Below are 72,089 nucleotides of genomic sequence, written 5' to 3'. Positions count from 1 at the left end.
GAGTTGCGGAATGTGATTTATCGTGGTTCTCCTCCTTCTTGGAAAACTGATCACAAATAGTGAAACTGGGCCCTTTCACTTCTGAAAAACGCACGTGGCATGCAGAGTCCCTCAGGAATCCCCACTGTCACCTGTTATGTTCAATATCTATCTCCGCCCTCTTTTTGAAATCATCAGCAACCAGAAGTTACTCTACCACTCTTATGCAGATGACACACAACTGTATTTTTGCATCTGCAACAAAAAGGATCATTATCTCGGACTAGAGAAATGCCTTTCTTTGATAGAAAATTGGATGACAAAGAGTTACTTAACTAATTAAGGACCGCCGCCTGTAGATATACGTCCACAGAATGGCACGGCTGGGCAGATTGACGTACCGGCACGTCCTGTACATCTACCCAGCCGTGGGTCACGGACCCCGATCGCCACTGGGGTCCCGCGATCAGTCCCCGGAGCTGAAGAACGGGGAGAGTCGCGTGTAAACATGGCTTCCCCGTGCTTCACTGTGGCGGCTGCATCGATCGTGTCATCCCCTTTATAGGGAGACACAATCGATGACGTCACTCCTACAGCCACACCCCCCTACAGTTGTAAACACACACTAGGTGAAACATAACCCCTTCAGCGCCCCCTGTGGTTAACTCCCAAACGGCAACTGTCATTTCCACAATAAAGAATGCATTTTAAATGCATTTTTTGCTGTGAAAATTTCAATGGTCCCAAAAATGTGTCGAAATTGTGCGAAGTGTCCGCCATAATGTCGCAGTCATGAAAAAAATCGCTGATCGCCGCCGTTAGTAGTAAAAAAAAAAAATGAATAAAAATGCAATAAAACTATCCCCTATTTTGTAAACGCTATAAATTTTGCGCAAACCAACCGATAAACTCTTATTGCGATTTTTTTTTTACCAAAAATATGTAGAAGAATACGTATCGGCCTAAACTGAGGAAAAAAAATATTTTTTTGATATTTTTGGGGGATATTTATTATAGCAAAAAGTAAAAAATATTGAATTTATTTCAAAATTGTCGCTCTATTTTTGTTTATAGCACAACAAATAAAAACCGCAGAGGTGGTCAAATACTACCAAAAGAAAGCTCTATTTGTGGGGAAAAAAGGACCGCGCAATTGTCAGTTAAAGTGACGCAGTCCTGAATTCCAAAAATGGGCCTGGTCCTTTACCTGCATTTTTGTCCAGGTCTTAAGTGGTTAAACTCAATGGCTCAAAAACAGAACTTCTTCTGTTTCAGGCCAATCTGAAGATTCATCCAGCAACAACATGGATGCCCCCGCCCATTCTGGGTCAAACCATTTACCCTAGCACCAAAGTCAAAAGTCTCGGAGTCATCTTCGACACCTACATGACAATGGATGCACAAATAGGGTCAGTAGTCAGCGAATCTCACCATCTGCTGCGCCTACTACGCAGACTCACCCCCTTTATCCCAAAAGAAGACATAGCAGTCGTGGTGGGAACAATTATCAACTCCAGACTTGACTATGCAAATGCCCTCTATCTTGGACTCCCAAAGTACCAAATCACTCGTCTGCAAGTCGTTCAAAATACGGCCGCTCGACTGGCAAAAAAACATGGGAATCAATCTCACCTTCACTGAGATCCCTTCATTGGTTGCCTGTAAAAGACAGAATCACTTTCAAGGCACTCTGTCTAACCCATAAGTGTGTTTTGGGAAATGCCCCCCAATATATATGCGAAAAAATAAAAGCTCACAACACCAATCGCATTCTGCGATCCACCAATCAAAATCTACTCCAGATACCCAAAACCAGATACAAGTCCAAAGGAGAACGAAGATTTGCGGTCCAAGGACCCCGACTATGGAACGCTTTACCAACCAGCATATGGTTGAAAGGTAAACCACCTGGCCTTCAGGAGAAAGATAAAGACCCATCTCCTTCTGAAGGCCCGGGGAATGGATACCAAGCGCCCAGAGGCAATTCAGTTCGCATGTGTTGCACTATATAAGTTTCTCACTCACTCAATGACTACTCCTCCCACCCTCACTGTTTCCATCGAATATATAAAAGTGCGGAAACTTCTTGAAGACCCCTCGTCTATATCCCATAGTTTGTAGACTCTATAACTTTTACACAGACTAAATAATATACAATCATTTTGCGTTTTTTCCCCAAAAATACAGTAGAATACATTTTGGCCTAAATTTATGAAAAAAGATTATTTGCAAAAATGTTATAACAGAAATTAAGAAAAACTATTTTTTCCCAATTTTTTTTGTCTTTTTTCCTTTTATATATATATAAAAAAACAAAAGTTGACCATCCTATCTTGCATAATGTCATAAGGTGTGGCTATGAATTCTATTCTGGTTGATTTGTTAAAATGTATTTGGACTGTCTGGAACATTTATTGTTACGGATATACTTGTTGGTTTTATCAAATAAACGTCTACCTGATTTAAAAAAAAAATATGTAACCAAAAGAAAGCTCTATCTATTTAAAAGAAATTATATAAAATGTGTCTGGGTACAGTGCTGTATGACCGAGTAATTATCATTGAAAGAGTGACAGCGGTAAAACTGAGAAATGTCCTGGGCAGGAAGGGGGTGAAACATTCTGGTCTTGAAGGGGTTAAATGACCCAACAACATGATGTGAGCAAAAGGAACCTCCAAGAACATTCCAGTATCCCCCTATAACTCTATATTACACACCCATCCCCCTCCCCCATAATATAATAAAACATCACTTTACATTACAATGTAGACTTTTGTATCATCGTTATGTGATAAAGCGGAGATAACATAAGACAAGCCAGGGAGAGTCCCAGCTAATGGTCTGCTATCATCATATAACAGGAGATTGGGCAGACTCATTCCTCATCATGTTTTCTGCCAGAGATTTCCCAGAATTCTCTCCTGTATGAAGGAGACGTGGATTTCCAGGACTGAAAACTGCCGACATTCATAGAAAATGTAAAGCCACCCAAAACAGCCAATGGCCAGTTTCTGTGTCCATGACCTTGGTATAACCTCTTGTTGACTGGCTGTATATATACATATGATAGTCAGCAAGGGGTAAAAGGACATCTGTCATGAGAGAATTATGGGGGCTGCCATTGCTAAACTCTCCGTTTGAGAATGCTAGTTCCCTGGCTGTCATGTCTATGGTTTGGATTTGATGCTGTCCCAGTGTTTGACCCGGAACAAGTACAAAGCCAGGGAACTAGCATTTTCAGATGGAGGCCTGCAATGGCAGCCCTCATACTTCTCCCAGGAGTCACCACTTCCTCCAATCATTGGCTGAACAATCAACCAATCCTACCAACTGTCCCTGTGATGTCACATGTCCCCCTCCCCCCACATATCTTTATACAACCTCCCCATACACCTAACACAGCATGGAGGGGCCCAGTGAAGGTGGTGGTGAAGGTGTGGAGGTGTCGGATCGGGTCACACAGATCATAAAAGGAGATCCGCCCGGCCTCATAATCCAGATCTATCCTGACTCTGTTACCGGGGGGATAGGTGGGTAAGGGGGTCTTATTACTGTCATGTATCACATAATACTGATTAATAGACCTGAGCAATCCCCAGGACTTCTTATTATTTCCAATGAATGATAAATATCCTCCCCTCTCTATACTGGGGTAACACATCCCGACTCTCCATCTCTCTGACCCCCCGACATCCACTTCCCAGTAATGTCTCCCTGAGGAGAAACTCTGATTGCTAAACACTTGAGAAGTATTAAGAAATCTCTCTGCTGTTACTGGGTAATTCTGGTCTATATCTGACCAGAATACAGTTTTCCTGTCATCTGATATCTGTAGATCATTATTAGCTGTGTTTCCATCCAGTAATATGTCTGCAGCTCCCTGTATAGGGAAGTATACATTTACCTCTGTTATTATATCAGATAAACCTGTGTGTAAGACCCCCGCCACATCCAGACCCCCTCCATCATGGAGGAGCTTCTCATGTCTCTCTCTGTCCTCATTATCTCCATCCTCAGTATCACACAAGTCACCTGTGTCTGATTCCTGTAAGACAGTCAGTGGATCCGTCATGTTACACAGCTCCTCAATGTGACGCATCTTCCTGGACAGCTCCTCCTTCTTTATTTCCAGATCCCGGATGGAGATGGAGATCTGCTCTGCCCTCCCGGAGATTTCGCTCAGGATTCTCTTTTCCAGATCTTCAAGACGTCTCCTGAGATCTCTAAACAAGACAGTGGCTCTCTCGGTGTCACCAGCTTCTTCTTCTTCTACTTTCCTCCTGTGTTCCTGCAGACTCTGAAGTCTTTCCTCCGTCTCCTCTCTCTTTGTCAGAAGATTCTGCAGAACATTCCTCAGTGTCTCCTTCTTCTTCTCAGAAGCCTCATTCAGTGTCTCCACCTGGTGTCCCCGATGTTCTCCAGCCAAACTGCAGGACACACAGATACAGGTCTCATCCTCAGTGCAGTAATACTCCAGGATCTTCTTATGGACGGAGCATTTCCTGCTCTCCATGGACAAGGTGGGGTCACATAAGATGTGTTCTGGGGACTTTTTGTGGACTCTCAGGTGTTTATCACACAGAGAAACCTCACAGAGCAGACAGGATCTAACAGCAGGTACAGGAGAGTCCACACAGTAAGTACAAAAGACCCCGGACTCCTCTTGATCTGGCTGAGCAGACAGGAAAGTCTCTGCTATGTTATGTAGTTTCATGTTCCTCTGCAGTGCAGGACGATCCGGAAACTTCTCTCTGCATTCAGGACAGGAATACCCTCCAGACCCCTCCTGTGTATCCAGCACACGATCAATACAGACCCGGCAGAAGTTGTGACCACATCTCAGGGTTACAGGATTGGTATAAATGTTCAGACAGACGGAACATTCCAGCTCAGCTCTCAGATCAGCAGACGCCATCGCTGACAGCAGAAGAGAAATGAAACTCAAAGTCTCTGGACTCGGTTACAACTTGTCTGCACAGGGCGGGGCTGAGCTCAGATCTCAGGTTACTTGCTATATTTCACTTATCACAAGTTAGAAATTTGCTGCCTGAACACTTTTTTTTGTTACTCTGTTTGAGCTAACCTGTCGATCCACTCTGTGCTGCGTCCCTGATTTTCTAGGACCCCTCCCCAAGAATTTTTGGTCCTCCCCCGACATGGAGAGGAGGAGAGCCCCCCTGGGACTAAGTACCTGGGACCATAAGGTCCCCCATACCTTAGCATACTTTAGCAGTTGCTCTTGTGGTGTGCCGGGCCTGAAGCCGTTTTGCTGGGCCTCCCCCTACCCCATGGATTTGGTTATACCTTCTCCCTGGGTTAGGTTTTCACCCCTCCTGGAGGGAGTGGACATGTTTTGTTGTCTCCTAAGCAATAGGCTATGCTATGCCTGCTGTCTACTCCGGCCTCTCGGGGACCCGAGCACCCCACCCCACTTTCTCTTCATAGTCTTTTTTCTCACATCTCTCTCTTTTTCAGCCAACCACCAGACCCTTTGCAGAACACCCGTCTTCCAGGGGGTCACACATCTTAAAAAACATCATCCTGTCATGGTGAAGAGCATAACACAAAGAGACAAAAACAACAGAAATACCTTATGGGAGGATAGCGGCCTCATCCACAAGATTCCAAATGGTCTTGTGGATAAGATTCCACACTCTTCACCTTGACAGGACGATGTTTTTAAGATGTTACAAAATTATAACACATGTTTTATCCTAGATAGTGAGACCCATTGGCGGCTGGTGCTCAAAAATTTGGGGGGGCGCAAACAAACAAAAAAACTATTGCAGCCTCACTGTGCCCATCAAACGCAACCACTGTGCCCATCAAATGCAGCCACTGTGCTTATAAAACACAGCCACTGTGCCCATAAAATGCAGCCACTGTGCCCATAAAATGCAGCCACTGTGCCCATCAAATGCAGCCACTGTGCCATCAATTGTTGCCACTGTGCCATGAAGAAAATAGGTGCTGCGCTAGTATTAACTTGTTCTTATTCATACAATAGTGCATATGAGATCCCCAATAAATCAAAATTTAAGGGCATCAAAGGTGCAAATAAACATTGAATCACAATCAATATATATGAGAGGATATAATAGTGAAGTGCTGGTGCCAAAAAACAAACAGTCCCGTTTGAGATCAGCAAAAAGCCTCCATGGAAAACACACAGCAACCTGCACAATCACTAAAGGAAAAAAAAAGGCAAACAATCCTGTATGAGGAATCCTGCAACAGACAATTCCGTGTATGGAAGCTTCACTCCCTAGATCTCCTTTTCTTTCAGGACAATACTGCTCATAAATGGAAAAAAAGGATTCATGAATAAGTCACGTGTCCAGTGACGATACGCGTGGGGGAGGAGCCTAAGTGACGCAATCGATGGGAGATTCGTCCCAGTGAGGAGATCGTAAAGCACTGAGCGGCGTTTGACTCTACAGCTGAGCCTGGTTGATCTGAGTGTATCGTGAGTGCAATCGCTGTATTGCAGTATTCATTTGATCTTTCTCAAAACGTTATTTGCACCATATTTGTTTCCTTGTTTTCCCTTTATGAGCAGTATTGTCCTGAAAGAAAAGGAGATCTAGGGAGTGAAGCTTCCATACACGGAATTGTCTGTTGCAGGATTCCTCATACAGGATTGTTTGCCTTTTTTGCCTTTTTTTTTCTTTAGTGATTGTGCAGGTTGCTGTGTGTTTTCCATGGAGGCTTTTTGCTGATCTCAAACGGGACTGTTTGTTTTTTGGCACCAGCACTTCACTATTATATCCTCTCATATATATTGATTGTGATTCAATGTTTATTTGCACCTTTGATGCCCTTAAATTTTGATTTATTGGGGATCTCATATGCACTATTGTATGAATAAGAACAAGTTAATACTAGCGCAGCACCAATTTTCTTCATTTATCACGTTTGGTTTTGTACACCTTTTTGTGTTCGCAGCTGTATTATTTATTTGTTGTTTATTTTTTCCTTTGAATTATTAAGTAGTAGCGCTGTAGTACCACTTTGCCACTGTGCCATGCCATCAATTGTCACCACTGTGCCAAGCCATCAAATGCAGCCACTGTGCCATCATTTATCGCCACGGTGCCCATCAATTGTCACCACTGTGCCATGCCATAAAACGCAGCCACTGTGCCATCAATTGTCGCCACTATGCCCATTAATTGTCACCACTGTGCCATGCCATAAAACGCAGCCACTGTGCCATCAATTTTTCTTCAAATAGTATGAACTTTATTCTTCCGTGATAGACAAACAAATAGCCAATGCTTACATAGTTACAGCTGGTTATACATTGCTAGATGGTAATTCAGAAAGGTTTCAGAAGGAGGAAATAGATGTAATGATGGTATGATGGTACGTCTTTCTGCTCGGCTTCCATAGAGAAAGCTTCCTGTTGGGTGGGCCCCCATCTCCTTGTAGGGTTGGTGACCCCAGAGCTTCCTAGCTAGCTATGCACACCACATGTATACTTATACTGTTTTAAAAGCCAAGCTAAGCATAATTCACATTTAGACTAGCTCCAAAGAAGGTTGGTGATAAACGTAACACCCACTTGTTTATATTTAAGTAACATATCTCCACCCACTGTCTTGACATAAAACTCCAAAAATACATGTAGCCTATAACAGATGGCATTTCTCTGTCCTCAGCAAACCTAAAACTACCATGTTTAACCAGTGATTCAGAAACGTTTATCACATAAAAATATTAATAAATGTAAAATCTAACAATTCCCCCTTAATGCACTATAATTAACAAACAAAATAAGTGCATTCATCTTAAATAATATGATCCTCTTATTTCAATACAAACAATACTGTGAAGGATATGCTTCAGTGTAATTCTCCCTGCTAGTTATGCTGTGTGTGTGTGTGTTAGAGGTAAAAAGGATTCATGTGTTACAGGCTGTTGAAATGTTACTGTCCCTCCCTCAGCCAGCCCTATTTCAAAGGGTAATTGATCTATTGTGTTGTGTGAAGAAGCCCTGTGTTTACTGTTTACTGTGATTAGAAGGGTCTCATGTTAATTATTCTGATTGCTTCATTGTGGTAATTATCTCTTCTATATGCGGGGCCAGACTGTCTAGATAATGTATTCTGTTACAACTAGTAATTACCTTCACTGATGTCATTATCTAAAGAAATGTTTTCAGGGTCGACTCCGAAGTGTCTGCCTATAATCTGTTTGAGAGCCCCCACTGTGTGTGGAAAGGGGGTGGAGATTTCATTGTTCTTTGATTGAGGATTTAGCTTGTAAACTGCATATATACCAGCAGCAAGCTGCCATTAAACTGTCGTGTTCCAGCAGTAAGCTCTGACTCATGTGTGGCTTATTGGGCGACCCCAGGAATATTCCTCCTCATGGAATATTGGGTGATTTTCTTTATGGGAAGAAGGGAATCTTTGACTGGGATATCATTCTAATACCGTCACAACTGGTTGACAGCAGCGGGATTTTCCCCTCTACTCTCCTTTACACCCGTATTCCAAGCAGACACTGGAAGAACTACTGGAAGTTCGTGGAAGGATTGCTAGCAACAAAACCAAGCGGGTCATCATAGCAGAATTAATGGAGCTAGGCCAGGAGAACTTGGTTGCAGCAACGCCAGCAGTACAAGAGATGGAGACACCAGTGATTCAGGAGGAGAAATCGCCAGCCAACAAAGTAATGAGAGAGAAGCTAGCATGGTTCGGTCCGAACCCAACGGCGGATGTGGTGCTGAAAGTGATGGACCTGTTAGCGGAGGAGGCTAAACAAATAAGAGACGCAGAACTACAGGAGGCTAAACAAATAAGAGACGCAGAACTACAGGAGGCTAAACAAATAAGAGATGCAGAACTACAGGAGGCTAAACAAATAAGAGACGCAGAACTACAGTTAAAACTGGCAGCAGTCCAACAAGCAGCCGCACATTCTCCGAACAGTGAGTACAGCACAGCAGACGCAAGGAAGATTCCGTTTAGCGCTTTTAAAGCTTTTGATGAAAAGGACTGTGAGATTGATAACTACCTGGCAGATTTTGAGCGACAATGTAACCTGCACCGAATAGCTAGAGGAGAGTGGGTTGCAATATTGTCAGGCAAACTGTCAGGCAAAGCTTCTGATGCTTTCCGGACCGTGCCAGATCAGGATATCCATAGCTACGCCCGGGTTAAAGAAGTGCTCCTGGCTCGTTATGCAGTAACCCCAGAGTCCCACCGACAGAGGTTCAGGGACTCACGCAAAACCACGAAAGACTCTTACGCGGAATGGGCATGCCAGTTATCCCTGTCGGCCTCTAACTGGGTTAACAGCAGCCAGGCCACCACCGCAGAGGACATTTTGCAACTAATGCTCCTGGAGCAATTTTACAATCACATCCAGACGGACGTCAAAGACTGGGTGAGAGATCGCAGGCCCATGACTCTACCAGAGGCTGCGAAGTTGGTGGATGAATATGCGGATACTCGCAAGACAAACCAGGTCACACCACGGGTACAACCTCCACGACCAACGGCGCCCTCACATCCACCAGCCGATAGATATCAACCTCCTAACAGACCGGTGACATGTAGCCCTCGCTATCCACGCCAGGAGGACAACGAACAACGCTGCTTCCGGTGCAAACAGCTGGGTCACTTCAAGCAGAATTGCCCCATGAATGACAACACCAGGTCAAATTGGTCTCAACCTGGGTACCGCCCACCAGCAGCAGCCCATTGTGTAAACTCGGCTTGGGATCTCCAGGAGCTGGGTCAGGAAGAACCATTGGGCACCCCTTACGAAGCCCTCATGGTACAATCTGTTATTACGGACAACAGGGAACACCATTGTCAGCTGGTCATGGGCGACAGCCATGAGCCGGAGGGGCCCTGGAGGGAGCTGGGCAGAAAGAGGCACCGCCGGCTACCCTCCAAGAAGAAGAGGTCCTGGAAGCCGTATAACAAGCTGTCCTGGGAGGAGAAGAAGCGACTGGAGGAGAGGGAGTCGCAGCGGGCGTCCCAGATGTGGGCCGAGATATTCGCCAAGGGCCCACCGGTGGCCCCTTACACCACCACCCAGTTCCTGATGATGAAGGACCACGTGGAGAGCCTGCAGGACATGAGCAAGCAGGAGCTGATCCGTGAGTACATGGAGCTGGAGGAGTGCATAAGCCGCATGGAGGAGGAGAACAACCGCCTGAGGTCACAGCAGGCCGACCCCCCCAGGCTCCATGAACTGGAGAGGGAGCTGGAGAAGCTCAAAGTGGAGAACCGGCGGCTGCGGAGGGAGCAGGGGGTGACTGACCCTATGGGGCACTGATCCAACCCCCCCCCCCCGGACTCTGAGCACCAGTGCTACAGCATTTCAACAAATATAACTTTTTCTTTTTATGAATCTCCTGTGATTGTCACTTCAGAGCCATAACCTGCCCCCTCCCATAGCGGGACACCTAGACGGCGGCGCACAGACCCATCCGCCGTCTTCACACTGACTTCTGGTGACTCTGCAGATCGCACAAAGACTTGGGGACTGACCGGCGTGTGATCTGACGACCCGGTGGCATACCTGAGATGGACTAAAAGCTCTGAACCCGTCAACCCTACTGGACCAGGAAAGGTCCAAACGGGTTGCCGGAGCAGGGAGAAAAAGGGGGGCCATTGTGAAGGATATGCTTCAGTGTAATTCTCCCTGCTAGTTATGCTGTGTGTGTGTGTGTGTTAGAGGTAAAAAGGATTCATGTGTTACAGGCTGTTGAAATGTTACTGTCCCTCCCTCAGCCAGCCCTATTTCAAAGGGTAATTAATCTATTGTGTTGTGTGAAGAAGCCCTGTGTTTACTGTTTACTGTGATTAGAAGGGTCTCATGTTAATTATTCTGATTGCTTCATTGTGGTAATTATCTCTTCTATATGCGGGCCAGGCTGTCTAGATAATGTATTCTGTTACAACTAGTAATTACCTTCACTGATGTCATTATCTAAAGAAATGTTTTCAGGGTCGACTCCGAAGTGTCTGCCTATAATCTGTTTGAGAGCCCCCACTGTGTGTGGAAAGGGGGTGGAGATCTCATTGTTCTTTGATTGAGGATTTAGCTTGTAAACTGCATATATACCAGCAGCAAGCTGCCATTAAACTGTCGTGTTCCAGCAGTAAGCTCTGACTCATGTGTGGCTTATTGGGCGACCCCAGGAATATTCCTCCTCATGGAATATTGGGTGATTTTCTTTATGGGAAGAAGGGAATCTTTGACTGGGATATTATTCTAATACCGTCACAAATACAATTTAGCATTTCAGATATTGTACATAAACTTTTTCCAAAACTCAGATATTCCAGTGAAATATTTAACCATTTTATTCCAGTAAGAAGCTATAAATTATTATATTATTATCTACATTATGTAATAATAAAATTTTCTTCCTTTACCTCAATAAATGTTACTTCTTATAACTTCAACCATATCATATAACTATTTTAACATAAAGAAGAAAAATATATTTGATGTATCAAATTATATTACTCTATAATAGAAATTATTAATTAATAAATAAAGTATCTTGCATTTCTTTTGAAATTTCAATAACCAAATTTCTTCAGTATAAGTTATTATACATTATCCTTGATACCGAACAATAATAAACATAATACGTAATCTACTTGTCTGTGGATACATAAAAACATAACTTTCCCATTATTTGATTGTCATATTTTTATATATTCTATTTTTCTTTCTATTTATTTTTCTATCTTTTTAATCCATCCATTTAATTTATTTATCCATCTATGACCAGCAAGCAACTCTTTCTTTTATTTATTTTTCAATATTCTATATTTTTTTAATTCAACAATAATTCTGTTTAGACACTTTAAATCAAATCCTTTTCTTCCACACAAACCTGTATGTACTCTAACTATATTAATACTTCAAATGTATACTTCGTTATACATTCTTGTAATAACAAACTATCCATCCAACTTTCCCAAGTTATGTGTTCTATAAAAATTAATTATTCTATGTGAAATAATAATTTTATGTATATCAATATGTATTCTTATAAAAGATTTAGAAACCAAAATATAACAACAATTTTTCCATATTTAAAAAAAAAACAAAAAAAAATCCTATATTAGAATTAAATTCCAACTCCCCCTTACATAATGATCGACCGATCAATATGTCACTTTTGATGTAAGTCCATATAAATAAATCATTGAAGTTCATACAAAAATGATGATCCTTGATAACATAATCAAAAAATTATTTTGAAAAAAAAATAGAAGTAATAACAAATAGAAGTTTAGTTGTTCTTGTATCATGGTCATGGAAGAATCCAAAAAATAAAATAACCTTCCCAATTTGAAATTCCAAATGATATTTCAGTTGGCATTTCTATTGACATCCCTGGTACCTTCAGATCTATAATTCTTAACCATATCTTTAGCTACTGGAATAAATTATGAAACCTACTCATGAGAAGTAGAAATCTTATTCAAAACATAATTTTCCATTTAAATTTAGCAAAGGCCTAGTCATGTTTTGTGAACAAACTTCTGAAATTCCTATACCTGTACTTTGTCCTATGCAACAGATTGCAAATAACTATATATGCTAATCTTAAAAAGACATAGAAGAACAGACATTCTTCATCTTGTCATTAACTCAAAAAATTAATAAACCCTTATTTTAGAAAAGTTTTTAAACGAAAAAATATAACAGGTAAATAAATCACCTAATATTTACCTTTTCTTGAATCATCTTACCCTATTTAGACTTTAAAATACTATTGTAGCGTTCTATTATATCTGGGTACTAAAGATGATAAGAAAATAAAAACTTTATCAAATACTAAAATTGCATACATGTCCTTCATCACCTGTCCTATAAAAATGAAAAAAATCATTATCTGATTCCACGGTTTGAAAACAAACCCCAATGGAATGTGACAAAGTTCATAACTTAGCTTTCATTACAAATATATGATTTTTTCTAGAATTACCTCAATTAATTAATTTATCAAAAAAATTAACTAAAAGGAAAAAACATCCTTGTATCCTCCTTTAGCAGGTGAAAAATATAATATAATCAATTTACATAGATTGCAAAATCTCGCAATACTTTGGTTACTCTTTCCCCTTTGAATTGCTCTATAAACATAATAAAACAATATTCAGAAGTTTGATGACAAAAATGCTCTAATAATCAGTAGTTCAAAATTTCTTTCATTAGCTTAAACAAAAAATCAATTAATCAATTTGTCAGTCAATCTGTCAGGTACCTGGATATGCAAAAATAAATATTTTCACTTAAAAATAATTTTATCCATAATTGTTGGAATCAATTATTTTTACAATTAATTTTATCTCCATTATCAGTCTGTACTGAGACAAAATTTTCATCGTCCCCCTCTTTATTCTGTGACTAATTATATTTTGTAAAAGTAATAATTTTACTAGATTATTGTATTTTTCTTTTACCATACTTTCACTTATAACCATTTTAATTTTGCAAAAAAACATTTATTTAGGTTCGCTTTTCTAAATATTCTATTTCAGTAAGACTCTTATTCATGTTGAAATACTTTTTTTCAAAACCAACCATACAGTATGATTAATTGAACCACATGTGCTCTGTAACAAACACATGGCTTAAGGTCATCTTTCAGTGTTGACAAAATATACAGGAAGTTCAATTGTGCCAATATATGGATCCGTTTATGAAAGCACAAAATTCCTTCCCAATAAATATCCACTGAAAAATTGATAAAGCAACTTTTGCATGATTTACTTACATAACTGTGGCTTTATCACACTGCATAATTTTAGCTTCAACCAAGGGCGGATCCAGAGTCTAGTCTCGGGAGGGGCACTGCCGGAAAATAAGGTGTTGCTTACAGAACTCAATTAGGTGTCCGGTGTGTCCGCTGCAATGTTGCAGTACCGCTAAAAAATCAATGATCGCCGCCATTACTAGTAAAAAAAATGAAATATAAATGCCATAAATCTATCCCATAGTTTGTAGACGATTGTCAGGGACTGCAGACATGGTACAAGTGATGGTCAGAGACTGCAGACATGGTACAATGGATGGTCAGAGACTGCAGACGTGGTACAAGAGATGGTCAGAGACTGCAGACATGATACAGGAGATGATCAGAGACTGCAGACGTGGTACAAGGGATGGTCAGAGACTGCAGACATGGTACAAGAGATGGTCAGAGACTGCAGACATGGTACAAGAGATGGTCAGAGACTGAAGACATGGTACAAGAGATGGTCAGAGACTGCAGACATGGTACAAGAGATGGGCAGAGACTGCAGACATGGTACAAGGGATGGTCAGAGACTGCAGACATGGTACAAGAGATGGTCAGAGACTGCAGACATGGTACAAGAGATGGTCAGAGACTGCAGACATGGTACAAGAGATGGTCAGAGACTGCAGACATGGTACAAGAGATGGTCAGAGACTGCAGACATGGTACAAAGGATGATCAGAGACTGCAGACATGGTACAAGAGATGGTCAGAGACTGCAGACATGGTACAAGGGATGGTCAGAGACTGCAGACATGGTACAAGAGATGGTCAGAGACTGCAGACATGGTACAAGAGATGGTCAGAGACTGCAGTCATGGTACAAAGGATGATCAGAGACTGCAGACATGATACAGGAGATGATCAGAGACTGCAGACGTGGTACAAGGGATGGTCAGAGACTGCAGACATGGTACAAGAGATGGTCAGAGACTGCAGACATGGTACAAGAGATGGTCAGAGACTGAAGACATGGTACAAGAGATGGTCAGAGACTGCAGACATGGTACAAGAGATGGGCAGAGACTGCAGACATGGTACAAGGGATGGTCAGAGACTGCAGACATGGTACAAGAGATGGTCAGAGACTGCAGACATGGTACAAGAGATGGTCAGAGACTGCAGACATGGTACAAGAGATGGTCAGAGACTGCAGACATGGTACAAAGGATGATCAGAGACTGCAGACATGGTACAAGAGATGGTCAGAGCCTGCAGACATGGTACAAGGGATGGTCAGAGACTGCAGACATGGTACAAGAGATGGTCAGAGACTGCAGACATGGTACAAGAGATGGTCAGAGACTGCAGTCATGGTACAAAGGATGATCAGAGACTGCAGACATGGTACAAGAGATGGTCAGAGACTGCAGATATGGTACAAGGGATGGTCAGAGACTGCAGACGTGGTACAAGGGATGGTCAGAGACTGCAGACGTGGTACAAGGGGTGGTCATGGTACAAGAGATGGTCAGAGACTGAAGACATGGTACAAGAGATCAATGCAGCCTCATCAGTGACCATCATTGCAGCCTCACTGTACATATGAATGCAGCCCCACTTTTGTATATAAATTCAGTCCCACTTTTGTATATAAATTCAGTCCCACTGAATGCAGCCCCACTTTTGTATATAAATGCAGTCCCACTTTTGTATATGAATTCAGCCCCACTTTTGTATATGAATGCAGCCCCACTTTTGTATATTAATGCAGTCCCACTTTTGTATATGAATGCAGCCCAGCTGTATATATAAATGCAGCCCCACTTTTGTATATGAATGCAGCCCCACTTTTGTATATGAATGCAGTCCTACTTTTGTATATAAATGCAGCCCCACTTTTGTATATAAATGCAGTCCCACCCCTGTATATAAATGCAGCCCCACTTTTGTATATAAATGCAGCCCCACTTTTGTATATGAATGCAGTCCCACTTTTGTCTATGAATGCAGTCCCACTTTTGTATATAAATGCAGTCCCACTTTTGTATATAAATTCAGCTCCACTTTTGTATATGAATGCAGCCCCACTTTTGTATATTAATGCAGTCCCACTTTTGTATATGAATGCAGCCCCGCTGTATATATAAATGCAGCCCCACTTTTGTATATGAATGCAGCCCCACTTGTGTATATGAATGCAGTCCCACTTTTGTCTATGAATGCAGTCCCACTTTTGTCTATGAATGCAGCCCCACTTTGTATATTAATGCAGCCCCACTTTGTATATGAATGCAGCCCCACTTTTGTATATGAATGCAGCCCCACTTTTGTATATGAATGCAGCCCCACTTTTGTATATTAATGCAGCCCCACTTTTGTATATTAATGCAGCCCCACTTTTGTCTACCAATGCAGTCCCACTTTTGTATATGAATGCAGTCCCACTTTGTATATGAATGCAGTCCCACTTTGTATATGAATGCAGTCCCACTTTGTATATGAATGCAGCCCCACTTTGTATATGAATGCAGCCCCACTTTGTATATGAATGCAGCCCCACTTTGTATATGAATGCAGCCCCACTTTTGTCTATGAATGCAGTCCTACTTTTGTATATGAATGCAGTCCCACTTTGTATATGACTGCAGTCCCACTTTGTATATGACTGCAGTCCCACTTTGTATATGAATGCAGCCCCACTTTGTAAATGAATGCAGCCCCACGAGTTGTGAGCATGCGCAGAGAGGCGCTGAACATAGTCAGCATCACTACGCATGCGCCGTCCGTTCGGCCCTTCATTTGCATGGGGGCATGGCTCATTTCAATGGAACACGCCCACTTCCTTCCTACTTTCAATTACTCCGGCTTAGGCCTCGTAATTTATGTTACGCCGGCGCATCGTCGGGCGCAAATACTCTGAGGATACGGTACTTGCCTCTCTAAGTTGAGCCGGCATAACGTAAAGGAGATGCGCTACGCCGGTCTATATATGTGCCGATGTACGTGGATCTACCCCATAGAATATATCAATTCCCGATAGTACAGGGATATACTTCTGAACTTTGAGATTTTTAACCATCCCATGTTAATCCACTTAAATAAAAAACATATTTACCCCTTGTTTAGAATGATTTACCTGTGTACACTTAAAAAAACAAGAGATAAACAATGTCCTTTAAACTTTGTCTGTTGGTTTATTTTTCTTGTTGCTTTTTCATGTTGCTTTTTCATGTTGCTTTTTCTTGTTGCTTTATCTTCGTTTGTTGCTTTTTCTTGGAAGAATAATGTCCTTATTTTCTTTGAAGAATAATTTTCTAGTAGTTCTTGTCTTGTTCGTGGCTCGCCTTGTTCTTTTGGCTCGTGTAAATGTAATGTTTAGTTAGTCTAAAAATAATGGCCTTAAGTAAACAAATGTAAAGATGCGTGCGTATAAATAATGTCTTTCTCCTTTTTGTGTATGCAAAAGGAATGTATAGTGTATTCTTGGACTTGTCCAAAACATCAAAAATCCAACTTTCATATTAGCTCACCCAAAGTGTATGTCTGCCTGGTGCATCAATGTTGGCCTTTAAAAATAAATAACGTGAAGCTTTAGATCCTATTTCAACACTTTTTCTGTGAGACATTCTCACCTTTTAGAATCTTCTTGGCAGTTCTTCACGTATGTAAACGTTTACGATTTTTCTCCATAACCAGAAAGTCCTCGCTGGATTTTGCACGATATCTTGAAAACATTCTGTCCAGATAGCTGGCCCATCAGCCTCGTAAGCCTTGTAGTCTTAGTTTTTTTTTCTACAGGTGAGAAAACAGACAGCGTAAAAACTCACTATTGTGTTTTTGAGCCTTCTGTCATCTGTTGGAACATAAACGCCTCTTTGCTTCTAGGTTCTTTTGATCTGTTTTTTTTTTCAAGACTTGAACAACATCTCGGGCCAGATCCACAAACGAATTACGCCGGTTTATCTATTGATACGCCCATAATTTCAAAGTTCCCCCGTCGTATCTTTGTTTTGTATCCACAAAACAAGATACGACTGAATGAGGGCTCGATCCGACTGGCGTACGTCTCAGTACGCCGTCGGATTGTAGGTGCATATTTACGCTGGCCGCTAGGTGGGGTTTCCGTTGATTTCCGCGTCGAGTATGCCTATCCACGAACGTACGTCCGGCCGGTGCATTTTTTTACGTCGCTTCCGTAAGGCTTTTTTTTGGCGTATAGTTACCCCTGCTGTATGAGGCGTATCCTCTGTTAAGTATGACCGTCGTTCCCGCGTCTAATTTTGAAAATGTTACGTCGTTTGCGTAAGTCGTTCGCGAATAGGGCCTTGCGTAGAATGAAGTCACCGTCGTAAGCATTGGCTTGTTCCGGTTTAATTTAGAGCACGCGCACTGGTATATCCCCACGGACGGCGCATGCGCAGTTGGAAAAAAAAACGTCAATTACGTCGGGTCAAGACGTATTTACATAAAACACGCCCCCATCACATCCATTTGAATTGCGCACCCTTACGCCACCAAAGTTACACTACGCCGCCGTAACTTACGGCGCAAATTCTTTGAGGATACAAAAAAAAACTGTAAGTTACGGCGGCATAGTGTATCAGAGATACGCTACTCCCGACGGAAATATGCGTCAGGGTACGTGGATCTGGCCCCTCGTCTATTTATCCCCCCCTGTTTCAAGGCTTTAGGAAAAAAGATGACCAATTTGGCTGGCGCTCGCCAATGTTGAATGTGGGAGAGAGAGAGAACATTTTTAACACGTATCATGTGATATGTCAATAGTCTCTTTCCCAGGCGCTTTTCATTCCCAATATTCAAAACTCAGGTTTTCTTCAAATAGTACGAACTTTATTCTTCAAGACAGGACAAGCAAACAGTCAATGCTTACATATTGGCAGCTGATAACACATGACAGGATGATAATTCAGAAGGTTACAGATGGAGGAAAGATATGCTGGTACGTCTCTGCTGGGAAAGGTCCCTTCCAGCAGGTTGGGGCTTCCTACCCCCATCTCGTCTGTAGGGTCGGTGACCCTAGAGCTTCCTAACTAGCTACGGAAACCACATGTATACTTATACTGTTTTAAAAGCCAAGCTAAGCATAATTCACATTTAGATTAGCTCCATGGATGGTGGCAGGCTTCTGTCACAAACGTAACACCCACTTGAGTATATTTAAGTAACATATCTCCACCCACTGTCTTGACGTAGAACTTCAAGAATAGATGTAGTGTCCTGTAACTGACCTTGTCTGTCCTCAAAACTACCATGTTTAACCAATGATTCAGAAACGTTTATCACAATAAAATATTAATACATTTAAAATCTAACAACAAGTTCCATTAGGCATAGCAAGACTCTGACAGCTACAAGCATGACACCCAGAGGCAGAGGCATGATGGGACTTGTAGTTTTGCAACAGCTGGAGGTCCGCTAATTGCATATCCATGCTCTAAAGGGATCCCTGAGACTGTGTGTGTTACTGAAATCCCCCTCTTGGTCCTAGAAGTCAGCATACTGGGTGTGTGAGCTAAAGAGGGGACACCGGCTACTGTCTTGAAGAAGCAAAGTCTAGTGAATTCCTTCTGCTACAAAGGGACTTGCTTCACCCAGTACAGCCTTCTGCATAGTGCCACCGATGGTCTTCTACACAGTTCTATTGACAAGATGTCCTGACGTATGAATGGTTCATTCATTCTCCGAATAAAATATAAAAACACATCCCCTAGACTGACTAATATTATACCAGACCCTTTAAATCGGGTTTGGATTTTAACCGCTTACTGACTGCCCTCATGCATATTTACATCACCAAAATGGCACAGGCAGGCAAAGCAACGTGTTTGAAAACACTGCTTTTTTCACAAGCCTACGGATAGACACTTGGCCATCCAAGCTCCTAGCAGGACGCTGCCTTATTCCCAGGCTGCGGTCAATGGTCAGGGAGTAGTGATAGTCTCCTTGTGTCCTACCCCCCCTTCTCCCCTCCCTTCTTTTTATATTTCTGTTGACTTCTTGCTTGTTCCCCTCTTTTACTTAGATGTCCTAGTTTCTTCTCTTTGCTCCTGGGAACTGGATACTTTGAGCCTGCCCCCTAGCGGGCGCGCTCTCCTTGACAATGCCAGCGGGACCCACGGACTCGATGTTTCCCGCGATCGGGTCCCGGAACGGCAGAATGGGGGATGCCTGTGTAAACAAGACATCTCCCTATTCTGCCTAGTGACACAACACTGATCGTCTGTTCTCTCTCATTGGGAGCAGCGATCAGTGACGTGTCACAGTAAGCCACGCCCCTAAAACTTAGAATCACTCCCTAGGGCACACTTAACCACTTCCCCCACCCCCTACAGGTTAACCCCTTCCCTGACAGTCACATGTACACAGTAATCAGTGCATTTTTATAGCACTGATCGCTGTATAAATGACAATGGTCCCAAAATAGTGTCAAAAGTGTCCGATGTGTTCACCATAATGTCGCAGTCATGATAAAAATCGCAGATCGCGGCCATTAGTAGTAAAAAAAAATTAGAAGAATGCCATAAAATGACCCCCTACTTTGTAGACGCTATAACTTTTGCGCAAACCAATCAAAAATGCTTATTGCATTGGTTTTTTTTAACAAAAATATGTAGAAGAATACATATCGACCTAAACTGAGAATTTTTTTTTAATTGGGGATATTTATTATAGCAAAAAGTACAATATATTTTTATTTATTTTTTTCAAAATTGTCGCTCTATTTTTGTTTATAGCGCAAGAAATAAAAACCGCAGAGGTGATCAAATACCACCAAAAGAAAGCTCTATTTGTGGAAAAAAAGAATGTCATTTTTGTTTGGGAGCCACGTCGCACGACCTCGCAATTGTCAGTTAAAGCGACGCAGTGCCGAATAGCAAAAAGTGGCCCAGTCATTTAGCAGCCAAATGGTCCGGGGCTGAAGTGGTTAAGGGGGAACTTCATGCAAAAAACAAGAAAAAAAAAGTGTGAAGTTCCTCCTTTAATTTAAAAAACAATGTAAATCCACCATCATCACATCATCCAAATCCACATAAATCACAATGCCTGGCAGCCACCGCTGAATAAAAAAAAATCCACTGGCTGCTGACACGTCCAAACTCATCGCTTGACTCCCACCGAATGTTATCTCTGGATCCTCACCACTGCAATAGAAGGAAAGGGGAGGAGCCTCTGGGTGACATCATTGAACTAGCATGTTAGAACAATTTCAACAATGAAAATTCAACAATGCAACCAGGAGGGGATCTTTGGGTGTCCTTCATGCCTTGTACACACGGCAGGACTTTCCGATAAAAAAGTCCGATGGGCTTTTTTCTCAGAAAGTCCGGCCGTGTGTAGCCTCCATCTGACTTTTTTTTGTCTGAAGTCCGATGGACTGTAGATAGAGAACTTGTTCTCTTTCTTTCCATCAGACTTCTGACAGACTCACGGCGGACATTTGCATGGTCAAAAGTCCGACCGTGTGTACAAGGCATAAAACGCACTGTATGACTATAGTCGCCCGTGTCCTCAGCCACACCCGTCTGGCTTGGAGATGTCGGGACTCACACATTTTTAGATTTTCCTCCAGGGGACCTAGCTCCTGGGAGAACCACCAGCAACCAACAAGGTGGAAGTGCTATACCCTAGATGGACCTCCAATTTTTAACAATATCATTAACCACTGACCCCCCCCAAAGACCCCCTGACTCACAAATCTACTGTGAGAAAAGCAAATTTTTTTAATAGAAAATTTTATAACACAAAAAATTGCCCCTCAATACTCCAAACCTTGAATACAGGGTGGGAGGGAGGGAGGGAAAGTCTTCTCATCGCCTGAACTTTCCTGGATGTATACCCAGCAACCCTTGTATTGAATTACCCTTATGGCTCCACCCTGCCCATCCGACCATCAGCCTCCAATCAGGAAAGAACTCCGCCCCTACCACACTAAACTACAGAGATTTAACCCTTCTCTGACCTGTTCCTCCCTTAGTCATGCCGACACTTCTGTCTGTCTATTCCCTATTCTCCGGATCGCACTTTCTTCACACAGCAGATAGAGGTTCATTCGTCCTAACAACCATTCATTCAGCCATTCACACAAGATTCTCCATAGACTGTACAGAGGTCTCCCTCATATTTTCTCCCCTGCTGGCTGAATGTTCTTAGGCTTAGACATTAGGCTGTTTTCTCTATTATCTCTCCTGATTGAATGTTCTTTTCTCTTTGAACCCAATGTGCCCCGCAAAGAGCAACAAGGAAACTATTACACAAATATTATAAACATTGCAGATATTATTTATTATGCTTGTATGAATGTTGAGATATTCACAAAGTCTATTTTTTATGAATAGGCCCCTTACTGTTTTTGGAAAGCCTGATGGTCCCTCTCTACCCCGTCATCTGATTTTACAAAACTTTTAATTTTACATTTTTAAAAAGTGTAATTTTTTTTTACAAGGTAAAAAAAAAAAACACCTAGAAGAATGATGCAGCAAAGAAAAAAAATAATCCAATAGAACTCCCAATGAGACGCAGAACATTTTTAGGATTCATTTTACAAAGGAAGTGATTGGACAGATCTGGAATTTTTTAGTTGAGATTTAGTGGGTCTCCAGTCTGGGTGGTGAAGTCTCAGATTTTTTTAATTAACTTTTTCCTGTATTATATAAAGATTTGCCCTTTTCTTCTCCTCTGCTGGGCTCCCCTCCCCCTCCCTATTTGCACCTCCAGTGGATGAACCAGTTTACTATTTCTAACAATCACATTCCATTCCTTTTCAAAGTATAAAACATTCTTCAAACCACAGATTTTCTGGGTTATAGTTCAAAGACTAATTTGCATCAATTATTTTTAAAAAAAAATTATGTATTATAGTTCTCTATGACACAATTGTAACATTAACCACTTCAGTACCGGGCACAATCATATATTTTTGTATGTTCTTTTTACCATTTCTGTTTCACATATTTCGTACATATCTTCAATATTACACCTTTTGTTTTACCCTTTTCCCTCCCTCCCCTCCCCCCTCCCTACTCTAACCATCTGCTTTATTGGGTTTTCTTTTCACTCGGGGTATCTCATTTCTTCCAACCAAGGGTTCCACATTTTACCAAATGCTCTGATGTTCCCTCTCTTGTAAGGATGAGCCGAACACCCCCCTGTTCGGTTCGCATCAGAACTTGCGAACACACCAAATGTTCGTGTGAACTTTAGAACCCCGTTAAAGTCTATGGGACTCGAACATTTGAAATCTAAAGTGTTAATTTTAAAGGCTAATATGCAAGTTATTGTCCTAAAAAGTGTTTGGGGACCCGGGTCCTGTCCCAGGGGACATGTATCAATGCAAAAAAAAGTTTTAAAAACGGCAGTTTTTTCAGGAGCAGTGAATTTAATAATGCTAAAAGTGAAACAATAAACGTGTAATATTACTTTAAATTTCGTACCTAGGGGGGGTGTAAAGTCAGCATGTGAAAAAGCGCATGTTTCCCGTACATAGAACTGTCCCTGCACAAAGTGTAATTTCTGAAAGAAAAAAAGGCATTTAAAACCGGCTTTGCGGCTCTAATGAATTGTCGGCTCTGGCAATTCAGAGATGATTCATTCATAAAAAAAAAACGTGGGGGTCCCCCAAATTCCATTAACAGGCCCTTCAGGTCTGATATGGATATTAAGGGGAACCCTGCCGTCCATTTAAAAAAAATGATGTGGGGTTCCCCCCAAATATCCATACCAGACCCTTCAGGTCTGGTGTGGATTTTAAGGGGAACTCCACCCCAAATTAAAAAAAAAAACGGCGTGGAGTTCCCCCAAAAATGCACACCAGACCCTTATCCGAGCATGTTAACCTGGCCGGCCGCAGAAAAGAGGGGGGGGACAGAGTGCGGCCCCCCCCTCTGCTGAACCGCACCAGGCCACATGCCCTCAACATGGGGAGGATGTCCCCATGTTGATGGGGACAAGGGCCTCATCCCCACAACCCTTGCCCGGTGGTTGTGGGGGTCTGCGGGCGGGGGGCTTATCAGAATCTGGAAGACCCCTTTAACAAAGGGGACCCCCAGATCCTGGACCCCCATGTGAATTGGTAATGGGGTACACTGTACCTCTACCATTTCACGAAGGAAGTGTAAATAGTTAAAAAAAACACACAGACACCGTAGAAAAAATTCCTTTATTAATAATAATAAAAAAAAATCCAGCAGTGGTAATCCACTCTCGATGCGGCTCCCTGCTCCAACGTTGTCTTCTATCCAGCGACGGATGATCTCTCCAGCGACGGGTGATCAGCGGTCCGGTCCAGCGATGAGAAGATCCATCCGTCCAGAGCGCAGCAGGCAAGCTCCTTTCTCCGCTGGACACAGCCCAGCGTAATGACGCGCTGGAGCTTTGACATTTCTTATATAGGGGAAGCGGCCACCTGTCACGTGACCCCACCCCCTCTGACGCAACCTCGTACGTCACTGGGAAAGCCCTGATCAATTTCAGCGTCCATTTCATTTTGCAGGAATTCTGCGACTTCGACAGCTAGGGTTGCGCCACACAATTCTAATCTTGGAATAGTGTGATCAGGTTTTGGAGCTAACTTGGCTCTTCCTAGTAGAAAACCGACATAGAATCTCCCGGAGGCATCTATGATCTTGAGATAAGCCACAGCCGCTATAGCCTCGGTAGATGCATCGCAAAAGACGTGAATCTCTTTCCTCAGTTTTTTCAGTACTTTCATGGAGTTTCTCTATTTCTCCCATTTAGGCAGCAGGTCTACTGGCAGAGGGGCGTCCCAATCTGTCACTCGCTCAGTAAGCTGGCGAAGTATGGATCTCCCTTGGACGGTAACTGGGGTCACAAAGCCTAGGGGATCTTAAAGGCTATTAAAAGTTGACAGGACTCCTCGTCTGGTGAATGGCTTCTTGGAGTCAGATACCTGAAAGGTGAATGTGTCTGAAGTTATATTCCAAAGAAGACCGAGACTCCTTTGAGTGGGTAGGGCATCTACTCCCAAGTCCAAATCCTTCAAATCCTTAGCATGATCTTCTGGATTGAAAGACCTCATTACTTCACTGCTATTAGATGCAATCTTATGGAGCCTTAAGTTAGCAGTCGACAGGAGCTATTGAGCTCTTTTTATCAGATTGAAGGCTTCTTCAGGTGTTGAAAAGGATTTTAGGCCATCGTCCACATAAAAATCTCTCTCAATGAATTGCCTGGTGTCAGATCCGAATTCCTTTTCACCTTCCTGCGCTGTTCTTCTCAGTCCATAAGTTGCCACGGCAGGAGATGGACTATTTCCAAAGACATGGACTCACATGCGATAATCTATCACCTGATCATTAATGTTATTGTTGCGTTGCCACAAGAACCTGAGATCATTTCTGTGGTCCTCTTTGACTATGAAACAGTGGAACATCTGTTGGACGTCAACTGTCACAGCAATTGGTTCCTTCCTGAACCGCATCAACACTCCTACTAGGTTGTTCGTTAGATTTTGACCAGTTAGAAGAACGTTATTTAAAGGGGTTCCCTGGAACTGAGCGCTTGAGTCAAAGACTATTCTGATTTGCCCCGGTTTACGAGGATGGTAGTCTCCAAAGGATGGAAGGTACCAGCATTCTTCACCTTCCTTAAGGTCTGGTGCTGGTTCAGCGTGAAGGTTATCTAAAATCTTCTGCAGAAATGCTAGAAAATGCTCTTGCATCTCAGGTTTGTTACAGAGAGTCTTCTTAAGTGCAGCAAATCTGGTTAAAGCTTGTCCTCGATTGTTAGGGAGAGTAAGCCTTGGTACTCGGAAGGGTAATGGAGCTACCCAACTGTTGGAATTGTCCTTGAAGAACTCTTCATCCATAATCTTGATGAACTCCTTATCTTCGACTGAATGGGCAATCTTGTTGTCATCGCAAGTAGTCTGGTACACTGAATCACCAAGGTCCTTCTGAGAAGTGAGCTTGCAGTTTATACTTTGGAGTGCTTGATATGGAACTTCGTTTTTAAAATCAAGTCTTTCCTTCACATAATAATGCAATGGACATTTCCTCGACCGATAGGCAACATTGGTTTTGTAGGAAGCTACATCCAAGAGCTTGTGAGATTGGTCTAAACAGACTTCTCCTATTATCACCCATCCAAGATCAAGTTTCTGGGCCTGAGGAGCATCGTCCGGACCGTTACATAACTCTCTTATTTTATGGACTCTAGGAACGTCTCTCCCTAGTAGAATCAAGATCTTAACATCCTTGTTAAGTGGTGGAATGTAGTCAGCAATGTGGCTTAAATGGGGGTGATGACGTGCAGGGGATTTCTTCTCTGTTGTTCGGTAGCTGATCACATTCGATTAGAGTTGGAAGAGGAAACTCTATGTCCTCATATTCTGATGCCACTACGGTATGAAGCCATGGGCTCTTCTTCCAGAAGTATTGATCTTTCCTGCACATGTCTGCAAGGTATAGGACCAGGCCTCTCCATGAATGTTGAATAGGTCAAAGAATTCTGGACTGGTCAATGAGCGATTGCTCTGATCATCGAGTATGGCATACATTTTTATGGAATTTTGTGGGCATCCTTCAGGAAAAACCCTTACAAGACATACAGGGAGTGCAGAATTATTAGGCAAGTTGTATTTTTGAGGATTAATTTTATTATTGAACAACAACCATGTTCTCAATGAACCCAAAAAACTCATTAATATCAAAGCTGAATATTTTTGGAAGTAGTTTTTAGTTTGTTTTTAGTGTTAGCTATTTTAGGGGGATATCTGTGTGTGCAGGTCACTATTACTGTGCAGAATTATTAGGCAACTTAACAAAAAAAATATATATACCCATTTCAATTATTTATTTTTACCAGTGAAACCAATATAACATCTCAACATTCACAAATTAACATTTCTGACATTCAAAAACAAAACAAAAACAAATCAGTGACCAATATAGCCACCATTCTTTGCAAGGACACTCAAAAGCCTGCCATCCATGGATTCTGTCAGTGTTTTGATCTGTTCACCATCAACATTGCGTGCAGCAGCAACCACAGCCTCCCAGACACTGTTCAGAGAGGTGTACTGTTTTCCCTCCTTGTAAATCTCACATTTGATGATGGACCACAGGTTCTCAATGGGGTTCAGATCAGGTGAACAAGGAGGCCATGTCATTATTTTTTCTTCTTTTATACCCTTTCTTGCCAGCCACGCTGTGGAGTACTTGGACGCGTGTGATGGAGCATTGTCCTGCATGAAAATCATGTTTTTCTTGAAGGATGCAGACTTCTTCCTGTACCACTGCTTGAAGAAGGTGTCTTCCAGAAACTGGCAGTAGGACTGGGAGTTGAGCTTGACTCCATCCTCAACCCGAAAAGGCCCCACAAGCTCATCTTTGATGATACCAGCCCAAACCAGTACTCCACCTCCACCTTGCTGGCGTCTGAGTCGGACTGGAGCTCTCTGCCCTTTACCAATCCAGCCACGGGCCCATCCATCTGGCCCATCAAGACTCACTCTCATTTCAGCAGTCCATAAAACCTTAGAAAAATCATTCTTGAGATATTTCTTGGCCCAGTCTTGACGTTTCAGCTTGTGTGTCTTGTTCAGTGGTGGTCGTCTTTCAGCCTTTCTTACCTTGGCCATGTCTCTGAGTATTGCACACCTTGTGCTTTTAGGCACTCCAGTGATGTTGCAGCTCTGAAATATGGCCAAACTGGTGGCATCTTGGCAGCTGCACGCTTAACTTTTCTCAGTTCATGGGCAGTTATTTTGCGCCTTGGTTTTTCCACACGCTTCTTGCGACCCTGTTGACTATTTTGAATGAAACGCTTGATTGTTCGATGATCACGCTTCAGAAGCTTTGCAATTTTAAGAGTGCTGCATCCCTCTGCTAGATATCTCTCTATTTTGGACTTTTCAGAGTCTGTCAAGTCCTTCTTTTGACCCATTTTGCCAAAGGAAAGGAAGTTGACTAATAATTATGCACACCTGATATAGGGTGTTGATGTCATTAGACCACACACCTCCTCATTACAGAGATGCACATCACCTAATATGCCTAATTGGTAGTAGGCTTTCGAGCCTATACAGCTTGGAGTAAGACAACATGCATAAAGAGGATGATGTGGTCCAAATACTCATTTGCCTAATAATTCTGCACTCCCTGTATCTTGCTACAAGACTTGCTATGAAGCCCTTCTCCACATACCTCTGTACACCTTGTGGTTACGGGGTTGGCATGTTGCTCAGTTCTCTCCCCGCCATCATCTGATGTAGGCTTGCGGTTGCTGCTGGGTGAAGGTTTCCTTTTGAACAGGTCTGAATGAAGAGCGTCCACATGTTTGGCACTGTTACACAGAAAACATCTGATGGTGATCTCACAGTCTCTTGCTAAATGATCGGAGGATCCACAACACTTGAAACAGATATTACGCTCTTTGAGGATTGACTTGCGTTCTTCAATAGGCTTGTCCTTAAATGCACGGCATTTGGAGAGAGAATGTGGCGCATTATGGATAGGACACTGTTGATTAAGATTGCTTGCCTTTATGCCTGTAGCCAAGACGTTGGATGCTATCTCTGTCTTCCTCACGGCAATAGGATGCTTCAAATCCTTAAATTTACTGTTGGTGGCAATACCCCTTGAAGTGGTAAAGGAGTGGTGGTTGTATCTGGATAGAAGAAGCTTGGGTCATTCTTGGATTTTGCAACCTTCCGCACGAACTCTGCAAAATAAGAAAAGGGAGAGAAGGAAACATGATGTTCATACTTATATTTTGATCCTACACTAGTCCACTTTCCCTGAAGATAACTAGGCAACCTTGCTACAATAGGATTCACGCCCTGAGCAGTGTCTAAATAGCTAAGACCTGGTAAACTAGGATCTAACTTAGCAATTTCAAGTTCATGAAGGAGGTCACCTAACTCTCTAAGCTTATGATTGTCCTTAACAGAGATCTTAGGAAAGTCGTTTAGTCTCTGGAATAAGGCAGATTCAATGACTTCGGGACTTCCATAGTCTTGATCTAGACGTTTCCAGGCAGCATCAAGGCCTGCGTTAAAGTTATAGATGTAAACAGATTTAAGTCTCTTTACTTGTTCTGAAGATTGTCGCCCCAAATAACTTATTAGTAAATCGAGTTCTGCTTGAGGTTCAACGGGCAAGCTCTTGATTACCGCCTTAAATGTAGATCTCCAACTCCTGTAGTTCTCTGGGCAGTCATCAAATCTATACAGTCCAGTTGTGATCAATTCTCGTAGCGCCATACTCTTGCTGAGCTCTGCAGCGTCGATGCTTTCAGTTTTTATAGCCACCGGGGATACTGATGGTGCGCCGACTTGAGCCAAGGTTGGTATCTGATGTTGGCTGGTTGGTGGAGCGAAAGGTGTTGCAGATGGGTTCAATCTAGGTAAGGGTCTGACGTCTGAAGGTCTCTGAGCATTTGAAGTTGCATTTGAAGTTGAAGAGAACTGTATCACAGGGGTCATAGAGTTCATCCTGTAGTCTTTTGCTGTACCCTTGTAATCTCTATTTGCATAGGGTTGCGGTGGCACGTGAGCCGCGTGGGTTGACTCACTTGATTTTGTGACATGCGGTAGTTGCGGAGTGTCTCTGTTAGCAGGTGTGTCTAGTTGACCAGCTTGATTTTGTGACACGTTGCCTCATGCTGGATGATTATGAGAAAAATCTCCAACTGTAGGTGGGACTGTAATGTCGCGGTTCTGGCTTAAGACGAACTGTAGGGTCCTTTCAACGGGGTCTTGACAAGCAGCCAAGCTGGGACAAGCTGCTCCTTCTTCTTCCAATAGGGCTTGTTCCAAGACAGATAATTCCGCCAATGCTACTTCCTTTTCTTTACTCTTCTGAAGGATTTCTAGCTGACCCTCTAGCTGAGCCTCTGTTTCTGCTTGAATGCGTTTAGCTTCTGCTTTGATGGCTGCTTCTCTTTCAGAGCAGGCGGCTTGAACCTGGGCTGCTGCGACCTTCTGGCGAGCTTTGAGTATTTGGTCGCTCAGTGTTGACCTTACAGAGCAGGACCACAGTGACTTAGAAGAGGATTTATGATAGGAGCGGGCAGATCTAGAAGATTTTCCTGAGTGTCTGGAAGAAGCAGATTTACAGGATGTAGTTTCCTGTAGCTGTGCTAATCTACCTTCTATCTGTGCCTTTGCTTCAAGATATTTGCTATGCCTCTGCTGGTCAGTAGAAGTAAAGTCCTTTAATTCCAATGCGGCTTCCTTCCTTCCGTGCTGGAATGTGACAATAGGGAATAGTACTTCTCAGAAAGTCTTTTACAGTTCTCAAATGCCTTTTAACCCTTGAGAGAGCAGTGTTCAATTGCTCAGGATTGTTGCTAGTTTCATTACTGGTTATTATACAACTTAAAGCCTTATGCCATAATGCAGTCAGGTTACTAGATGTTTCTTCCTTACTTGCTTTCTAAACCTCTCTTGCCTTCAAGAATGGATGAGGGCCTCTAGCAGGACGAGCAGAATGAAGTAAGGAGTCTGCTTTATCTTGGTTAAATGCAGGTAACTCTGTGGGGTCTCTGTCAGACATAATGACCAGTGCTGTAGTTTTGGTGTCTTGTTACAAATCTGCCAGAGCTGAGCTCTGTAGTGACTTCTGATATTAGGCAGATTGAACTGAGGAGCTGGATATTTGTGACATCTAGTGCTGCAACTGGTTCAGACTGGATGGCTCAGCTCACTATGACTTTATACAGGCAGGAATACACAGTTATTTCAGTAGATTCACAACCAAAACAGCTTGACAATGATGAATTCTTGGGACTTGATAAAGCTATGATACAGTCTTTGAGCAGTTCAAAAGGTACTTATTGCTACCCAATAAAGGCAAAACTTGTTTAAGCTGGTATTACTAGAGAAGTGGTTCTACAGCATGGACCAAAAATCCCTGGCAGTGAACAGTTATGGAGCATTCAGTAGGAGGCTGGCTTCATACACAGAGTAATGCTTCTGGTGGCTGCAGGAGTCACACACAGGCCTAACTCTCAGTGCACAGCCTGAGGATGAGTTCCTGTGTTAGGATGTTTGTTCTTCACACACAATTGTAGCTTAATCACTGATTTTGAAGAACAAGCCGATTTGTTGATCACTAGGTTTGAAGAAAAGGGTTATTCTTTGTCATCCTTATCAGGCACCAAATTAGAGGTGCGTGAGATGGATAGACAATCTCTATTGGAATCCAGAGAGAAGCCCCAACGGGCAGATGTGGTTCCTTTTCTGTCTGGATTCCATAGATAATACAGGGGAGTAGAGAAGATAATTAAAAAGTTTTGGCCTATTCTGTTACAAGATACAGATTTGGCCAAAATTTTAACATTCAAACCCTCCTTTATCTATAGGAGAGCTCCTGGCTTACGTAACAAAATTGCAGCGAATGTCCCTGACCCACCTGAGAGACCATTGACCTTTCTTGACAGTTCTGGTTTCCACTATTGCACAAGGTGCAGATCATGTAAAAGTACTAATAGAGTGGGGAAAATACGCATTGGTTTTAAATCTAATGTTACACATGAGCAGTTTACCATTGAGCCATTAATCACTTGTCATTCCAAATACGTAACGTACGTTTTGGAATGCCCTTGTAAATTACAATATGTGGGTCGGACCACCAGAGAACTCAAGGTACGGATTAATGAGCACGTAGCCAACATTCTTAAGGGATTCCCCAACCACAGCGTGTCCAGACATTTCGATGAATGTCATAATAGAGATCCTCGACTATTAACATTTTATGGTATTGATAGGGTAATTAGTCACTGGCGAGGTACAGATCTTAAAAAAAACAGTGTCCCAGAATGAAACCCAATGGTTGCATCGGTTGCGTACGATGCAGCCCCTGGGTCTAAATATTGATCTGGACTTGAATTGTTTTTTAACTAATGAATAAAGATTTAATTAATTCAATCTAATTCATGTTTAGAATAACATTTTAATTTAATTTTTAATTACTGTTATTAATTGCAACTATGATTGTGGTCATTATGTGCCCCTTCTGCATTATCGTTAATGTCCGTTGCTGTAATTTTATTCTGATTATTTTGCATACCCATTTGTATTTGTATATGCATTCCTCTTAAAATGGCTCGATGGGTTAATCCATCGCTGTATGCATTGGTTGCCTGAACGCGGGACTGAGGCTGTTATGGTTTCTCTATCCCTCCCACTTAATTTTGATTGGATGGCCCATATAAGTGGCACAAACGCGTGACCAATGACGCTTCCCGACGACGAGTCAATCTCGAAACGTACGTCGAGGCGCATTGGTCACGCAAATCCCGACGGACTTCCGGTCACGCTGGTCCTCGCCTGCAGACTGGTGGAACGCACGCCGTTGCAGTCATCCTGTAGTGTGGGACTTCTCTTTCTTAATCATCCAACGCAGACCAGCCTCAGTGCCTGGTGAAGGCACTCCTCAAGTAAGGGGCCAATTTGGCGTTGCCTGTCTTTTAATTGTTTTAATAAACGTTATTATTCTATGGCGATCTCTCTTTTGGCTTACTTTTTTATGATGCTGGAACTGCTGGATCTGCTGCCATCGATTTCTATGGAGTTCTGTGGAACCTGATGTCTATGATTAATCCATGCTTATTTTGACATCTTTTTAGTTAAAGAGGTCAACATCTTGTGGTAAGGTGCCATCCATGAGCACTTGTTTGCGGTGATTACTTTCTATTTTCTGGTGGAGGTGGAAGTCTGCACAGATCAGTGGATACATCCTGCAATACTATTTTTTTCACTGTCATTTGGACTATTTAAATGCACATTATTGTTTTGATCTCCTACCACTAGGAGTCTTGCACTTTTGTTGGACATTATTTATTATTGTACGGTATCATATCGCACCATTTATTATTTACTATTTATTATTTATATTTATTACTATTGGACACATTTTGATTAATTGGGTATTTATTTATTCATATATTTATCTATCTATTTATTCAATTGATTTATTCCTAGCGCATCCACCCTTCCTTCACAACTTCACACACACGTGGTTACTCATGTTTCTGAAGCTGCAGAGAGAGCTATGTGATGGATTCTTCTGGAAATGTACTATTCTGTTTCAAGCATCGGTTGTACCTGTGACAAGCTTATTGTAGACCCAGTCTGTAAGGATGTATGCAGCAGGTTGAATGATGACTTTCACAGACAGTTTACTCAATGAATAAAGACTCCAGAGGTGTTTTCCAATGCTTCTTTATGCTTCAAGATAACAAGGATATAAACATAGAGGCATAGGTACATTTCCAATGAAGTTACACAGCTCTCACACTCTGCAGACTTTTCAAGCAACTAAAACAAAATGTAGTTTAGAGCAGGAAATGGAGGGTGCGAACAACCAAACTAGCCAGAACAGCAGGGGGGTAAGGATCATACCAAGTAACATAACATGTAATAACTGCTAGACAGTAAAAGCTGCATGACAGCACAAGTATATGTGCACACGCCTACACATACTGAATGACGGCTATGCCCCCTTAAACTTCTGGGTCTCCAAATTGGGCACATGGCCTGAGCTTGCCCTTTACGCCTTGGAGTTGCTGGCCTGCCCTGCGGCCAGTGTATTGTCTGAACGTGTATTTAGCACGGCAGGGGGCGTTATCACAGACAAGCGCAGCCGCCTGTCCAGAGCCAATGTGGACAAGCTCACGTTCATTAAAATGAACCAGGCATGGATCCCAGAGGACTTATCCGTACCTTGAATACCAGAATAGACACCGGGCCGGCCTTACCTAGCCATTGTTTTTTTTTCTAATCTTTCTAGGGTTGCCATCTCATCCCTTTAAAACCAAAAACATATTAATTACACAGGTTCTCTGGCTGATTAAGGTGCTGCTAATTAAACTCACTTGGTGCCTTATCGACATTAAATTAGCCCCAGAACCTGTGTAATTACTCTGTGTTCAGGTTTAAAGGGATGAGGTAGCAACCCTAGATCTTTCTCACTCTTTTGGGGTTTACCCTAATTTAAAAAATAAATCAATTAAAAACCAAAACCTGCTGTGTTGGCTACCTCGTCCTCCTCCTCCTCCTCCTCCTCCACCGCCGCTTCCACCTACACCGCCACATCCATCTCAACCTCCTACTACATATGGACCTCGTCCTCCTAGGTCAAAATTATTTTATTGTTTTATGTTATTTTAAGTTATTTCCCTATCCACATTTATTTCCAGAGTACTTGCCATGCTCTTCCCGACATTTTGCTGCCATTTGCAGCCCTCCAGCCCTTTCTCTTAGTTTTTTAGAGACATTTTTGTAGTCAAAAGTCCGGGTCCCCATTGACTTCAATGGGGTTCGGGTTCGGGTCAAAGTTCGGGTCAGGTTCGGTCCCGAACCCAAACTTTTTTTTCAAAGTCCGGGTTCGGGTCCGAACACGAACATCCAGATATCCGCTCAACTCTACCCGTTTATCCTCTTTTGTATATTTGTGTATTGTATAACACTATTCGGTTTTGAAGCAAGTTTTGATTTGTTTATTATCACTATTTGTTCTATACACATTTCTACTACTTCTATCTAGTAGCGCAAAGGACTTTTTTTTATATCTCCATAAAGAGGATCTGTCACGCACTATTCCTATTACAAGGGATGTTTACATTCCTTGTAATAGGAATAAAATTGATCCAAAAAAATAAGAGAAAGTGTAAAAATTAAAAAAAATTTAAGTAAACAATAAAATAAATAAATGCAAACCTCCCCCGTCCCTGTGTTCTCGCGCACAGATGCGAACGCACACGTAAGTCGCGCCCTCGTATGTAAACATCGTTTAATCACACACGTGAGGTATCGCCGCATGCATTAGGGCGAGAGCAATAATTCTAGCACTAGATCTCCTCTGTAACTCTAAACTGGTAACTTGTGAAAGATTTTAAAGCGTCGCCTATGGATATTTCTAAGTACCAAACGTTTGGCGCCATTCCACAAGTTTGCGCAGTTTTAAAGCGTGACATGTGAGGTATCTATTTTCTCGGTGTAACACCATCTTTCACATTATGCCAAAAAAATTGGGCTAATGTTCGTGTTTTTTTAATTTTTTAATTCATGAAACTGTTTTTTTCCCCCCAAAAAAGCGTTTGAAAAATTGTTGAGCTAATACCGTGTGACATAAAAAGGATCAACAACCGCCATTTTATTCCCTAAGGTCTCTGCTAAAAAAAAATACATAATGTTTGGGGGTTCTGAGTAATTTTCTAGCAAACAAATGATGATTTTTACATGTAGGAGAGAAATGTCAGAATAGGTCCGGTATGGAAGTGGTTAAAATCTAAACAGAGATCCAAACAACAACAACAAAAATCACCTTGGGAGACGTTTCTTCACCTCCTCTGGGAATTAATACCCAACTCTGGGCACAAAAAATACCCCTTGCAGTGGGCTCCTCCCACACTCATAAAGTATGGGGGGAGGGGGGTGCAGAAGAGGATGTAATATTTACCTGACACCCCATTCCAGAAGACTCCCTCATATCCTCATAGTAATAATAAAAATAACAGTATAGTAGATGTATTCCCCATCACTGAGGTCCCATTCACATCACACAATTTGGAATCACCACAATTCTGCCCGGGATTCCAAAATCGCGTGTCCGGGTGGAATTACTAATTGTACCCCAAACACGGTGCAATAATGTTGCGAAAACTGAATGGCTCTGAAAGAAACGTGCTTAAAAATCGCGATAAGCTTGTTCCCCTAAAAAGAGAGCAGGAGCTTCTTTTGGGTAACAAACACGGATAAGGCGGCCCATTGATGTGAATAGACTGCCCAATGCGCGACACGCGGAGTCGCATGAAAATCACACATAACAAAAATCGCTCGTTCCCTCTTTACGACATGTGAACAGCACCTAAAATCTCACATATTGTACATAGTAGTTACTCCGCCCACTTTCATGTATTTCTGTGTCTTGTATTGAACCGCATGAGGTTATTTATTTATTTTTAGTAGTATGATGACATCTAGTGGCAGTTTTAGGTCACTGCAACTTACTTTTCTATGGTGATTTTTAATGTTTTCATCTGTTCCTGTTACGGGATAGTTAGTTTTGTCTTCTCTAGACCCTCCCGGTTTCTTCCATGTTCTCTCAGTTGGTGTCAGCGTTTCATAGAGGTGAAGCTTCACTTGCAAAAAAAACTGAATCACATGCAAAAAAAAATAAAAAAAATAAAATAAATTTTGTGCACACGATTGGTTGGTGGAGGTCCACAGAACTTCACCTCAATTACTTTCTACATTCCATACTGCATTGACTATTTGTCTTTAGCAAATACACCCCATTGTCTCCTTAGACTTCAAAAGACTGGGAAAACATCCTCTGTAGTGCAATCATCTAAATTAAAATTGTGTTGGATTAACTTCTGTGTCTTTTTGAAGAGTTAAGCTGCCTGTAGATGGAGCCAAGTCAGCAGGTGACCGTACTGTCCACACAGACTGGGTGGAAGGAGGTATGACAATCAGTCCCCCTGCAGAGCTAGCCAACCACCCCCCACCCCGGTGCTCAATTGATAGCCTCTTTGCTCGCCTGTCGCTCACTAGACCCCCCATCAGCCCCACACTTACCCCATACAGGTCTTGCCCTCAGTAACTTCCCCTCTACATCTCCTCTACGAGCGTAATTGTCGCTTCTGCTCCCGGCCAATCAGGACTTGCGGCCAATCGAGTCTAAAGAGGGGAGGAGAAACAGGAAGACATTTGCGAATATTTATTCAATAATGTCACACAACTGGGTGGTCTCTGCGCCCCGAAGCCCACCATTTTTTAAGCCAATTTGAAGTCAGGCTCTAATCACATGCTCCAAAAAAAACATTGAACTCCATGTGTCAGGCACCCTCCATGTAGATGAGGGGTCAGGCGCATTGATCAGGGGAGGTGGCGCCCCTGCGCCCCATATGAGCAGGCGCCAATGATGACAATGCAAAAAGCAACATTTCAAATAGAACAGATATGTAATTCAATATTTTTATATTTGCAGCTATCATTAAAATAGTCCCTGGTGATCCTGCCACGAAGGCCCTTGTTTAGGCACTTCCTCTTATAAGGTGTCCCTGTATCCCAGTTGTGCCCCTGTGTTGTCACCTTGACACATGTTTCCCTGGCTGAGGCTAAAAAGTTGTGCCCTCACACATAGGACAGGCATGGTCCACCATTGTTACTGTCAGAAACCTGGTCCAGATCAATGATGGGCAACTGATGCTAGAGGAGTGCATGAAAGGGGTCTCGCCATGTGTATTTCCTGAAGATGGTCTTACCATGTGTATTACCCAAAGGAGGTCTTACCATGTGTATTACCCGATGGAGGTCTTACCATATATATTAGCTAAAGGAGGTCTTACCATGTGTATTACCTGAAGGAAGTCTTACCATGTGTATTAACCTGTAGGGGTCTTAATATTAAGAAGCCATAACAGTTGGTCAACAAGTGGTGATGCCAAGGGGAGCACTTGTTGCGACGAGTAGTACAGCAGGTTCAAGGGTGATAATCCCATGTAGCCGGAATCAAACGCTATCCTCAAAAGAAGAAGGGCTCTCCACAGTTCGCTAATGTCACACAACAGTGCTCTGCGCCCAAGCCCACCCTTTTTGAAGCCAATTAGAACCTCAGGTTCTAATAGTGTGCTTCAAAAAAAATCCCACATTGAAATCCATACGTCTGGCACCCTACATGGAGATTAAGGGCCAGGCACATGGATTAGGGGGGAGCTTTGAGTTAGAGTCAAACTCATGTTCGACTCGAACATTGCCTGTTCGCCGAACAGCGAACAATTTGGGGTGTTCGTGGCAAGTTCGTGTGAACTTTAGAAGGGCCTCATCCCCACAACCCTTGCCCGGTGGTTGTGGGGGTCTGCGGGTGGGGGCTTATCGGAATCTGGAAGACCCCTTTAAGAAAGGGGACCCCCAGATCCCAGCCCCCCTATGTGAATTGGTAATGGGGTACATTGTACCTCTACGATTTCACAAAGAAAGTGTAACAATTGTAAAAAAATCATAGACACCGTGTTAGCCTGTGTATGACCCCAGCTTGGATCTTGACCTTGTCTACCGAGTCTGACCCTACTCCTTCCACAGGGGTTATCATATGACTTGCTGCTGCGCCGGGCCTGCTCTACCACAATGTTCCCTGTGTGTTCCTGCTGTCACTCCTGACCACCTGCCCTGAGCTGGTGTAACGGGCAGGGGGTGATGGATTGCAATGGGGGTGTCCTATGCTGCCCAAACCCGAGGTGAGCTGCTGTGATAAGTAGGGTTGGGTGGTTTGGTGGAGCCGCCCAGAGTTGGTGTGATAACAGGGGGGGGGCGTGGGGTTGCTGCTGAACACAGCTATATGTTACATTTATAGAGTAGCTGAGCTGCCCACCTTGATCTAATCTGCTCAGGGGGAGGGGTAAGGATGGGGGTGCTGCCGAACACAGCTATATACTGTATATATATATATATATATATATATATATATATATATATATATATATACACACACACACACACACACACACATTCATAGTAGCTGAGCTGCCCCCCTGAGCTGGTCTGATATTGATGTGTGCTGCTGAACACAGATATATATATATATATATATATATATATATATATATATATATATATATATATATATATATATATATATATATATATATATATAGAAGCAGAACCACCAACCCAGATCTGGTCTGATAAGGGGGGTGACACCAAGTTTTTCGGCACCAGGTGACACTAAACCTAGTGACGCCACTGCTCTTACTAAATACCTTGGACTGTCTACTTTCCAAAAAGAGGTCATTAGGAGGGTATTTGTACTGTCCTGGCATTTTAAGGCCTCAAGAAATTAGATGAGGCCGTCAGTACATCAGAAGTGTCCAATTTTCAAATACGAGGGTTCTTCAGAAAGTTTCCACACTTTTGTTTTATACGTTTCCCAGCCATCTTTACCACAGCGTGACAACTCTTATACTAAACCGCAAGGTCAGCCGGCTTTCCAGACAAACAAGTTACATGACGCTCTCATACACCACCAATGACTTCTCCTCCCCCTCACCGTTTCCAACAAAAATATAAAAGTGTGGAAACCATTTGAAGACCCCTTGTATATATCCCATATACTCTTTAACTTTCAGGCTGGGTTCACACCATTGTGAATTGGATGTGAGTTCCCCGCATCCAATTCGCAATAGCAGGAGATTTTGACCGACTCTCTATGGAGCCGCTTCACATATTCCCACTGTGGCTCCGGGGGAAATTTGCACAGGGGGTCCTGTGCGTCTTTTGGGCCGTTTCAGGTCTGAATTCAGACAAAAATTTGGGGTGAAATCGGAACCTAGAACGGGGAACGGGGACACACAGGACCCCTGCTGAGAGCCGCATCGGTATTAGGTGTGACCCCAGCCTGACACAGACTACATAATATACAAGAATTCTGATCTTTTTACCAAAGAAATGGAGCCGAATACATTTTGACCGTAAATGTAAAAAGATTATTTATTTGCAATTTTTTTTTAACAGAAGTTAAGAAAGTTTTTTTTTCAACATTTTTTGTCTTTTTTCCGTTACATAGAAAACAAACAAAACAATTGTGATTAAATATAACCAAATGAAAGCTCTATCTGTTTACAAAAAATGACATAACATATAATTTGGGTACAGTGTTGTATGACTGAGTAGATGTCATTCAAAGTGTGACAACGCTGAATACTGAGAAATGTCCTGGGCAGGAAGGGGGTGAAACATTCTGGTCTTGAAGGGGTTAAATGACCCAACAACAGGATGTGAGCAAAAGGAACCTCCAAGAACTTTCCAGTATCCCCCCTATATCTCTATATTACACCCCCATCCCCCTCCCCCATAATATAATAAAACATCACTTTACATTACAATGTAGACTTTTGTATCATCATTATGTGATAAAGCAAAGATAACATAAGACAAGCCAGGGAGAGTCCCAGCTAATGGTCTGCTATTATCATATACAACAAAAAACCGCGCTACCACAATACAGTCTTTAGGCAGCGGCTAGCGTGCGATGACAGAAGAATAAAACAATATAAAGAGCCGCGCCAAAATATCAAAACAAATATCTATGTAACATTATGGACAGTCCACAGATGATATGAATGGTGGTGGATTATCAGCTAATCATCCAGCAAAAACCGAATCAGTGTATTGATCAGAGGCTGATTTGCATGTAGACACATTAGTTTGTTCAATTTTCAATGCACCTGGTGACATGCATACAATTTGTGTAATCCCACCACCAGAGATGTATATCAGCTTACCAGATGGCAAGCCTTTAGTGCAATTGGCTATAACCCAGCCACGGCCTTTGAATCCCCTGGGCTAAGATGCTCCAAGATTCCCAGTTCAATGGCAGCCTTGGTATGGAAAGTGCTGAGTGTTTGCAGTATGGAATGCAAACACACCCGTCAGTAAAACGATATTCGTAACCCAATCCGGTTCACATACAGGCAGGAAGACAGAAAGGACGCAATAGCGTGATACCGTAGGTATAACAGATTTATTAAAAACAGTAGTGTACTTACACTTATGCAGTTTAAAACAGCGTGTAATATGTAAAAAGCCGGCCGGCTTGAGGAGCCCTCCTCCTAGGCGTGGTGACGTCACTGACGCTGCCTCCAGACGCGTTTCGTCCTATTGGACGTTCTCAATGGGAATTGAGAACGTCCAATAGGACGAAACGCGTCTGGAGGCAGCGTCAGTGACGTCACCACGCCTAGGAGGAGGGCTCCTCAAGCCGGCCGGCTTTTTACATATTACACGCTGTTTTAAACTGCATAAGTGTAAGTACACTACTGTTTTTAATAAATCTGTTATACCTACGGTATCACGCTATTGCGTCCTTTCTGTCTTCCTGCCTGTATGTGAACCGGATTGGGTTACGAATATCGTTTTACTGACGGGTGTGTTTGCATTCCATACTGCAAACACTCAGCACTTTCCATAACAAGGCTGCCATTGAACTGGGAATCTTGGAGCATCTTAGCCCAGGGGATTCAAAGGCCGTGGCTGGGTTATAGCCAATTGCACTAAAGGCTTGCCATCTGGTAAGCTGATATACATCTCTGGTGGTGGGATTACACAAATTGTATGCATGTCACCAGGTGCATTGAAAATTGAACAAACTAATGTGTCTACATGCAAATCAGCCTCTGATCAATACACTGATTCGGTTTTTGCTGGATGATTAGCTGATAATCCACCACCATTCATATCATCTGTGGACTGTCCATAATGTTACATAGATATTTGTTTTGATATTTTGGCGCGGCTCTTTATATTGTTTCATTTTGCTATTATCATATAACAGGAGATTGGGCAGACTCATTCCTCATCATGTTTTCTGCCAGAGATTTCCCAGAATTCTCTCCTGTATGAAGGAGACGTGGATTTCCAGGACTGAAAACTGCCGACATTCATAGAAAATGAGGAATAAAATAACCTGCACCGGATAGCCCCCTTGTGATAGCTTTTGGCAGGCGAAAGGTCCTCTTTATGGTCTATTACACGAGAGGAGGGATAACCGCTCAGATGAACCAAAAAGCCAATCTCCTTAGATCCGAACCATGGGTGCAGGCAATGCAATGGAAATGCAAACTTGAAGAAAGAAAAGCTGGGACAGCCGCACTCCAAAAAAAGCTAAGCTATGAATAAGCACTGAGATACAGTGCGAAACGCGTCAGCTTTTGTTCTGATTCTTTTGGCCGTGGCATGTAATTTTGTGACCAATTTTTATTAAAAAGGAACTTTTTTGGAGTGCGGCTGTCCCAGCTTTTCTTTCTTCAAGTTTGCATGGTCTATTACACCCTGCAATGTCTCTCCTGACCTCCAGAGGGCAGAAGAAAAGCTCTGAAACTGAAAGTGATGAAATCATTTAGGGCTGCAACTAACGATTATTTTCATAATCAATTAGTTGGCCGATTATTTTTCCGATTAATCATTTCAGACCTAAAACTGGGAGAGCCGGGGGGTAGCTCTGCAGGAAGTGACGGGAGGTGGGATGGTCTTTCACTGTTGGAAAAGTGATTGGACATTGTAAAGCCACCCAGATTACATTTATAAAACAGCCGATCGATCGCCGGTTTCTGTGGCCATGACCTTGGTATAACCTCTTGTTGACTGGCTGTATATATACAGATGATGGTCAGCAAGGGGTAAAAGGACATCTGTCATGAGAGAATTATGGGGGCTGCCATTGCTAAACTCTCCATTTGAGAATGCTAGTTCCCTGGCTGTCATGTCTATGCTTTGGATTTGATACTGTCCCAGTGTTTGACCCGGAACAAGTACAAAGCCAGGGAACTAGCATTTTCAGAAGGAAGCCTGCAATGGCAGCCCTCATACTTCTCCCAGGAGTCACCACTTCCTCCAATCATTGGCTGAACAATCAACCAATCCTACTGACTGTACCTGTGATGTCACATCTCCCCCCTCCCCCACATATCTTTATACAACCTCTCCATACACCTATCCCAGCATGGAGGGGCTCAGTGAAGGTGGTGGTGAAGGTGTGGAGGTGTCGGATCGGGTCACACAGATCATAAAAGGAGATCCGCCCGGCCTCATAATCCAGATCTATCCTGAGTCTACTGGAGACATTGGTGAGTAAGGGGGTCTCTTTACTGTCATGTATCACAGAATACTGATTACCAGTCCTGTCCAATACCCAGGACTTCTTATTACATCCAATGAATGACGACTCCTCCTCCCATCCTCTCCTCTCTATACTGGGGTAACACATCCCGACTCTCCAGCTCTCTGACCCCCCGACATCCACTTCCCAGTAATGTCTCCCTGAGGAGAAACTCTGACCGCTCATCACCTGAGAATAATCCTGGAATCTCTCTGGTGTTTCTGGGTAATTCTGTTTTCTATCTGACTCGGATACAGTTTTCCTGTCATCTGATATCTGTAGATAATTACTAGCTGTGTTTCCATCCAGTAATATGTCTGCAGCTCCCTGTATGGGGAAGTATACATTTACCTCTGTTATTATATCAGATAAACCTGTGTGTAAGACCCCCGCCACACCCAGACCCCCTTCATCATGGAGGAGCTTCTCATGTCTCTCTCTGTCCTCATTATCTCCATCCTCAGTATCACACAAGTCACCTGTGTCTGATTCCTGTAAGACAGTCAGTGGATCCGTCATGTTACACAGCTCCTCAATGTGACGCATCTTCCTGGACAGCTCCTCCTTCTTTATTTCCAGATCCCGGATGGAGATGGAGATCCGCTCTGCCCTCTCGGAGATTTCCCTCAGGACTCTCTTCTCCAGATCTTCCAGACGTCTCCTGAGGTCTCTAAACAGGACAGTGACTCTCTCGGTGTCACCAGCTGCTTCTTCTTCTACTTCCCTCCTGTGTTCCTGCAGACTCTGGACTCTTTCCTCCGTCTCCTCTCTCTTTGTCAGATGTTTCTGCAGAACATTCCTCAGTGTCTCCTTCTTCTCAGAAGCCTTATCCAGTGACTCCATCTCATGTCCTTTATGTTCTCCAATCACATAACAAGACATACAGACACAGCTGCCATCTTTAGTGCAGAAATACTTTAAAACTTCTTTATGGACGGAGCATTTCTGACTCTCCATGGACAAGGTGGGGTCACATAAGACGTGTTCTGGGGACTTTTTGTGGACTCTCAGGTGTTTATCACACAGAGAAACCTCACAGTGTAGACAGGTTCTAACAGCAGGTACAGGAGAGTCCACACAGTAAGTACAGAAGACCCCGGACTCCTCTTGATCTGGCTGAGCAGACAGGAAAGTCTCTGCTATGTTACGCAGTGTTATGTTCCTGTGCAGTGCAGGACGATCCGGAAACTTCTCTCTGCATTCAGGACAGGAATATCCTCCAGACCCCCCCTGTGTATCCAGCACACGATCAATACAGACCCGGCAGAAGTTGTGACCACATCTCAGGGTTACAGGATTGGTATAAATGTTCAGACAGCCGGAACATTCCAGCTCAGCTCTCAGATCAGCAGACGCCATCGCTGACAGCAGAAGAGAAACGAAACTCAAAGTCTCTGACACCGGAGAGGAATGTGGATGGGGGAGGGGTGACATCCTCCTACACAGGGTGAGGCTGAGCTCAGCTCTCTGTTTACTTATTCAGAATCCTTGTGATGTCAAAATAAGACACGCCCCCTGATTATATTTAAACTCATAATTAATTCAAAGAAAAAAAACTTTAATGTTTTCTTTCTTAGCTTGGATTGTCGATAAACTACATGAATAAAATAAATGCTTAAAAAAACTCTTATTATCATTATTATTATTATTATGTAGCGCTACCCCCGAAGAAACCGCTGTTTGATTTGGGATCGGCCTATTTAAGTTACCCTGGCGTTTTCTAAGGGTGCAATTGTAGAGACAAACAGTGAGCGAAGTTCCAGACAGCAAACAAAGGCTTTTTCCAATGCTTTATTTTCCAGGCCAACACGGCCAACATCAACATCGATTGGGAAGGACAAAGTTGATGAGTAAAGAGAGAGAGGAAGAACCTTGCAGTATCAGGCCTGGATATTAAATAGAGCAGTCAGTACTGCTCTGCATAGTACCAATTTGTAACTCGTCACCACTCCAACTGAGTGGGTAAAGTGCCCCCGGACAGACCTCTCTTTACAGAACTGGCAGCAGAGATGTCACTTAGGATTTCTGGGAGGAAAAGGCCTCTCTCACAGGCCCGGCTCAGACCTCTGCCACAGGCCAATTACAATAACTGAGATAGATAGATAGATGGAGCGAATTCTCCCAGTAGATTTCTGCATTGGTCACCAGATGACAGCAAACATACCTGTCAGTACTCTGGTCACCGGATCCCCAATTGGTTTGTTCAGGCTCTGTTGGATGACCTGCCTCCGGGTCCCCCTCAAACCGACTCCCCAATCGAACGGCACCCAGCCTGGGATCCTTTCCGTGGAATCGGGAACCCAGCAAGCCGCTGGGGTCCCCTGGTACCTCCGGGTGAGGGCCCAAGTAGTCTGCAATCATGGCCAGGTGGGCCACGCCGGCGGGGTCCATGGATGTGCGCACCCTGAAGGTGGATGCCACATCTGGAACCGGGACCCCGCAAAGATTTTAGAACACATGACACCTGTCACAGATATACTCCAGCCCGCCCCCCGAGGGAAAAACTCCTCTGATTGGATGCTTGAGAAACTTACTCTGCCAGAACCCTTCTGGCGCCAACTGCTGGCCAGGGATGATATTGCATTCCTGGACCACAGACTGACCCAGTGGACATTTCTGGAATGACAGAAGTCCCACAATTTGAACAAATAGTGAATGGGAGCAAGGTAACTCTCCCATTCCCCACTAACTTTAGCATAGTGCCCATACTGAAAGTAAGGGGGCGCTACAATTATATTATTATTCAGGATTAATAGAGCGCCAACAAGGTGTGCCGTGATTTACACTACAAATAGAGACAGTAAAATGACAAAATAATGGAAGACAAGAGAATTAGGAGGACCTGCTCATGGGGGCTTTCCATAGAAAAGGAAGGGCAAGAAGTACGGAAGGAAATAACTGGGTGTCAAGGATCACGGATGGGTCTCATGGGGTATATGGGTGGGGAGGGTGGAGGATGGGTCTCATGGGGTATATGGGTGGGGGAGGGTGGAGGATGCACAATGTATCGCAGTCTGTTACATTTCTCCAAAATCACCCAGCACACCGATATATTATTGTAAACCCCCAAAATGTCACAATCCAGACACTGGTAGTGGCCAATAAACAACAACATACACACACTGATATCTAATCTTCCACCACCAACACATTATCTGTAAGCAATCTTCCTCCTGACACCTCCAGTCAGTACAATCACTTAGGATAAGATCACACATGTCGGGTGCGAATTTCCTCTCCGTTTTCACTTCAAATTTCCTAAGCAGCTGTTTAGCGGTTCAGCTGCGATTTTAGATGCGGTTCAGATGTGAATTTTAGGAGCCGGCGACCACCGGTGTCTTCAACATTAGCTGGTCGTTAAGAAGCAGGCGGGGAAGCCGACCACCACGTCCCTAACTACGTATGACTTATCAGCTGTTAGTGGGCCCCCCCCCACTGACAGATGAATGTAAAAATAAAACATTGCCGGTGTCAATTTGAGAAATGCCCGCTGTTGAGAAATGCCCACCTAGAACAGCGCATGCGCAGTACGGAGCCGCCTGAAAAAACGCTGAACATTGGAATTTGCGATCAGCTGTAGACGGCGCCTGCGCACAAAAGCCGATATTTTGCGACACGCTCCCGATGCTCATGCAAGTCTGCAAGGGGCGGATTTCTTCATGATGGGTGTGTGTGAGGGGCGGATGCCTACAAAAGGGGGCGTATTTTGTAATGATGGGCAGAGCTGCTAAGATGGGGGCGGATTTTTTCACGAAACTCAAACACATCTCCTAAACAAATATATCTCTGCTAAACACGCCCCACAAACTAAGCCTCTGGGAGGTAAGAGGCTTGTGAAAACAATCACTTTATTTTCTGCACTGCGGGATCCTTTGGTATTTTATTTTACAAGCACGTGTGCTCATCATCACACATTGAAGTATCATCTGTGGACTATTATTTGATCATCTTTTTTACACCTTGAAAATCAGTGTTTGAAACTTCTATTATTTTTTTTTTTTTCTGCAGCCAGTTCGGATTTGCTAATTTTGCACATTTGTGCACTGGACACTTTTGCATGGTTTTATTTATATCACTTTGTTTTAATTGATCCCAATTGTGGATTTACCTTTCACTGCTTATATTTTTTGCACTTATGCACAAATATTGGACAGTTTTTTTGTATTTTTGCAAAGACTGTGGTTCACTGGATTTTTACATTGTATTTTTGCACTATGCACTTTATTGATGCAGCACTGTACATTATTGTCTAATCTATTTTCCTATGAACACTTTGTCATAGTGGTCATGTCTATATATTTTATATAGATATTGCTCATTTATTTTGACCATTACGGTGCCCCTGGTGGTACGTCTGCTTACCTCCTTAGGTAATCATTCATCATCTATTCACTCTTATCACCGTCCACATTACATTCATGTTGTGTGGGTCTCATTTGGAGTGATACACATTTGGAATTCCACTTATTGAGGGATTGGCTGAACATTTGTTTTGAACATTTTTTCTACCAGCTATTTTAGTTTAACTTTTTAATAGTAAGCGCCATTACACCCCCACTTTTCATATTCTGCCAGTGTGTGAGCACTTTTAGTTGTGGCTGCTGCTTATTAGTCTTTTAGTTTATTTATTATTGTATATAGCTTTCTATTCTATGGTTAGGTTGGTTTTTGCGCATTAGTTCCCCCCACTTCCCCACCAATACATACCAGGCCCTTTCGGGTCAGGTGCAGATTTTAAGGGGAACTCCATGCCAAAATATAAAAGAAAAAAAAAGTGTGGGGTCCCTCCCCAAATCCATACTAGACCCTTAGGTGTGATTGACAAAAAGGTTCCCCCTGCCCCAAAGCACCCCCCCCCCCCCATGTTGAGGGCATGTGGCCTGGCATGGTTCGGGAGGGGTCGGAGCTTGCTCGTCCCTCCTCCTTTCCTGGCCTGCCAGGCTGCATGCTCGGATAAGGATCTGGTATGACAGAATGCGTGGCTAACAGTCAGACCCCGGGGTTATCATTAAGAAGGTGAACTGGATCTATCCCATGCATGAGAAGAAACTGTATGTTAACACCCAGAACTGAAGTTTGAATTTCCTTCTCCCTTTTCTCCTGATGAAGCTGGATATGTGAAACATGTTTAGAAAGGAGAAATCTGTGAAAATGTATTGAGCGGAACCCCTGGACTAATTGACGCATGTTATATACAAAAGTCATGTCCTTGCTGGAGTTATTAGATTCTGGGCCGCTGTGCTTACCTGTTACCTGGAATTGGGATGTGTGGTGACCGGGGGCCGGTCATATAAAGACGTGAAGATCCCAGTAAAGATTGCGGGACGGAATCCTATGAGGGTTGAAGGTTCCTATAATAGTTGATTCCGTTTATTGACTTTCTTGAGGTGAGAGTTCTGAGAGCACACAACAAGCCGGATGTAATGAACTTTTATGTGAGACGGTCTGAACATGGATAATCACACGGACTAGACATGAATTACTTGGATACTTTATTCAACTTATTCATCTTTGTCACATATTTGTATATTTTGTGATAATTCATCACTGCGCAGAATCGCCCGTTTATCCTCTTTTGTATATTTGTGTATTGTGAACACTATTCGCTTTTGCAGCTAGATTTGATTTGTTTATTATCACTATTTGTTCTATACACATCTCTACTACTTCTATCTAGTAGCGCAAAGGACTTTTTATTATATCTCCATAAAGAGGACCTGTCACGCACTATTCCTATTACAAGGGATGTTTACATTTCTCGTAATAGGAATAAAATTGATCCAAAAAAATAAGAGAAAGTGTTAAAATGAAAAAAAATTAAATAAACAATAAATAAATACATTTAAACCTCCCCGTTGCTGTGTTCTCGCGCAAAGATGCAAACGCACATGTAAGTCGCGTCCTCATGCGTAAACGGCGTTTAAATCACACATGTGAGGTATCGCTGCATGCGTTAGAGCGAGAGCAATAATTCTAGACCTCCTCTGTAACTCTAAACTGGTAATCTGTGAAAGATTTTAAAGCATCGCCTATGAATATTTTTAAGTACCAAACGTTTGGCGCCATTCCACAAGTTTGCACAGTTTTAAAGCATGACATGTGAGGTATCTATTGACTCAGCGTAACACCATCTTTCACATTATACAAAATAATGGGCTAACGTTAGTGTTTTTTAATCGATGAAACTGTTTTTCCCCCCCCCAAAAAAACGTTTGAAAAAAATGTTGAGCTAATACCGTGTGACATAAAAAGGATCAACAACCGCCATTTTATTCCGTAGGGTCTCTGCTAAAAAAAACATACATAATGTTTGGGGGGTTCTGAGTAATTTTATAGCAAAAAAATGATGATTTTTACATGTAGGAGAGAAGTGTCAGAATAGGTCCGGTATGACTGTCCTTGTGATGTCACATCTCCCCCCTCCCCCCACATATCTTTATACAACCTCTCACTACACATATCCCAGCATGGAGGGGCTCAGTGAAGGTGGTGGTGAAGGTGTGGAGGTGTCGGATCGGGTCACACAGATCATAAAAGGAGATCCGCCTGGCCTCATAATCCAGATCTATCCTGAGTCTACTGGAGACATTGGGGGGTAAGGGGGTCTCTTTACTGTCATGTATCACAGAATACTGATTACCAGTCCTGTCCAATCCCCAGGACTTCTTATTATCTCCAAAGAATGACTCCTTCCCCCCTCTCCTCCTCTCTATACTGGGGTAACACATCCCGACTCTACAGTACTCTGATCCCCCGACATCCACTTCCCAGTAATGTCTCCCTGAGGAGAAACTCTGACTGCTCATCACCTGATAACAATACAGAAATCTCTCTGGTGTTTCTGGGTAATTCTGGTCTCTATATGACACGGATACAGTTTTCCTGTCATCTGATATCTGTAGATAATTACCAGCTGTGTTTCCATCCAGTAATATGTCTGCAGCTCCCTGTATGGGGAAGTATACATTTACCTCTGTTATTATATCAGATAAACCTGTGTGTAAGACCCCCGCCACACCCAGACCCCCTCCATCATGGAGGAGCTCCTCATGTCTCTCTCTGTCCTCATTATCTCCATCCTCAGTATCACACAAGTCACCTGTGTCTGATTCCTGTAAGACAGTCAGTAGATCCGTCATGTTACACAGCTCCTCAATGTGACGCATCTTCCTGGACAGCTCCTCCTTCTTTATTTCCAGATCCTGGATGGAGATGGAGATCCGCTCTGCCCTCCCGGAGATTTCCCTCAGGACTCTGTTCTCCAGATCTTCCAGACATCTCCTGAGATCTCTAAACAGGACAGTGACTCTCTAGGTGTCACCAGCTGCTTCTTCTTCTACTTTCCTCCTGTGTTACTGCAGACTCTGGACTCTTTCCTCCGTCTCCTCTCTCTTTGTCAGAAGATTCTGTAGAACATTCCTCAGCTTCTCCTTCTTTTTCTTAAAAGCCTCATCCATCATCTCCACCTGATGTCCCTGATGTTCTCCAGCCAAACTGCAGGACACACAGACACAGGTCTCATCCTCAGTGCAGTAATACTCCAGGATCTTCTTATGGATGGAGCATTTCCTGCTCTCCATGGACAAGGTGGGGTCACATAAGACGTGTTCTGGGGATTTTTTGTGGACTCTCAGGTGTTTATCACACAGAGAAACCTCACAGTGTAGACAGGATCTAACAGCAGGTACAGGAGAGTCCACACAGTGAGTACAGAAGACCCCGGACTCCTCCTGATCTGGCTGAGGTGACAGGAAGTGCACTACTATGTTATGTAGAGTTATGTTTCTGTGCAGTGAAGGGCGACTCCTGAACCTTTTTCTACATACAGGACAGAAATAATCTCCAGACCCCTCCTGTGTATCCAGCACACGATCGATACAGTCCCAGCAGAAGTTGTGTCCACATTTCAGGGTTACAGGATTGGTATAAATGTTTTGACAGATGGAACATTCCAGCTCAGCTCTCAGGTCAGCAGACGCCATCGCTGAAAGTGGAAGAGAAATGTCTCCAATATTCTCCGAGATTCTCTCTAGGTTGTTACATGGACCTTTCAACATTGCTGTAAATAAAAAATAAATAAAAAAGCATTTAACTCATGGTTGGCTGTTCTTAAAAAGGACATAAACATGACATTTCTTTCTATAGTAAAGGCGTCCATTGATCATGCTCTTTGTCCTCCATGTTTTTCTGACTCATCACTGCACTATGCAGCTGCCTGGTCAGTTTAGAGGAACCTACAGTGGCGGCTGGTGCTCAAAATTTTGGGAGGGCACAAACAGAAAGATTCTGAAAAAACCCTATCAAATGTTGCCACTGTGCCATCAAATGGAGCCACTGTGCCTCCTGCCCGGCACTTACCCGGTCTCGGGTGTGCAGCGGGTGACGGCAGCAGGCGGCGAGCAATGTCATCCATGTCTTCCCGACCTCAATGTCTTCTCCCGCCCTCTCCTATGATTGGACGCCTGAGGGGGCGTCCAATCACAGCGCCTGTCATTTCAGACAATCAGGTGACAGGTAACAGACCCATACACCTGATTAACTGAGAGGCGGTTCAGTGTTAGGAATGTGATTCATTTGCTTTCCTAACATACAACTGAGCGAACAGCGAATGCACAGCATTGCGCCCGCTGTTCACCATTGTGGATGCCTATTAGAGCCTACGGCTCAATTCAAGTGCTTCCAAAAAAAACTGCCGCTGTAATTCATGTGCTCGGCCCCCGACAAGGGGCCGGACACCTGAGTAGGGGGTGGCTTTGGCGACCATAGATAGATTCATGCAATGCATGAATCTATCTATGGTGAGAGAGGTGACAGGAGAGACTGGGCGGCACTCGTGCGCCCTTTATGGACACATCGCCACTGGTACCCTGTCTTTTGGTTACTCAGATTAACAGGTAAACCTCCTCCCAGTATCACATTGTAATAATGGGTTCATCTTAGTTACTACTTTTTTGATAACAGGTTACTCTGCTTAACCTTTCAGGCTCGTGCTGCATCAATGGCAGGCCCGTCGGAACAGGAGAGGCAATGCAAGCAATTGCTTGGGGCCCCGAGCTGGAAGGGGGCCCCCAACGCGGGCGCTATGGGGCCCGCAGCCGAGTGGGGCCCGGTGAGGAGACACTACACCGCCTAGGGAGCCCGGCCGCACTGTCCTCCACTGCATTTGATGGGCCCTGGTGAGGCTGCATTTGATGGGCGCTGGTGACACTGTATTTGGGCGCTGGTGACACTGTATTTGATGGGCCCTGGTGACGCTGCATTTGATGGGCGCTGATGAGGCTGTGTTTGATGGGCCCTGGCGACACTGTATTTGGGCGCTGGTGACACTGCATTTGATTGGCGCTGGTGAGGCTGTATTTGATGGGCGCTGGTAAGGCTGCATTTGATGGGTGCTTCGTTATAAAGGTGGGGTATACATGGGCAGGGCAAAGGGGGTGGGGTCAGGGGTGGAGCCAAGTGGGCCGGCAAAATTAGGTTTCGCCTAGGGTGTCAAAAATCCTTGCACCAGCCCTGTATGCAGCCCTCTTTTATATGTCATGCTATGCTGGGGCACTAGTGATTCCTCCTTCCCCACCATCACCCCTTCCATCCACCCGGCTGTTGGTTTTCTGCTTGCTGTGGTTCTGCGCTGTGCGTGCGGGGGGGGGGCCTCCAAGTCTATTTTGCTTGGGGCCCCCTAATTCCTTCAAACGGCCCTGATCAATGGTGATAAGGAGATCCGCCAACTGGCACCCAATCAGACTGACAAGCAGCTTCTTACTGAAAACCAGCCCGGCCCTGACAGCTTCTAGTATTCAGTGCAACTGGAACACCAGCTACCTACGAACCATGACGAAAGAGAAAAAAGAAAGAGAGAGAGAGAGATAGCGAAAGAGCGCGAGAGAGCGAGAGAGAGAAAAGCGGGCGAGAGAGAGAAAAGCGGGCGAGAGAGAGAAAAGCAGGCAAGAGAGAGAAAAGCGGGCAAGAGAGAGAAAAGCGGGCAAGAGAGAGAAAAGCAGGCAAGAGAGAGAAAAGCAGGCAAGAGAGAGAAAAGCAGGCAAGAGAGAGAAAAGCAGGCAAGAGAGAGAAAAGCAGGCAAGAGAGAGAAAAGCAGGCAAGAGAGAGAAAAGCAGGCAAGAGAGAGAAAAGCAGGCAAGAGAGAGAAAAGCAGGCAAGAGAGAGAAAAGCAGGCAAGAGAGAGAAAAGCAGGCAAGAGAGAGAAAAGCGGGCAAGAGAGAAAAGCGGGCAAGAGAGAAAAGCGGGCAAGAGAGAAAAGCGGGCAAGAGAGAAAAGCGGGCAAGAGAGAGCAAAAGAGTGCATGAAAGAGAAAGCGAAAGAGCAAAAGAGAGAGAATGTGAAAGCGCGGGAAAGAGCGCGAAAGAGCACAAAAGAGAGAGCGCGCGTGAGAGAGAGAATTTGAGAGAGCAAGATGTGTTGGTTAGGTGTGGCTGTACCCCATGGTTCTATTGTGTCTGTCTGCCTTGGGAGCAACCTATTATGGGATGTATATGTCTGTGTATTTGCAGAGGGAAGGGGGAATTCCTCCAACAGCTCTCCCTTCTGATTGATTAGAAGTTTGAATATCGGTGTGCCTGTGTTCAAATAAACAGTTCATGTTAAGCAGCCAGAATGAGTACTGCCTAGTTTGTGGTGGCAAGCGTTTGGAAGATCTGATATCTATATTAGGACTGGGAGGAAGCGGTATATGACAAAGGCATTTGTGGGACATTTTGTTACAGGACTGTTAAGCTCGGTCATTCCGAACACTTTCAGGACTGTCAAGCGATGTTACCCTATTAAGGGGTCGCATTGATCACGTGGTGGAATAACCCTAAACTGTTTGGATGCATATGGTGTATAATACACTGGTTAAGCGCTGCTAATGCTTCTATGATACCATCACGAGGGATGAGCTTTATGTTCGGGTCTAACACGAGTTCAAATAGAACATTGGCTGTTCGACAAAAAACAAACATTATGGGGTGTTCGCTGCAAATTCGACCGCCGTGTGATGCCCCCATAATGCAGTGCATTGCTGCATGATGATTGGCCAAAGCATGCACCATGACCTGCATGCTTTGGCCAATCCCAGTGCCCTCAGCAGAGTGCCATAATTGGCCAAAGGCAGGGTGTCTTGACCAATTATGGCTCAGGGAGACTAAGTCCACGCCCCACACTCATAGTTGCCAACATTTGAAAAAAAAATTCCAGGGACACTTTGGAGCACAGCCATTAATTACCACACTCACTTCCCCGAAGCTCCACCCACTCCGCAGTGTGTACAGGAGAGGAGGAGGAGTGCAGAGGGTATGATGGGGCAGTGTGTACAGGAGAGGAGGAGGAGTGCAGAGGGTATGATGGGGGCAGTGTGTACAGGAGAGGAGGAGGAGTGCAGAGGGTATGATGGGGGCAGTGTGTACAGGAGAGGAGGAGGAGTGCAGAGGGTATGATAGGGCAGTATGTACAGGAGAGGAGGAGGAGTGCAGAGGGTATGATGGGGGCAGTGTGTACAGGAGAGGAGGACGAGTGCAGAGGGTATGATGGGGGCAGTGTGTACAGGAGAGGAGGACGAGTGCAGAGGGTATGATGGGGGCAGTGTGTACAGGAGAGGAGGACGAGTGCAGAGGGTATGATGGGGGCAGTGTGTACAGGAGAGGAGGAGGAGTGCAGAGGGTATGATGGGGGCAGTGTGTACAGGAGAGGAGGACGAGTGCAGAGGGTATGATGGGGGCAGTGTGTACAGGAGAGGAGGACGAGTGCAGAGGGTATGATGGGGGCAGTGTGTACAGGAGAGGAGGACGAGTGCAGAGGGTATGATGGGGGCAGTGTGTACAGGAGAGGAGGACGAGTGCAGAGGGTATGATGGGGGCAGTGTGTACAGGAGAGGAGGAGGAGTGCAGAGGGTATGATGGGGGCAGTGTGTACAGGAGAGGAGGAGGAGTGCAGAGGGTATGATGGGGGCAGTGTGTACAGGAGAGGAGGAGGAGTGCAGAGGGTATGATGGGGGCAGTGTGTACAGGAGAGGAGGAGGAGTGCAGAGGGTATGATGGGGGCAGTGTGTACAGGAGAGGAGGAGGAGTGCAGAGGGTATGATGGGGGCAGTGTGTACAGGAGAGGAGGAGGAGTGCAGAGGGTATGATGGGGGCAGTGTGTACAGGAGAGGAGGAGGAGTGCAGAGGGTATGATGGGGGCAGTGTGTACAGGAGAGGAGGAGGAGTGCAGAGGGTATGATGGGGGCAGTGTGTACAGGAGAGGAGGAGGAGTGCAGAGGGTATGATGGGGGCAGTGTGTACAGGAGAGGAGGAGGAGTGCAGAGGGTATGATGGGGGCAGTGTGTACAGGAGAGGAGGAGGAGTGCAGAGGGTATGATGGGGGCAGTGTGTACAGGAGAGGAGGAGGAGTGCAGAGGGTATGATGGGGGCAGTGTGTACACGAGAGGAGGAGGAGTGCAGAGGGTATGATGGGGGCAGTGTGTACACGAGAGGAGGAGGAGTGCAGAGGGTATGATGGGGGCAGTGTGTACACGAGAGCAGGAGGAGTGCAGAGGGTATGATGGGGGCAGTGTGTACACGAGAGGAGGAGGAGTGCAGAGGGTATGATGGGGGCAGTGTGTACACGAGAGGAGGAGTGCAGAGGGTATGATGGGGGCAGTGTGTACAGGAGAGGAGGAGGAGTGCAGAGGGTATGATGGGGGCAGTGTGTACAGGAGAGGAGGAGGAGTGCAGAGGGTATGATGGGGGCAGTGTGTACAGGAGAGGAGGACGAGTGCAGAGGGTATGAGGGGGCAGTGTGTACAGGAGAGGAGGACGAGTGCAGAGGGTATGATGGGGGCAGTGTGTACAGGAGAGGAGGAGTGCAGAGGGTATGATGGGGGCAGTATGTACAGAAGAGGAGGAGGAGGAGTGCAGAGGGTATGCTGGGACAGTATGTACAGGAGAGGAGGAGGAGTGCAGAGGGTATGATGGGGGTAGTGTGTACAGGAGAGGAGGAGGAGTGCAGAGGGTATGCTGGGGCAGTATGTACAGGAGAGGAGGAGGAGTGCAGAGGGTATGATGGGGGCAGTATGTACAGGAGAGGAGGAGGAGTGCAGAGGGTATGCTGGGGCAGTATGTACAGGAGAGGAGGAGTGCAGAGGGTATGATGGGGCAGTGTGTACAGGAGAGGAGGAGTGCAGAGGGTATGATGGGGGCAGTATTTACAGAAGAGGAGGAGGAGGAGTGCAGAGGGTATGCTGGGGCAGTATGTACAGGAGAGGAGGAGGAGTGCAGAGGGTATGATGGGGGCAGTGTGTACAGGAGAGGAGGAGGAGTGCAGAGGGTATGCTGGGGCAGTATGTACAGGAGAGGAGGAGGAGTGCAGAGGGTATGATGGGGGCAGTATGTACAGGAGAGGAGGAGGAGTGCAGAGGGTATGATGGAGGCAGTATGTACAGGAGAGGAGGAGGAGTGCAGAGGGTATGATGGGGGCAGTATGTACAGAAGAGGAGGAGGAGTGCAGAGGGTATGATGGGGGCAGTGTGTACAGGAGAGGAGGAGTGCAGAGGGTATGATGGGGGCAGTATGTACAGAAGAGGAGGAGGAGTGCAGAGGGTATGATGGGGGCAGTGTGTACAGGAGAGGAGGAGGAGTGCAGAGGGTATGATGGGGGCAGTATGTACAGGAGAGGAGGAGGAGTGCAGAGGGTATGATGGGGCAGTGTGTACAGGAGAGGAGGAGGAGTGCAGAGGGTATGATGGGGGCAGTATGTACAGGAGAGGAGGAGGAGTGCAGAGGGTATGATGGGGCAGTGTGTACAGGAGAGGAGGAGGAGTGCAGAGGGTATGATGGGGGCAGTATGTACAGGAGAGGAGGAGGAGTGCAGAGGGTATGATGGGGCAGTGTGTACAGGAGAGGAGGAGTGCAGAGGGTATTATGGGGGCAGTATGTACAGAGGAGGAGGAGGAGTGCAGAGGGTATGATGGGGGCAGTATGTACAGGAGAGGAGGAGGAGTGCAGAGGGTATGATGGGGCAGTGTGTACAGGAGAGGAGGAGTGCAGAGGGTATGATGGGGGCAGTATGTACAGAAGAGGAGGAGGAGTGCAGAGGGTATGATGGGGGCAGTGTGTACAGGAGAGGAGGTTGGAGGGTATGGCGGTGGCATAATGGGGAGGGATTTCTTGTGGTGTCTATGGGGTAATCAGGAAGTGATGTTGGGAAGATAAGGGAAGGTAAGTGACCATGGAATGATGTCCCTCAGTGGGGGGGGGGGGTATTTCACTCAGAGTGATGTCTGTATGATGTGATCTGGGGGTGATGCAAGCTGGGGGCAGTATGTACAGGAGAGGGGGACTGAGAAGTGGTCAGATAGCGATGTATATAATAATAAAAAAACTCATCCACTAAAAACATTTAAAACAATGAATCCTACAACAGTACTAGATGTAAGTACAAACAGACAGATAGTATGTATAGATCTATGTAATCCAGTTTATAGCACTCTGTATCCAATCCAATTGCTCAGACTAGATAATGTGGGGTCATTTATAGCCATTCATGTAACCTGTGTGTGTAAGTGGTGAGTTCACACTTCTGATTGCACAGACTCAGAACCTGTATACATGTACAATCAGAAGTGTGAACTCACCACATACACACACAGGTTACATAAATGACCCCACATTATCTAGTCTGAGCAATTGATATTGGATGATGTTTGCACAGAGTGTTCATGCTTAGAAGTGATCTGTCAAAATGTGTTTGGGCTGCAGACCTCATCCCTCCCTCCCCTCCCCCACACTCCCTCCCCTCCCCCACACTCAAACTCACTATCTCCCCCGAGTCTTCTCCTAAGAAAAAATCTCCTTGAAAGTTTGTACTACTACTATCCACCCTAGGAAACTTCTCCCAGAAAAGTTCAGCTCACTCACCTCCTCCCTTCCTCTGGCCAGCCGACAGGAGCTACAGTGAGCTCCGCCTCCGAGGTCTCACAGCACACCGCACTGCTGATTGGAGGGGGAGGCTGAGATAACAAGGACCCCGCACAGCACGAGACTGGAGGGAGGGAGGGGACAGAAACACACAGCGCAGGCTCAGGTCCCTGCCGAGACCCAGAAGCCGCACCTGCCTTCCCCAATAGCCGGGACAAGTCCCGGCAGGCTAAATTACCTGGGACTAGGTCCCAAATAACGGGACTGTCCCTTTAAAAACGGGACAGTTGGCAAGTATGCACACTATATAAGGCCGCCTGCACTTTGGCCCTGTGTAGTATGTTGCTGGCGTGGACAGAGAGAGAGAGAGAGAGAGAGAGAGCGAGAGAGAGTGTCATTTAGATTGAGCAGGCAGGGGATTCAGTGCTATATATATATATATATATATATACACACACACACACACACACACATATACACACATATATATATGCATACATACATACATACACACGGTCATTCCCCCCATTTTCCTGGCCAGCCAGGCTGCATGCTCCTAAAAGGATTCGGCATGATATTTTTTGGGGACATGCTCTTGTTTTTTTGCATAAGTCCCTCTTATAAATTCCATACCAGACCTGAAGGCTCCGGAATAGAATTAGAAGGAATCCAGACAATTCTTTGTGTGGGTTCCCTCTTCACATCCATACCAGACCTCCATCAAGGATAAGAATGTGGCATGAGTTTTGGGGAGGTATGCTTTTTCCTTTTCTTTTTTTCATGGGGTTCCCCCCTTAAAACCTGTACCAGACCTGGCACAGGTAATCCCATGTCAATGTTTTTTTGTGTGGGGGTCCCTCATCTAGGATTAGGATCTGGTGTAGATGAAGGGAATCCCCAGCCACATTGGTTACAATAAGAAGTAAAGTGTGTCAGGGAACAGTCCTGTCCTGAGCTACCTGCCCACTACACTGACCTACCCCCGACACATACACTGATCCCCCAACACATACACTGACCCCCCCCCCCCGTCACCTGTGTAGGGTATCCCATCTCATTCATGACCACCCTGAGACAGCAGGCTGTCTCACCAGGGAGAGAGAGCCAGGATAGGAGAGCCGCTCCGCTGCCCACCCATTTACACAGAGCAAATGGGGATCTCAGTGCTCGGCGCGGCCTCAGTGTCATTCCCGCCTCCTGGACCTGTGGCGCCTATGATGGAGGTCACACGTCCCGCAGTCCAAGTCTTCTGTCAAAATCACAGGCATTGGACCAGCTGTCTGCACTGATTCATGTGACAGTCTCTATTTATACAGCCGCTCGGGGCTAACAATGCAATTATGAATGCCCAAGATCCAGGGCTTTTTGGGGGACCCCTCGGGGCTCCATCCCCCCTCAGCCCCCTTCCCCCACTCATCATGAAATATCATCTATGTGTGCCCACTGCAGTAGCCAATGGGAGAGGAGGGAAGCCAGCCATGCTGTGGGAGGGGACACCGGGCAGCAGGGGGAATCTGCACTGCAGGGAGCGATTAGGGTGTGCCTGGGCACACCTGGCACACCCTGTGCGCACGCCTATGCGTATAAGCATTATTAAAATTGTCGCTTTCCACCCAAAATATTAGTATTTTCCTTTGGTACATGTCCCCCAGAGCAGTGCCCAGCCCTCATAATATTTGTTATAAAATCTGTCGTCTCTTGTTGTTGTAACCCAAGTCAACCAACAAGGGTTCATCTTCAATAAGCTAAATATTGATTGGTTGCTGCACTTTTTATATCGGACTTTACACCACCCTATAAAACGTCTCCATGGACCACCAAACTGAATTCATCTCTCAGCATTGATGGGACTTTCTGATTGGCAACACAATCCAGTCTTCCCCCAGCTCCTTCTTCTACCGCTCTGACTCTGCCATGTTGAGTGAATCTTAAAATGGTTCATCGCGCCAAATTATTATTTTTTTGTTCGTGTTTTGGACGGAGTGGGGAAAAACAAAATGAGGACCTCTTTCAAGTTTTTTTCTGCTACTGCATAAGGCAGTGGTCATCAACCTTGTCCTGCAGGGCCCACTAACAGGCCAGGTTTGCAAGATAACTGAAATACATCACAGCTGATATCATTTGCTGCTCAGTGATTGCAGTATTCTAGTCTGCATCTCCCCAAGGTAATACATAAAACCTGGCCTGTTAGTGGGTCCTGCAGGAAAGGGTTGATGACCACTGGCATAAGGGATCCCTTAAAGAGATTTCCAATCACTTCCCGTCCTGCTGACAACAGTTTCATCAACCACTTCCGGACCGCCGCACGACTATATACGTCGGCACTTGGAAGCGGGACATCCCTGTTATGGTAGCAGCTAGCTGCCATAACCCAGATATCCGCGTCTTCAGGCGGTGGTCCGGTTTACAATAATGGTGGTCTCGGCAGCGGATTCACTGCAAAAAAAATAAATCACAGTTATTAATGGCAGGAGAGGGCCCCCCTCCCACCGCTCTCCCGTGACCTCTGCCGCTTACCGGAGCCGTTTGGTAGCAGCGGAGGCGATCGGGTCCTCTCTCCTGCTTGGTATGGATACGAGTGAGGGGAAGATGGGCCCTCACCCGTCTCCATACCATAGCAAGACGGAAGCGACGTCAAAACATCTCTTCCGCCCATAGCTCCTAAAAGGGGTGGTGATGTCTTTTTGACCCCCCATCTCTCATATATAAGAGGACCTGTCATGCTTTTTTCTATTACAAGGGATGTTTACATTCCTTGTAATAGGAATAAAGTTGCCCAAATCTTTTGTTTTATTTTTAAAAACAGTGTAAAAAAAAAAAAAAAAAGTAAAGCGCCCCGTCTCGACGAGCTTGCGTGCAGAAACAAACGCATACGTGAGTAGCGCTTACATATGAAAACGGTGTTCAAACCGCACATGTGAGGCATCGCCGCGATTGTTAGAGCGAGAGCAATAATTCTAGCCCTAGACCTCCTCTGTAACTCAAAACATGCAACCTGTAGAATTTTTTAAACGTTGCCTATGGAGATTTTTAAGAGTAAAATTTTGTCGCCATTCCACGAGCGGGCGCAATTTTGAAGCGTGACACGCTGGGTATCAATTTACTCGGCGTAAAATTATCTTTCACAATATAAAAACAAGTTTGGCTAACTTTACGGTTGCCTTAGTATTTAATTAAAAAAAGTGTATTTTCCCCCCTAAAAATGTGCGCTTGTAAGACCGCTGCACAAATACGGTGTGACAAAAAGTATTGCAATGACCACCATTTTATTCTCTAGGGCGTTAGAAAAAAAATGTATAGTGTTTGGGGGTTCTAAGTAATTTGAAAAAAAATGTACATCGGCAGCCGTGGGTCGCAAGCGCGCCGGTGTGCTCGCGACCCTGTCGGGAACTCCGTGACTGCTCCCACGGGACCCGCAAACCCGAATGCCACCAGTGTACCGCGATCAGGTCACAGAGCTGAAGAACGGGGGGAGGCAAGTGTAAACAAACCTTCCCTGTTCTTCCTAGTGGCATCTCACTGATCGTCTGTTCCCTGTCATAGGGAACAACGATCAGTGACGTGTCACGCCAGGCCACGCCCCCTAACAGTAAGAATCACTCTTTAGGTCACACTTAACCCCTTCAGCGCCCCATACAGGATAACCCCTTCACCGCCAGTGTCATTTTTACAGTAATCAGTGCATCTTTATAGCTCCAATCGCTGTAAAAATTATAGCACTGATCGCTGTAAAAATGACAATGGTCCCAAAAGTGTCCAATGTGTCCGCCATGTCGCAGTCACAATAAAAATAAATAAATAAATCGCAGAACGCCACCATTACTACTAAAAGATATATATATATTAATAAAAACGCCATAAAACTATCACCTATTTTGTAGACGCTATAACTTTTGCACAAACCAATCAATAAATGTTTTTTTTTTTTTTACCAAAAATATGTAGAATATGTATCGGCCTAAACTGAGGAAAAAAAGTTTATTATATATATTTTTTTATTGATATTTTTATAGCAAAAAGTAAAAAAATATTGAATTGTTTTCAAAATTGTTGCTCTTTTTTTTGTTTATAGCGCAAAAAATAAAAACAGCAGAGGTGATCAAATACCACCAAAAGAAATCTCTATTTTTGGTGATAAAGGGAGGTTAATTTTGTTTGGGAGCCACGTCGCACGACCGCGCAATTGTCAGCTAAAGCGACGCAGTGCCGAATCGCAAAAAGGGGTCTGGTCCTTTTGCAACAAAATGGTCCGGGGATTAAGGGGTTAAACAGGAAGTGAAGTAAAATCTCCAACAGGGTCTCTTACTCTACTAAAGAAAAAGATTTTCTTTTCTCTCTGTGTTGCAGCCAGAGAATTCCTCTCACTTCCTGTCTGGTGAAAATGTTGTCACCAAGACAGGAAGTGAGAGGAAACCTCTAACAGAGACACAGATAGCAGTAAAATCTGCCAGGGGATCTAATCCTTCCCCACTCCATCCAGAACTAAGAACAATGAATTTTGGCTGGACATACATGTTATACATAGTTCCCAAGTGTCCTTCATTTGGAGGGATTGTCCCTCTATGGCAGTGGTCATCAACCCTGTCCTGCAGGGCCCACTAACAGGCCAGGTTTTATGTATTACCTTGGGGAGATGCAGTCTAGAATACTGCAATCACTGAGGAGCAAATGATATCAGCTGTGATGTATTTCAGTTATCTTGCAAACCTGGCCTGTTAGTGGGCCCTGCAGGACAAGGTTGATGACCACTGCTCTATGGAACCAAGTCCCTCTGTCCCCGTCTCCTCCTCAGTTGTCCCTCTTGTTGGTGTGAAGTGTACACCTCTATAAAACGGATTATTAATCACCAAACATGTTATATTGCCACTAAATCCCCACCACTATCACCATCACCATTCAATATCACACCCCAGTCCAGTGATCTCCTGACCAGCGGAGGTCCATGTATTGGAGATATTTCCAGGTTATATACAGACGGTGTACAGAGCTCCAGAGATAACCAGTCCCAACCTTCCAACCAAACCCCTAGCCGTGTCCCGGCACTCACTACACAATAGCAGTCCTACTTCACCGGCTGCACAGTCCTAACACTTGTCAGCTTCACAATACAAACTCTTCCCAGGATCACCAACCTCAGATCTGAACAGATCCCTCCTGTCTGCTCCGCAGACTACAGAGCTCCGCCTGTGTGTCCCAGGTGACCCTAAACCGCCCAATAGGGAGAGAGAAAAACCCGGAGTGTACCGAGGATCAGAGGGCTGGGAAGGGGCCTGGGAGATGTGTAAATCCTGAACAGGACTTTCCAGACTCCCTGCCAGACCCTCTACTACAGAGATCAGGACTAGGGATGAGTGAACAGTTCGGACAGAGCGTCCGATGTGTCCGCCGCAATATCGCAGTCCTGACAAAAATCGCAGGTAACCGCCATTACTAGTAAAAAAAATGACAAAAATCGACCCCCTATTTTGTAGACGCTATAACTTTTGCGTGAACCAATCAATATTATTGCGATTTTTTTTGTTACCAAAAATATGTAGAAGAATACGTATCGGCCTAAACTGAGATTTTTTTTCTCTTAAATTGGGATATTTATTATAGAAGAATTCAAAAATATTGTTTTTTTTTTTAAATTGTCAGTTGTTTTTTTGTTTACAGCACAAAAAGTAAAAACCGCAGAGGTGATCGAATACCGAAAGAAAGCTCTGTTTGTGGGGAAAAAACATTTCATATGTGTACAGTGTTGTATGACTGAGTAATTGTCATTCAAAGTGTGACAGCGCTAAAAGCTGAAAATTGGCCTGGGCAGGAAGGGGGTGAAAATGCCCGTTTATTGAAGTGGTTAAGAGACTCTTTAGTTCTTCTTCACTTTCTGCCATTAGTGTGGTATTGTCTGCATATCTCAGGTTGTTGATATTTCTCCGGCTTGTGATTTGTTGATCCTGGCATTTTGCATGATGTACTCTGCATAGAAGTTACATAAGCAGAGTGACAACAGTGGCGGCTGGTGCTCAACATTTTCTGGGGGGGCGCAAACAAACTGAAAAAGAACCCAAAACATTTGCAGCCTCATTGTTCCCATCAAACGCAGCCACTGTGCCATCAAACGCAGCCACTGGGCCATCAATTGCTGCCACTGTGCCCATCAAACGCAGCCACTGTGCCATCAATTGCCGCCACTGTGCCATCAATTGCCACCACTGTGCCCATCAAACGCAGCCACTGTGCCATCAAACGCAGCCACTGGGCCATCAATTGCCACCACTGTGCCATCAATTGCCACCACTGTGCCCATCAAACGCAGCCACTGTGCCATCAATTGCCGCCACTGTGCCATCAATTGCCACCACTGTGCCCATCAAACGCAGCCACTGTGCCATCAAACGCAGCCACTGGGCCATCAATTGCCACCACTGTGCCCATCAAACACAGCCACTGTGCCATCAATTGTCGCCACTGTGCCCATCAAACGCAGCCACTGTGCCATCAATTGTCGCCACTGTGCCCATCAAATGCAGCCACTGTGCCCATCAAATGCAGCCACTGTGCCCATCAAATGCAGCCACTGTACCATCAAAGGCAGCCACTGTACCATCAAAGGCAGCCACTGTACCCATCAATTGCCACCACTGTGCCCATTAAACGCTGCCACTGTGCCCATGAATTGCCACCACTGTGCCATAAAATGCAGCTACTGTAACCATCAAATGTGCTGCATCAATTGCCGCCAGTTTGCCCCATCAATTGCCGCCAGTTTGCCCCATCAATTGTTGCCAGTTTGCCCCATCAATTGCCGCCAGTTTGCCCCATCAATTGTTGCCAGTTTGCCCCATCAATTGTTGCCAGTTTGCCCCATCAATTGTTGCCAGTTTGCCCCATCAATTGCCACCAGTTTGCCCCATCAATTTACCGCCAGTTTGCCCCATCAATTGCCGCCAGTTTGCTCCATCAATTGTTGCCAGTGTGCCCCATCAATTGTCTCCAGTTTGCCCCATCAATTGTTGCCAGTTTGCCCCATCAATTGTTGCCAGTTTGCCCCATCAATTGCCGCCAGTTTGCCCCATCAATTGTTGCCAGTTTGCCCCATCAATTGCCGCCAGTTTGCCCCATCAATTGTTGCCAGTTTGCCCCATCAATTGTTGCCAGTTTGCCCCATCAATTGCCACCAGTTTGCCACATCAATTTACCGCCAGTTTGCCCCATCAATTGTTGCCAGTTTGCCCCATCAATTGCCTCCAGTTTGCCCCATCAAATTCTGCCAGTGTGTCCCCCCGCCCGGCACTTGCCTGTCAGCGCTGTCCTCCAGGTTCCCTCCGAGTCCTCGATGTCTTCTCCCGTCCTCTTCCACTATGAATGGACACCTGATAGACGTCCAATCACAGCGCCTGTCACCTCAGCCAATCACACTGGGTAACCAGACCCGGTGTCACCTGATTGGCTGACAGGTGGGTCAGTGTTAGGGAAATGAATACATAATTTCCCTAGCACAGTACAGTACTACGTAAGAAGCGAACGCACAGCAGTGCGCCCACTGCTTACCAATTTGGATGCCCTATTAGAGCCCACGGCTCTAATAAGGATGCCTATTAGACGGGTGCAAGAGAGAGGGGGCCGCGCTCCTGCGCCCTCTATGGACACACTGTTACTGGGTGACAATATACATCCTTTACACCCTCCTTTCTCAATTTTGAACCAGTCAGTTGTTCCATAAGCTGTTCTAACTGTTGCTTCTTGACTTGCGTTCAGGTTTTTCAGAAGACGGAGGAGGCTTTATCAGTAAATCTTGTTTGGGTTCTCTATGTCTATTATCCCAGATGCTGGGCGGAGGTGTCTACTTCCTGGTTTATTAAAAGTGGGACTGCATTCATAGACAAAGTGGGACTGCATTCATAGACAAAAGTGGGACTGCATTCATAAACAAAAGTGGGGCTGCATTTATATACAAAAGTGGGACTGAATTTATTTACAAAAGTGGGGCTGCATTTATATACACAAGTGGGACTGAATTTATATACACAAGTGGGACTGCATTTATATACAAAAGTGGGACTGCATTTATATACACAAGTGGGGCTGTATTTATATACAAAAGTGGGACTGCATTTATATACAAAAGTGGGACTGCATTTATATACAAAAGTGGGACTGAATTTATATACAAAAGTGGGGCTGCATTCTTAGACAAAGTGGGACTGCATTCATAGACAAAAGTGGGGCTGCATTCATAGACAAAAGTGGGGCTGCATTTATATACAAAAGTGGGACTGAATGTATATATACAGTGGGACTGAATTTATATACAAAAGTGGGACTGCATTCATAGACAAAAGTGGTGCTGCATTCATAGACAAAAGTGGGGCTGCATTTATATACAAAAGTAGGACTGCATTTATATACACAAGTGGGACTGAATTTATATACAAAAGTGGGACTGCATTTATATACACAAGTGGGGCTGTATTTATATACAAAAGTGGGACTGCATTTATATACAAAAGTGGGACTGCATTTATATACAAAAGTGGGACTGAATTTATATACAAAAGTGGGACTGCATTAATATACTAAAGTGGGACTGAATTTATATACAAAAGTGGGGCTGCGTTCATATATACAGTGGGGCTGCATTCATATGTACAGTGAGGCTGCAATGATGGGCACTGATAAGGCTGCATTGATCTCTTGTACCACGTCTGACCATCTCTTGTACCATGTCTCCAGTCTCTGACCATCTCTTGTACCATGTCTCCAGTCTCTGACCATCTCTTGTACCATGTCTGCAGTCTCTGACCATCCCTTGTACCATGTCTGCAGTCTCTGACCATCACTTGTATCATGTCTGCAGTCTCTGACAATCATCTACAAACTATGGGATAGATTTATGGCATTTGTATTTAAATATTTTTTACTAGTAATGGCGGCGATCATTGATTTTTTAGCGGTGCTGCAACATTGCAGCGGACACACCGGACACCTAATTGAGTTCTGTAAGCAACACCTTATTTTCCGGCAGTGCCCCTCCCGAGACTAGACTCTGGATCCGCCCTTGTGTTATATATATATAGTAGCTGAGCTGCCCACCTTGAGCTAATCTGTTAAGGGGGGAGGGGGTAAGGATGGGGGTGCTGCCAAACACAGCTATATATATATATATACACATACATATTAGCTGAGCTGCCCCCCTGAGCTGGTCTGATAACGGTGGGTGCTGCTGGACACAGCTATAATATATATATAGTAGCAGAGCCGCCAACCCGGAGCTGGTCTGATAAGGAAGGGGGGTGACACCACATTTTTTGGCACCAGGTGACACTAAACCTAGTGACGCCACTGCTCTTACTAAATACCTTGGACTGTCTACTTTCCAAAAAGGGGTCATTAGGAGGGTATTTGTACTGTCCTGGCATTTTAGGGGCCTCAAGAAATTAGATGAGGCCGTCGGCACATCAGGAGTGACCAATTTTCCCAGTCTTCTTCACCACAGCGTGACAACTCTTATACTAAAGCGCAAGGTCAGCCGGCTTGCCAGACAGACCAGTCACATGACGCTCTCATACACCACCAATGACTTCTCCTCCCCCCCCTCACCGTTTCCAACAAAAATATAAAAGTGCGGAAACCATTTGAAGACCCCTCGTATACAGTGGCGTATCCAAGGTGTGGCACATATGGCTAGTGCCATGGGCGCATTATAAGGGGGCGCTAGTGAGCAGGGACACCAGCATTGCAGTTCTTCTCTCCTTCCTACTTCCTTATGGGGGGATGGAATTACATTTTCCTGGGCCCCATCAGGACAACATAGGGGCCCAGGAGGTGAGCGTAAAGGAGGGACTTTTTCTTCATTTACATCATGCCGCCCCGCTCCTCAATGAGTCCTGGCCGGCGGAGTGATTCTCCGCCCTTCTCCTGTACTCAGGTGCTGAGATGTGAGGTGGCATGCTTCTGACAAGTAACAGGCGGAGGAAAGCGGCCGGGGCGGCACGTGCCGAGCTCCACACAGATTGGCAGTGGAGACGGTCAGTCTGCAGGGTGTCCCGGCTGTTCATGTAAAGTTGTGGGCGCTGTGTGTGCAGGGAGGCCGATATCGGAGGAAGGAGAGGGGGGTAATAAAGCCGGTGAGAGAAAATCTGGCATCCCCCGCACACACAGAGCAGCAGGACGGGATACAATCAGTGACAACACTGCCCAGTTTATATGGAGCTTGGCATCCCGGGATCCCTCTAGATGTGCCTGCTTATCACTCCACGGCTGAGGCTGCTCTGGGCCACAAAGTTATGTGTACAGAGAAAGACCCCCCCACAGATATGACTGACCCAGCCATAGACCCCCCCCACAGATATGACTGACCCAGCCATAGACCCCCCACAGATATGACTGACCCAGCCATAGACCCCCCCCACAGATATGACTGGCCCAGCCATAGACCCCCCCCCACAGATATGACTGACCCAGCCATAGACCCCCCCACAGATATGACTGACCCAGCCATAGACCCCCCCACAGATATGACTGACCCAGCCATAAACCCCCCACAGATATGACTGACCCAGCCATAGACCCCCCCCCACAGATATGACTGACCCAGCCATAGACCCCCCCACAGATATGACTGACCCAGCCATAGACCCCCCCCCCACAGATATGACTGACCCAGCCATAGATCCCCCCACAGATATGACTGGCCCAGCCATAGACCCCCCACAGATATGACTGACCCAGCCATAGACCCCCCCACAGATATGACTGACCCAGCCATAGACCCCCCCCACAGATATGACTGACCCAGCCATAGACCCCCCCCCCCACAGATATGACTGACCCAGCCATAGACCCCCCCCCCACAGATATGACTGACCCAGCCATAGACCCCCCCCCACAGATATGACTGACCCAGCCATAGACCCCCCCACAGATATGACTGACCCAGCCATAGACCCCCCCACAGATATGTATGACCCAGCCACAGACCCCCCCACAGATATGACTGACCCAGCCATAGACCCCCCCACAGATATGACTGACCCAGCCATAGACCCCCCACAGATATGACTGACCCAGCCATAGACCCCCCCACAGATATGACTGACCCAGCCATAGACCCCCCCACAGATATGACTGACCCAGCCATAGCCCCCCCCACAGATATGACTGACCCAGCCATAGACCCCCCCACAGATATGACTGACCCAGCCATAGACCCCCCCCCCCCCCACAGATATGACTGACCCAGCCATAGTCCCCCCCACAGATATGACTGAGCCAGCCATAGACCCCCCCACAGATATGACTGACCCAGCCATAGACCCCCCCCCCCCACAGATATGACTGACCCAGCCATAAACCCCCCCACAGATATGACTGACCCAGCCATAGACCCCCCCACAGATATGACTGACCCAGCCATAGACCCCCCCCCCCCACAGATATGACTGACCCAGCCATAAACCCCCCCACAGATATGACTGACCCAGCCATAGACCCCCCCACAGATATGACTGACCCAGCCATTGACCCCCCCACAGATATGACTGAGCCAGCCATAGACCCCCCCACAGATATGACTGACCCAGCCATAGACCCCCCCACAGATATGACTGACCCAGCCATAGACCCCCCCACAGATATGACTGACCCAGCCATAGACCCCCCCACAGATATGACTGACCCAGCCATAGACCCCCCCCCACAGATATGACTGACCCAGCCATAGACCCCCCCACAGATATGACTGACCCAGCCATAGACCCCCCCACAGATATGACTGACCCAGCCATAGACCCCCCACAGATATGACTGACCCAGCCATAGACCCCCCCACAGATATGACTGACCAAACCATAGACCCCCCCACAGATATGACTGACCCAGCCATAGACCCCCCCACAGATATGACTGACCCAGCCATAGACCCCCCCACAGATATGACTGACCCAGCCATAGACCCCCCCACAGATATGACTGACCCAGCCATAGACCCCCCCACAGATATGACTGACCCAGCCATAGACCCCCCCCACAGATATGACTGACCCAGCCATAGACCCCCCCACAGATATGACTGACCCAGCCATAGACCCCCCCACAGATATGACTGACCCAGCCATAGACCCCCCCCACAGATATGACTGACCCAGCCATAGACCCCCCCCCACAGATATGACTGAGCCAGCCATAGACCCCCCACAGATATGACTGACCCAGCCATAGACCCCCCCACAGATATGACTGACCCAGCCATAGACCCCCCCACAGATATGACTGACCCAGCCATAGACCCCCCCACAGATATGACTGACCCGGCCATAGACCCCCCCCCCCCACAGATATGACTGACCCAGCCATAGACCCCCCCACAGATATGACTGACCCAGCCATAGACCCCCCCACAGATATGACTGACCCAGCCATAGACCCCCCCACAGATATGACTGAGCCAGCCATAGACCCCCCCACAGATATGACTGACCCAGCCATAGACCCCCCCACAGATATGACTGACCCAGCCATAGACCCCCCCACAGATATGACTGACCCAGCCATAGACCCCCCCCCCCCACAGATATGACTGACCCAGCCATAGACCCCCCCACAGATATGACTGACCCAGCCATAGACCCCCCCACAGATATGACTGACCCAGCCATAGACCCCCCCCCAGATATGACTGACCCAGCCATAGACCCCCCCCCCCACAGATATGACTGACCCAGCCATAGACCCCCCCACAGATATGACTGACCAAACCATAGACCCCCCCACAGATATGACTGACCCAGCCATAGACCCCCCCACAGATATGACTGACCCAGCCATAGACCCCCCCACAGATATGACTGACCCAGCCATAGACCCCCCCACAGATATGACTGACCCAGCCATAGACCCCCCCCCCCCCCCCCACAGATATGACTGACCCAGCCATAGACCCCCCCACAGATATGACTGACCCTGCCATAGACCCCCCCACAGATATGACTGACCAAACCATAGACCCCCCCACAGATATGACTGACCCAGCCATAGACCCCCCCACAGATATGACTGACCCAGCCACAGACCCCCCCACAGATATGACTGACCCAGCCATAGCCCCCCCCACAGATACGACTGACCCAGCCATAGACCCCCCCACAGATATGACTGACCCAGCCATAGACCCCCCCCACAGATATGACTGACCCAGCCATAGACCCCCCCACAGATATGACTGACCCAGCCATAGACCCCCCCCACAGATATGACTGACCCAGCCATAGACCCCCCCCCACAGATATGACTGAGCCAGCCATAGACCCCCCACAGATATGACTGACCCAGCCATAGACCCGCTGGAACTTGTCTTCCTAGCAGAATCCTGGAGGTCCTGAACTGAGGAGGACAGAGAGGGACAGAGACTCAGGTAGGCAGTGATAGGGTCAGAGCTTCCATTCTACCTCACAGTCTGTATGAATGATTCCTGTTTCCTCACAGTATCATTTCTCAGAGAAGCCCCTTCCTCTCAGGCTCATGTCAGGTGGGAGACTCTGTTGCTAGGTGACAAAGGTTCAGTGGCACAGAACCTTCCACCTACCTCTGTGGAATTTCCTCCTCTCAGAATACTACAGAATGTTGGTCACTAGCGATGGGAGTGATTCCAGAGGGACCCACTGGCAGCTTTGTTGTGACCCTGCTGATGGCAGTCCTTGTGTGACGGTGAGAAAGGCGCATGCATGGGAGGGAGGGGGATGATGGGGAGCTCCGGGAGTGGCTGCGGTCAATCAAACAGGAGTTGTTAGGCCTGAAGGAGCCGAGACCGGAAGCATGTCCTAGGCCTGAGCCGGATCACAGAGAATAAGTTACACCCCTTTCACACTGGGGCGTTTTTCAGGCGCTTTAGCGCTAAAAATAGCACCTGAAAGAAGCCGCATCTGCAATCCCAATGTGAAGGCCCGAGTGCTTTCACACCGAGGCGCTGCGCTGGCAGGGTGTCAAAAAAAGTCCTGCGAGCCGCTTCTTTGCAGCGCTTTTGGTGCGGTGAATACACGGCTCCTAAAGTGCCCCTTCCCATTGAAATCAAAGGGAAGCGCCTGCAAAACGCCTTGGCGGCGATGCTTTTAACCCTTTATTCAGCCACTAGTGGGGGGTAAAAGCGCCCTGCTAGGGTTCGGAAAATGCCGGTAAAGTGCTGCGAGTTTTATCAGCGCTTTACCAGCGTTTTTCAGGCGCTGGCAGTGTAATAGAACGCTCTTACTGTCAGGAGACCTGTCACAGGCCTGCGCTAGGCGCTGTGCGTCATTAACGTCACTTGTAGGGCCGAAACATCTAATCGATTATGAAATTAATCGATTACAATTTTCATAATCGATTAATCGGCCAGTAACATAATGGGGTTAAAAAAACTAAAATTACCCCTTTATAGTACAAAAAAGCAAATGGCTCCTGTAAATATCACTTTCACTGTCCCACAGTAACAAAATGAACCCCTTACAGTAGCGATTATTTGCGCTTTTTGTACTTATTTTTGTTTTTTTACCCCCCCATTATGTTACTAAACATCTCAGGCCTGGGTCACACCTCTGTGTTTTGGTGCTTTTTGCAGAAACACACTACAGTTCAGTTCCATGTTTTCCTATGGGACACGTTCACTTCCAGGATTTTCTTTCAGCTGCTGCGTATTTGGAAAGGGGCGGGGACTTTTTAACGCAAAACGGTGCCATTTTGTTTGTTTTTTGGTTCAATATACTTCAATGGAGAAGCTGCAGAAAAGCGTGGAATGTGTTTTTGCGGCAATTTGTGTTTTGTAATCTGCCCAACAACAAATTGGCCCAATTTAAGGCTATTATCCGATTAATGGAAACAATAATCGGCCAAGGAATTGA

The 72,089-nt window shown here is 45.2% G+C and overlaps 3 protein-coding genes across 4 annotated transcripts; all 3 read right to left on the bottom strand.

Moving 5' to 3' along the window:
- Positions 1-2,235: 2,235 nt before the first annotated feature.
- Positions 2,236-4,934, bottom strand: LOC120921700 (E3 ubiquitin/ISG15 ligase TRIM25-like). The gene has a single exon (XM_040334240.1). The coding sequence runs from the start codon at positions 4,893-4,895 to the stop codon at positions 3,294-3,296; it is 1,602 nt and encodes a 533-aa protein (XP_040190174.1). The 5' UTR covers positions 4,896-4,934; the 3' UTR covers positions 2,236-3,293.
- A 36,574-nt stretch (positions 4,935-41,508) lies between these two features.
- LOC120921699 (E3 ubiquitin/ISG15 ligase TRIM25-like) lies at positions 41,509-43,808 on the bottom strand. The gene has a single exon (XM_040334239.1). It carries the CDS (start codon positions 43,781-43,783, stop codon positions 42,104-42,106), a length of 1,680 nt encoding a protein of 559 aa, XP_040190173.1. The 5' UTR covers positions 43,784-43,808; the 3' UTR covers positions 41,509-42,103.
- A 5,675-nt stretch (positions 43,809-49,483) lies between these two features.
- LOC120921703 (E3 ubiquitin/ISG15 ligase TRIM25-like) lies at positions 49,484-62,541 on the bottom strand. 2 transcript variants are annotated; one of them, XM_040334242.1, is made up of 2 exons: positions 62,367-62,541; positions 49,484-50,408 (listed from the first exon to the last, which is right to left on the bottom strand). In XM_040334242.1, exon 2 carries the CDS (start codon positions 50,404-50,406, stop codon positions 49,702-49,704), a length of 705 nt encoding a protein of 234 aa, XP_040190176.1. In that variant the 5' UTR covers positions 50,407-50,408; positions 62,367-62,541; the 3' UTR covers positions 49,484-49,701. The 2 variants fall into 2 exon arrangements, with proteins under 2 accessions (XP_040190176.1, XP_040190177.1); XM_040334243.1 differs by having other exon boundaries at positions 62,282-62,371.
- Positions 62,542-72,089: the final 9,548 nt, after the last annotated feature.

This window comes from Rana temporaria (assembly GCF_905171775.1).
Source record: "Rana temporaria chromosome 3 unlocalized genomic scaffold, aRanTem1.1 chr3e, whole genome shotgun sequence".
Taxonomy (NCBI): domain Eukaryota; kingdom Metazoa; phylum Chordata; class Amphibia; order Anura; family Ranidae; genus Rana; species Rana temporaria.
This window is presented reverse-complemented; position numbering and strand designations above follow the sequence as displayed.

What these genes read in the sequence shown, in the direction of transcription:
- LOC120921699 (XM_040334239.1), bottom strand. Translation starts at nt 43,783, where the DNA reads ATGTCACCCCTCCCCCATCCACATTCCTCTCCGGTGTCAGAGACTTTG.
- LOC120921700 (XM_040334240.1), bottom strand. Translation starts at nt 4,895, where the DNA reads ATGGCGTCTGCTGATCTGAGAGCTGAGCTGGAATGTTCCGTCTGTCTG.
- LOC120921703 (XM_040334242.1), bottom strand. Translation starts at nt 50,406, where the DNA reads ATGTTGAAAGGTCCATGTAACAACCTAGAGAGAATCTCGGAGAATATT.